Here is a 71,494-nt window from a genome sequence, read left to right as displayed (position 1 = left end):
TGTAAATTAGCCAACAGCCTCTGGAGCAGTTAGAGCTACAACATGTAATGGAGCAACAATTTACCACCGAAAAGAAACAGTCTTCACAGTGCACACTTTTTGCTTTCCTTCCTAGGTACATTTTACAGATAATACTTCAGTACTTTTACCAAAATAAAGGATTTTATGATTTTTTTTTTTCCAACACTGCCAACAAGAGCAAAATGGACAAGAAGCTGCTGATCAAAGCTTTTAACAGCTTTTATTTGAGAGACTATGGGAATAAATGTCTCATATATGATGGAAAATAAATGTTCGGATCCACTATCGAAGTTCACAGTAAATCCTATAATTATTTTTTTTTTCTGATTGTTTTTTAATTAATAGCACTTAATTAAGTAACAGTGAATTTTTATGGCATGCTACAGCAAAGCAGCAACAACATCCATGATTTGCCTGTTCATTATGTTGTAGTTGTGTACATACATTCACTCAGGGCTTCTTGCACCACCTATAATCGACCAGAAAGGAGCGACTCATCTTGCAGTTGCTCGCACTTTGAATGCAGTGATGGTAACGTTTTAGCATGAGTGACCTGACACAAAAAAAAAAAACAACCTGGAAAGCTTAATCCTGCCATTGAAAATGCCATGCGCCGCAGAGCCACATGTCCTCCATATCTTATCAGATGGTGTGGAGTTCAGTACAAGCTGATGGAACTAGATACAGAGAAGGGCCTCTGATTTAGCCGTCACATGTTTTAGTGTCTTTATCTACAAGATCTGAGTGTAGCGAGAGCAGGACCGTGGACATCGCAGCCCCCAGCCCCTCATCGGACAAAATCCTCCCCTCCCCGATCGATACACCACCAAGCAAAAACAAGGGTGTAGGGTGTAGCCGTCTCAAATTCATCATCACTTCTCCTCTCGTCTTTTTTACATCCCCCCATCTTGTTTTCCATTTGCATCTGCGGCAGGATCATCAACACCCAGCCAGTAATGCCCAGACCGGTGTGTGTATGTCTACGTGTGTGCATCTGCTGATGTGTGTTGGTGTGCGATGATCTGTGTGTGTGCATGTGCTAGTGTTCAAAAGTGAATGCATGCACTGAACCTCGTCTGTGTGCCTTTGCATTTGTGAAATATGTGTGTATGTGTGTGAGTTTCTTTGTGTGTGCATTCATGTCTATGTGTGCATGCATGTGGGTCTTATATGTGCATGCATTTGTGTAAGTGTGTGTGTGTGTGTGTGTGTAACTCACAGGGGTAAACCTAGAATCGATGGGTTGGAGTAGGCCAGAGTAGAAGGAGGGGTGTGTGTGCGTGTAGGTGTGTGTGTGTGTGTGTGTGTGTGTGTGTGTGCATGTAACCTGAGCGGGCCGTCTCAGTCTCATTAGTAGCCGGGCTGTGGACACCAGAGGCCCTGCTAGAGGCTCATGCAGATGAGCAGAAACCCGAGGAGCTGTGGTGGAGCCTGGAGAAGAGCCAGCAGCATTTAGCTCACAAACTAATGAACGACAACGTCTCTCTCTCTCTTTCTCTCTCTGTCCTCCTGATGTCTCTCACTTGTTGTCTCTTTATTCTCTCCTCTGAACTTGTCCCTCTCTCTATAGTGCCTCAGTGTTTCCTTATCGTCCTCTCTTGATCTACAGTCAACCCTCCTGCTCTCACTGTAATAACTGCAATTCTGCACCAGCATGTACAAAATTTTGCCGGTTTATCAAACTTGACACTCTGGCATGTTAGGATTTCTTTGCATATAAAATGATCCCACACTGCAGGTATTTTTTTGGCATCTTTTTCAACCTTTAACCATCAGACCGCTTGCATGACAGAAGCCCCACCCACCCACCTAAAAGAATACTGGCATTTTATTTGAATAGCAACCCTGACAAACAATCAATAATAAGCACATTTACATGCACACTGATTTTCCACTGCTTTTCCAAATATGACAATATCCCGATTTTGATACAGGTCATGTACACAGTCTGGATATTCCTAAGGCCTATCTCTGAATGTAGCTTTTCAATATTTTCTGGGTTTTAGGAGCATTCTTTGGTTGTGTGCGTAGTATATTGGGATTTTGCGCCTTAGTTGCTTTATTTTTACTGCAGTTTGTGACACACGGCTGCCTGTTTACAGTCGGCTGTGTGCGCTGCAAACAAACCAACTAGCCAATAGTTTGCAAAGCAGAGACGGAGATTCTTTCCTTAACCCTATAAAGCCTGAACTATGAAAGAATTGGCAGAAAATTCCAATTTTTTGAAATTGAACCCTTTATTTAGTCCTATAACAAAATGTAAAATAAATAAATAAATATATGTTATTACACAACCCTTCTGTTGTATGATATATTATATGTATTTGAAGTGCCAATGGTATGGTCCAGGGTGAACAGGGGAAGTGTCCAAAGGTATACAACAGTGTTTTGGTCAAGTATTTGAAAACGGAACGTGTGACTTGATAACGTGTATCATATATGATACAAATGGCTTTATAGGGTTAAAGAAAAGCCCACACCTAGACATTATGAAAGACTTGGATGTCAACAGGATTTTGGATATGCGCAAATATTGACCAACCCTTTCAATAATGTGATTTCACGAATGAAAGAGGGAGGCTGTGCTCATAATACAGTTGAACAAGTCAGATTGTGCACGGCTGCATGTTAACATTAATATTAGTGGAATATCCATTTTCATTAGCCATATGAACAGCTTAGTAGTGAATATTGTCTTTTTCCGCTCTTTTATTATCTCAGTTTCTCTCATCTCTTAGGATGGTGGTGCGGTAACAACTACATTCAGCTGCTTTGTAAAAACAAAAGGAAACATTTGTGTAAAACACACAAAAAAAAAGAAAAAGAAAGAAACAAAGCGCCACATCTATTTCCTCACACATAAAACTCCGAGGTGACTGACTGCAGCTGATATAAAATAACAATTGCTTGTGCTGCCTTGTGAAAAAATGTCTCTATTTCCTGGCAAGCAGTGTCAGTACTCGAGCGATACAATGGACAATGCAGTGAGCAGTGCTGCAGCGTGTACCGACATTTTTATGCTGCAATATGATGGGCTGTGATTTGATTTTTAGTGAGCTGGTTAGAAACCTGTGAGGTAGATTTCTCACAGCTCCTACCCTCTAGCAAAAAGGTACATATAGTGCAGAGTTAGTCAGCATTAAAGCATTTAAAGTACAGAATACATCAGTGGCTTTATGGTCTCATCAGTTCAGATTTGACGTGCTTTTTAAGGTTTCAAGGTTATGAGTACTTCTGTTGAACCTTTGCTGATGCTTTTATGTGTACCTACAGGATCAGATGTTCCTTAAGATGAATGGATTTGAGTGAGGTATGAGAGGCCAAGAGTTCTAGTTTTGTAAAGCAGTGATGTGCGGCACAAAGAGCAGTGACAGGAATGGGTGCACAGTTGGGTTTTTGGTCACTTGGAATTGATTGGATTAGAATTGGATTTTTTTTTTTTTCTTTTCTGGAGGATGACCATTGCTCAGTGTAGGAGAGAGCTCGCTGCAAACTTCAGGGACAGTTTGGCTGTGCCTGAGGCCTCCACCAGCCAATCCTTGATGTCGATTCAGGATGCAGCCGCCTCCAAAATCACCCCTGACGCCAGAATGGGTTCACACTGCTTGATAGTTGCTATCCCACCCCTTCCTGATCTCTTTTTCTCCCACATCAGCCTAGTCAAGTTCATAGCAAGTACAAACAAAATACCAAACACATGCAGGCAAGAAATAAATAACTTGTGTTCACGTGACTACAATACCAATTTGCTGGTGCACCGCTACAAAAATATATTCCGTAGTCTATTCCTCTCTCTTTTTCCTGCGTATTTTTCTCTTTAATCAGACAATGCCAGGACAGCATTCAAAAATCAAGGAAAAAAAAAATGGAAAAAGGACTGGGATGCCGCCCCACTTTGTGATTTGGACCAGTAACATAGGTTTATTTTTACACAGCAGTCCTCTCTGATGCAGCTGCAAATATATGTTTTTAATAACAGAGCATGTGACTGTGTAGTAGAAGTAGTAGTGTTGATTTTACTACAGTATCTCTCTCTCTCTCTCTCTCTCTCTGTTTGTGTTTATAGGGACTTTCTGCCCCCATCCCTCTGCCTCCCTGCTTGCATCCCAGCAACCACATCTCTAGCTCGCATGCTCCATGTTTATTAAGAGAGGGTTAACAAGAGCAGCTCTCCATTATCCTAATTGAAAAATGAGAGTAAAGCACCACTTTATGTACAATAAAAGGCTGTGACCCCACTATTAATCTAATGCATGATACGTTCACCCTGAAATGGGAGAGACAAAAGCTCCCATATTTAGATTTGTTGCATATCAGGATCACCAAGCAGACTGCAAATAAAAGAAAGAAGCCTCTATGACACTATTACTGCCCTAGTTTTGTGAGCAAAATGAAGATTACTGGTATCGATCTATCTAATGTATCTATGGTGAAAAAAGCATATTATTTGAATAGCAAAAATGTTGGAATGATGGAAGAGAAGTAGGACTTTAATGTGGATTTAGGATTTGATAAATTGTGGCGTTAAGCAAACATTTCCCCGGGGACTATTTTCTGGTGGGGAGACATTTTATGCAGTAAGACTTTATGCAGTAATGGAAATTTCATATCGTGGGGCAATTAATGGAATCCAGTGGCAGGATAAGAGCAAGGAAAAATTATACAAAAAAATAATAATAGGTATAAAGTAATGCTCGCTTTGGGAAAATATTATGTCATGTCACGTAAAGTTAGTTACCTTACATTTGCTTTAACATTTAAAGCAAACTTTGTCCAAATAAAGTAGTTTCAGCGGTGTTCCAAGTACAGCTGATTGGACTGAAATGAATTTATTACATTACATTTTCACAAAAAGTGCATTGACAATGTCAGATGTGTGTTGTTTTTACTTATAATGCAGTTATTTCTATGGACCACCATTTCTCAATATCAGAATGTGGAGAGAGTCTACCTGTTTTACCATACTCATGGCATATTCATGGATATCACAGCAATATTTTACTTTAAAACACACGTCACACACCTGGTTCCAACCCACTGGCACCGTCCAGTGTTTAGAGGCAGAGGAACTGTGATAGTTTTGGTTTATTGACCGGTGCCTCCCAGTCTCTAGTGGAGCACTTTTAGCCTGAGAGTGCTGCCCTGGTATGATCTTCAGCACAGCCTGTCACCAAGTTAGACACCAGGAGACATCAGCAGCACTATTGAACAAGTCCGCACACAAACACAGAGGGCGCACACACACACACACACACACACACACACACACAAGCACAGCCACACTAGCAGAGTGAAATCAAGATGATCCATCTGGGTGCAATCATTTTTATGACCTCCCGCTCACTGCACACACACACACACACACACACACACACACACTTCCCAGAACTGTCTTTGTTTATCATGTTAACATTACAAGCAGTTTGTGACTCACACACACACTCCAACAAGGCAAAATCAACATGAGCGATGTTTTCTGCAGCTCCGGGAAAAGTGCATATTCCACTGAAACTGCTGAGGGAACATTTTAATCATGCACCACTTTGCAGTGCCATAACATCATACTGTCGAAGTTATTAGTGGTAGGAAAAACCCAACTGAAGCATATCTAGTACGTTTGATTAAATTGCTGAAGTAAAAGAACACTAATCACGGGCGATGGACTGTGTTTCTGACTTATTTGTGAGGTTTTCTCACATTGTCACGCCACGCCACCGTCTCTGAACTTCAGCTCTGAGGTTGGTGTGTTAGTCCCTTCGTCCTTGGACTGCTCGGCCTTTACGAGTTAGGTCTCATTCAGTTTTGTCCAATAAGCCCCTAATCTGTGATATCACACTGATGTGCAGCTACTTGATTGGGGTTCATTAAAAGTCTGGGCCAATAGAGCTAATAGAGCCCAGTTTCTCTCATGGGCTTTTTGAAAGATCAGTTTTTCAAGAATGTTACGGCTTGATTTAAAAAAAAAAAAAAAAAAAAAAAAAAAAATCAAAAACAGTTAAAAAGGGCAGCAACAAAAAAAAAATGCCTGACTCAAAATCATTCTAGCAACGACAAACAAAAACCTTCTCTGTCTAGACTGCGGGACACATTCAGCACTTTTCCTATCTCCATGCTACCCACCGCTGCAGCACCCTCTTATTTAAAATCTTATCAGTCATACAACATCTACTCATGTACCTGTTCCTGTGCTTTATGTGAGGAAGGGGTTATGTGCTGTTTCTTTTATCTAGTCATATTATATTGGTCCTATTGAATAAATTCAGTCTGGGACTCCGGTTCATGGCAAGCCAGTACCAAGGCAACAGTTGGACACACACACACACACACACTGTAGTGCATGGCAAACAGAAAAAACACACTCTTTTGTTGTGGCACTATAAAAAAAAAAAAAAAAAAAAAAAAAAAACTGGATTTGGACAAAAGAGTGGCTGATCTGGTTGGCGGCTTTGCCATCAATTTGTTAACAATAACACTGCTTCATTAGAATTAGCTGACATCAAAACTGTAGACAGATTTGTTGGTATTAAATTTGCTGGCATTAATGTCCCCTGCTTGAGGTAGCAGGGCAGAAACTGTGCTCTTTCTGCTGCCGTTATGGTTACCTGACAGGATCCGAGAAGTGCCAGCTAATTACAGCCTATTTAGTGCATTAATTACCCTGTAATTTATCAGACTTCTTAATAATAAAGACTCTTACTCTATTATTTTTTCACATTTTGGCAACACGATGTTTTCAGCCCTGCAGACTTCATCAGCTTTACAATATCAGCAATCTGAACCACAGTGAGAGCTTGTGGCCTGAAATAGTTTGTATCTTTGTTACAAATTGTCCAATAGCTTGTTTTGTCACAGAGCTTCTGTCAATTAAGTTTTTCAATTATTGCCCCAAAGGTGGCCGCCAGTTGGCCCAGTAGCAGCAGTAGAAGTCCCTGTGCAATGCTGGTTCCCTGTTTGTGTTTATTGTTGGATTGTGTGTTAGGAACACACTGAAAAAAAAAAAAAAAATCCCGACAAAATTAGTGTGGCAATAAAGAGTTGAATCATGAATCTTGACGTGGGGAATTATTTGGTAAAGATATAAAAGCTGTTTGGAATACTGCTGAGTTCCTGAGGAATTTCATTGCTTGGAAGTCGCCGCTCTACCATGGAATTAAAATCTCACACAAACATCTTGAGTCCACATGGCTGTTCTTGAATTCACTGTCACTGTTAATCACTGTCACTGTTTATTAGAAACTTCAGTCTTTTTTTTTTTTTTTTTTTTTCTTCTGCTTGGGAAAGGTAGTAAGGCTTTTCAGTCTGTGGTGAGTGGGTCTTTCCTTACAGGAAGCGATGAATTCCCAGCAGCAGGACTGGATGGGAAGTTCATATCAGCAGCGATAACTACCGTGGAAAAGTGAACAAATAAAAGAGCGACCAAATGAAACAGAAAGCCCAACTCCATCAACAGAATTTCCATGGAAGGAGACATCATAGTCCCACCCACACAGTTTGATTGACGGGTGATCTCTGGTAAGAGCGGTGCTAAAAAAAAAATCACAGCAATGAGCACTCAGTGCTAAAACTACAAAAATACAATTACGACTTTAAACTGAGTTATTACACTATATTACCAAAAGTATTCGCTCACCTGCCTTTACTCATACTATGAACTGAAGTGCCATCCCATTCCTAACCCATAGAGTTCAATATGATGTCGGTCCACCTTTTGCAGCTATTACAGCTTCAACTCTTCTGGGAAGACTGTCCACAAGGTTGAGGAGCGTGTTTATAGGAATTTTTGACCATTCTTCCAAAAGCGCATTGGTGAGGTCACACACTGATGTTGGTCGAGAAGGCCTGGCTCTCAGTCTCCGCTCTAATTCATCCCAAAGGTGTTCTATCGGGTTCAGGTCAGGACTCTGTGCAGGCCAGTCAAGTTCATCCACACCAAACTCACTCATCCATGTCTTTATGGACCTTGCTTTGTGCACTGGTGCACAGTCATGTTGGAAGAGGAAGGGGCCCGCTCCAAACTGTTCCCACAAGGTTGGGAGCATGGAATTGTCCAAAATGTTTTGGTATCCTGAAGCATTCAAAGTTCCTTTCACTGGAACTAAGGGGCCAAGCCCAGCTCCTGAAAAACAACCCCACACCATAATTCCTCCTCCACCAAATTTCACAGTCGGCACAATGCAGTCTGAAATGTACCGTTCTCCTGGCAACCTCCAAACCCAGACTCGTCCATCAGATTGCCAGATGGAAAAGCGTGATTCATCACTCCAGAGAACGCGTCTCCACTGCTCTAGAGGCCAGTGGCGGCGTGCTTTACACCATTGCATCCGACGCTTTGCATTGCACTTGGTGATGTGTGGCTTGGCTGCAGCTGCTCGGCCATGGAAACCCATTCCATGAAGCTCTCTGTGTACTGTACTTGGGCTAATCTGAAGGTCACATGAAGTTTGTAGCTCTGTAGCAATTGACTGTGCAGAAAGTCGGCGACCTCTTTGCACTATGCGCTTCAGCATCCGCTGACCCCTCTCCGTCACTTTACGTGGCCTACCACTTCGTGGCTGAGTTGCTGTTGTTCCCAAACGCTTCCATTTTGTTATAATAGAGCTGACAGTTGACTGTGGAATATTTAGGAGCGAGGAAATTTCACGACTGGATTTGTTGCACAGGTGGCATCCTATGACAGTTCCACGCTGGAATTCACTGAGCTCCTGAGAGCGGCCCATTCTTTCACAAATGTCTTGTTTCACAGTCTGCATGCCTGAGTGCTTGATTTTATACACCTGTGGCCAGGCCAAGTGATTAGGACACCTGATTCTGATCATTTGAATGGGTGAGCGAATACTTTTGGTAATATAGTGTATTTACACATGATGAGGCATACTTCTATATTTTCTGGAAACAGAGTTATGGTAGTGTGTCGTCCCTCTCACACACCTGTCTCATGAAACGGGTGTGTTAAGTGTTCTTGTTTTTTGGTATTTGGCATTAATTAGGCACATTCAAGGGCATCCAGATGTAGTGAACAAAGGTTTTTTATGCTATGTATCCATTTTAGAAAAAAAATGATCTGACATGTATCATTTAATCCCCCCAGTTTATGTAGATTTAAAGACATATTTCATGTTAATGTTCCATGATGTGATTTATGTTTTGTTTACTTCAGTGCATGTAGACTACATTCTGCTACACTGAGTTCATTACTCTACAGATTTGGGAGGTGAGAGGAGATTTGAACATAGATTTTTTTTTTTTCTACCGTGTGATTCTTTTCTTTTCTTTTTTCTCAATAGTAAGGGCTCCTTTGTTCAAACGGTGGATACCTCATTCTGGAGTAAAGCTCTGCATTTGCACTGGCACTGAGGCAACAAAGTCTCAGCAGATTCCATATATTTTATTCTGTCATTTGTGCGTAGACCTGTCATCCAAACACAAAGCTGCTGAGAGACTGCTGCGTGCCGACTTGGCAGGACCGGCTGATGGTTTGTGATCAGAATGGCAGATCAGCGATTAGAGGCAGCAGGAGGAGTCAGTACAGCCCTTTCCAAGTCATGCAGCACCCAGCAGAGCGAAGCCGCCAGGGACCAGCAACTGGTGTGTGTGTGTGTGTGTGTGTGTGTGAGAGAGAGAGAGAGAGAGCAAGACAGAGAAAGAGAGTATTTATGTCCTGTATGCATGAGCATGCCTGCATATCTGCATGTGCGCATGCATGTGTGTACAAACATGTGGCATGTACCTGTGCGTGTGTGTTTGTGTGTATACATGTGTGCAGTGTGTGTGTGTGTGTGTGTGCGCGCGTGTGTGTGCGTGTGTGTGCATGCATGCACACGTGAATATAAATGTGCTAATGAGTGGCTTCATCACCACCTGTCAAGAGTGTGTGTGTTCCCGTGTGTGTGTGTGTGTGTGTGTGTGTTGGTGTGTGTGCGCGTCTGTTCCTTTAAAAGAAGGCACCCATCATGAGTCTTGTCAAGTGAGTGTGCTTGAATGTGTGTGTGTGCAGTGTGTGTGTGTGTGTGTATGTAGGGAAGGAGGTGGATGAAGAAGAGCTAAAGGAATACACTGAGAAGGGGAAACATAAGGGAAACAATGAAGAAGAGGATGATGACGCATCGCTTTAGATAAAAGCCTCTGCCAAATGTGAATTGAATGACTATAATAATGATGATGATGATGATGATGATGATGATGATGATGATGACAGTGAAGAAGGAGGTGATAAAGAAACTCTTAATCTCTCAATTTGATGCATCCAGCGGAGGAGAATCAAATTTTTGGCCTGCAATTTGATTAAACATTTTCATTCAAGAGGTCTCAAGCACTGCTTTATCTTTCAATGTCAAGCTCACAAAACTCAATTAATACACAAAAAGCCCGTGGGTATGCATTTGAAAATAGCTTGGAAACTTGACAGTCAGCAGTAGCTTGAACAGGACAGCCATCTATGATGGTGAGGAGGAGGGAGACAGCCAATAAGCAGCATAAATGACTGCTGGATAATGATTTAATTGGTGAGTGCACTGACTAAGACAGATAGCCCTTGGGCCACATCCTAATCCAAATGTTTCCCATTGTTCAGCCCTCGTTGGGGCAGCGCGCCGCCTCACCCCGTCTCGCTGCAGGACTGAGAAGGGGCCTGGAAAGAGGCTATAAAGCTGCCAATTGGGCAGAATGGATGGAACAGGTCATTAGGCCGGGGGAGGTGGCCCACCGGATGCCTGACAGTAATTACAGTAGATTGATGCTGCATGGGTTCTGTCAGCTGTGTCACATCGGCCTTGGTAAAACATGGGCAGGGGGTCGGGTATACACACACACTCACTCACAAATCTGGCATCGTAGTGTGTGGCCCAGTGGATGCCAGACTCCGTCCTGAGATGAAATGCTTCCGATAAAGGCTCGGTCTCAAAACAAATGTCTAGCTGGGACGGGTATCACGAGACTCAAGGCACAAGGGCTGTGAAGTGGTTTGGACCAGCGCCAACCCGGAGAGTTCCTTGCCTCAACCTGCAGTAGGTGGTGCTCAGTCTTGGCACCTCGCGGCCGTTTTCATCATTGTGTTGTGAGGCCCTTTGAGATTGTCGCTGTGATTAAGTGTTATACAAATAAACTTGACTGGGTTCCATGGTGACTTCATCCTGCACCAGTAGGTGTAAACAAATATTTCAGCCTATCAAACCTTCACACCCTCACCCATTCCATCAAATATAACGGTGCTTTCCTCTCTAGCTGATATGCTATATATGGATTACAAAAATTACTAAAAATCATTTGCTAAATAAGCCAATGTAATTATGGCTTAGCTTCGCAAGTGTACCCAAGTCCTTTCACTGAATTTTGACCTTGTACACCACCAAAGTTATTACTTCTGAGCCTCCAAAAATGGGGTGACAACGTATAAAATGGCTGTAATTCCTTAACAGTTAATGCCATATGTTTGTTAAACCCCTTCAACCCCCAATCACGTGTTGATTACTCCAGTTCAAATCCACTGTGGTGATGTACAAGGGCAAAGTTATTAATATTGAGTCACTGTCCAAACACTTATGGGCCCAAATGTATTTGTTTGTGGAGCTCAAACTGTCAAAAAGGTCCATGGGGAAAACTGAGCTGCCACACTTCTTTCCAAAGACAGTTACATGGGCACCTGGCATAATCACATCCCTTGGGAGCAAAATTTGTCATTGGGAACTATTTCCTGAGGAAGAACACTGGCAAAACCAATGAGTAGGAAGTGTGAATTGCACCAGACCAGAAACTGAATCGACTGACTGCACTTGGGGTGAGTGGGGAATTTTTTTTTTTTTTTTTCCCTGTATTTTGGGTAAACTATTCCTTTAACAAAATAATCTGAGCATGAAATGGATGAATCTTTCAGCTAAAGTCATCCATGGATTTTTTTTTCCCAACTGAAACTTCTGCCATAAAGATCTAATTTAATTTTAATCACTTCATTTACACGTCTTTCATGGAGTTACTGGTGCCACCCAAGAACTTTTTTGTAAATAAGACCTATGGATCGGAAGTGAGCTCATGCGTCATGGACCCTTACTCATGGATAGGTAGGGTCCATGAAAGACACCTTTTCTCCCCATTTCCTACTCAACTACACACCTACTCATTATGGCAGCCTGATATCTCCAATAAGTGGGCACTCAAGGAAATCACACATGAAGAACGAAGATGAGATCTAGTTACTCACACAGGAAAAGGGGCGCAAGAAGAACAAAGACTGCGCTGAAATTATTAGCCAGGGCAAGAGCTCACCACTGTAAACATATCCTCTGGCGCATTGATCAAGGAGACAAAATCACTCTGCTGATGCTGATCATCTTTGTGTGAAAAGCTGAAATTCTGACCTACATTCGGCAAAAACTGGAAGGTGGTTCTTACAGCCTCCTGATGGTAAGTGAATTTGTCTTTTGCAGCACATGCACCAAAACCAAATTGTGTGAGATGTTACAAATTTTAGTTTTACTAAAGTAACGCCAAAATGACAGGGAGGAGAAACTGACTTTCACCGAAAAGAAACACCGTAAAGTGCCATGCATTAACCTGTCTAGCATCTTGTCATGATGTTTACCCACTGCACATTAACCTCTGGTGGTATCAGTGTAAACTGTGGCTGTGACCTGCGTGACCCGGCTGGTCTCTGTGGGTCAGAACAGGACCGGCCGGGTCCCAGAGCCCCAGACACGCAGATCAATTTCAGGCTCAGGCCTCCATTGATCAGGGGACAGAGATAGCATCATTGCTCAGTGTGGAGCAGCTACAACATGTTTTTGTGTAACAACTGGAGATAGGATGACAGGGGAATACACACCCACCAGCCCATGTCTTTTACACTTGATAAAGATGCCAGAAAATTACCTTAAAACACATGCAGAAAGTTGAATACCCATCCCTCATTACATTACGAGGTATTTTGCTGTCAAAAATTCATTTCAATTAAAAAAAAAAAAAAAAGATAAAGAAAAAAACGTTGACAGGATAACGGTAGCTTTGGTTGCTAATGATGAAAATTTTGGAAAATGCTCTGCAGAGCGGATTTTTTTTTTCTTATTGTTGTTTTACTTTTCAGTGCAGACAATAATGATGGTACAATTTAATGCCACATCTCTGGTTCTTCGCATATGCTTGTTGTGGACTTGCAGGGATGCACTGGGTAATGTCTTTTTGAAAATTTCTAGTCCATTCATTAGACACTCGGACACTTTTAATGGATTGGTTTGGTATCTTTCAATCAAACCTGTGTGATGCTGTGTGGTACATGAGCTTGTACAGTGTACATCCACAACATCCTCCACACCAAAGTCACATAACGATGCATTCACTTGAACTCCCGTCCAAAAAGCAACAGCATGGTGTTCAAAGTGTCAGATCGGGGATAAATGAACACTCTGAACACATTTTTTTTTTTTTTTTTGAGTTGGTGAATAGAGCATTGTTAAAGTTTTCAAGAAGGAGATTCCAAGGTTTGGGTTCAAGTGAATGCAACATTGGCCAACTTAGCTGTAAAACAGTGTGGCTGTACACGAGACTTTGGATTATCAAAAATACTGTACAGCAGACTTTTATTTTTGGTATGTTGGTAGCAAAGGGGATCATCGAAGAATGGGAAGCCACCAGTGCTCCTTGTTTCTCCAGATGGTTTAGGGAGGCTTCAAAGCAACATGCATAATTGTCATAAAAAAAAGAAAGAACATGGGGTCCAATTATTAGACACCTGAACTCTCCTGTTTGTTAGCTGAACTCATTGTTGCGTGTTATCCAGTTTTGCAATTTCACCGTATGCTTTTTTATTAATGATTGGCTGATATAAGCTTAAGTGTTGATGTTGTCATCTCTTTCTAGTTTTTTCTGTGGCTGTTAACTTCTTTGTTCTATTTTTGAATGTACGTGTATGTGTGTGTTTGTAAGTCTGTAGGTGTTACTTTTTCTGTGGTGGAAATCAAAGCAATGTAATAAAATTAAATGAATAAATAATATATAAATAAATAAATAAATTACGGACAAATTCAATTTTGTTACAATTTCTTTTCAACACACATGATTTATATGAACTTTATTCATTCTCAGCACAACGCATATCAGTAGCAACCCATATGTGGAACATCGTGTATGTGCTGAATTGTAAGACAAATGTACGCTGTTAAAAAGCAGACAAAAATCTACTGAAAATGACAAATATATTAGGGACCTTGACAAATTTGCTAATGCTGCTGTAGTCTTTTATTTGCTTGTAGTGTAAGCTTCAATAAAGAGCGTTCGGGGGGGTTGTGAAGAGCAGAGAGTAGGAGTGAGAATATAAAGAGAGAACCATGGGAGAGCAGAGAGCATGAGGAGATTATAATGAAGAACATTAAGAAAAAAAAGCAAGGTGCTCGAGGAGAGAACGGTGAGGAGGAAGGGGAACAGAGGAATGGAGGACGGCAGGGTGTGTGTGACACAGAGAGAGAGAGAGAGGGGGAGGAAAGAAAAGGAAAGGGGAAATAATGAGAGAGAGAGAGAAACGCCAGAGTCCAGGAGGAGGAGAAACAGCAGGAGGAGGAGAGAGCGACAGAGGGAGGCAGAGCGGAGGAGAGATGATGATTTGTGGCTCTCTCCAGTGTGCTAGCGTTACAGGAATGGCCCTCCAGGGCAGCATGAAAAGCCTCTTGATTGTTAGGAGTGGTAACTGGAGCCCCCAGCTCCTTGCCCTGATAGATTTATTTACATTTCAGCGCCTGGACCCCACTCAGAAAAAAAAGAAAGAAAAAAAGAAAAAGAAAAAAAAAGAGGCAGGGCAGCCAGGGCATCAATATTTTGTAGTAGTGATCATGCTTCTTTACCCAACCCCTGGCTCTTTGTTTCACGATGATGACTTAATGCTATTGTTGATGCTCTGATGTCATGCTGCATATTGCACTGGTCAGTCACAGGGATGGACGCAGCGGTGTAGCTTTATTGACAATTATATTCATAGATTAAATATACCTCTGGATATCTAAAAATGTACCACCGCCTCTGGAGATATTTTCTCAAGGCTGAAGGCCTATTTCAGGAGGAGTCTGACTGTCTTTCAGTCTGTAATTAACTTCAACAGATACTCAATCAATGGCTATTTCATGAGTATGATTGCATTTAGACTATTGACTGGACAAAGTACACCACTTCTCAATTGTGGTACCACTATGATTACGATGAAGTCAGTCCAAATGGCCAGGCTCTCAACTTTATTGTTAGACACTCAAAGAGACTCAGCACCGTGCCAAATATTATAATGAACACACCCTCTAAGATTATAGATGGCTTCAGGGTTTTAATTTGCCTTCTTAAAGCTCTGCTATGCAATTATCATAAATCAGCCGGTGAAAGACACTCATTTAAAGCTTTTTGAAAGGATTGTTCTCTATATAGCATCCAATTAGGAGATAAATTGCACCCTGTTTACTTGTTTCTATCTATTTATCCTGTGAAGATTGACCATGCTCTTTGCGAGTGACATCCTGAGCAGCCGGGGGTGAGGTGCCTTGCTTAAGAGCATCTCTGCCGTTGCTGTTGAGTGAGGAGAGAGCATTTCCTGCTCATTTTCCACAGTGTTTTTTTTCTCCTGCTAGTCTGAGGAAAGCTGCCAGTCATGAGCACACTTGTCATAGCTCTGAGCTGCTTTCCTGGATGGGGTTTAGCAGCGGGCAGTGACCGAGCGTTGGCACGGAGGAGGGAGGAGGGCGATCCAGTTGGTGTCAGTGCTGTGAGAGGAGTCTGCATGCTGGTAGTCGTGTATCTGCAATGTTGGAAAGGCTTTCTGCACATTGCTGCCACTTTTATCCCTGGAATTAGACTCAATTAGACTGAAAGTGATACTTTGGTATGACCACCGGTGCAGATGTTTTGCTTGACCTTTGTTTTATTAGTGTCAAATAAAATCCAGATTTCAACTAGAGAACATTTCTCCAGTGTCTTTTTCTGAACAGAATAATGTAACAGCACTAAAATGTGTAGCAAGGATACTTTTTTTTTTTAAATTTTTTAAATTAACCAAACCAGAAAGGTGACACCAGCAGGACTGCATCAGTTTGACATGTTAACAGGTGATTGCCTGTTGTTCATGCAGTGTGTATCCCCTGTCATCAGTCGCTGCTCATACAGCATGTTGACTGTTAGCAAGCCAGCTAACATAGAAGATCTGTGGTAAACAAACCTGCTTCCTCGAGTGAAAGGCCTTCAGGCTGAGAGCAGCTGCAGCTTCTCATCAGACAGATCCTTGATACGTATGATGAAACCATTTGGAGTGCTGTGAAAATGAGAGGCTAGCATTAATTTATTTCTGTAACGTTATCTCACCATGATCCTGAGGCTTCCGGTTTGCTTTTTTGAGAGTACGGAGTGTTATTTCCTATCGTACCGGCGCCGATCGTGCTGCATGTTGACTTTCAGCTGTAATCTCTGCTCATCCGCACAACTCACATATAAGAAGTGTATTTATTAAATGACGAGGCATGACAATGGGTTTGACTTTGGCGGACTAGATCTGTTTTTATGTACACTGCTACACTCATTTAGCTTCGTAAATCGCTGCTCCATATACACACCGCAGAACATAAAAGCAGATCTAAGGAGGCGGAGCTGGTGAGGAGGAGGGTGAAAGCGATGCTGTGATGCATGAGCAGCAGCGGCAGGGCAGCTGGACAAGCAACCTGTCAAGGTAAGTGACATGTTATTTAAAGGGCTTGCAGTTTGGGGAGTGAAATGATGATTGGTTAACTGTGAAAAGCACACCAGTCAGGAACCAATCAGCTGATGGCACCTGGAGACTTTCCTGACTGAACTACTTCTGCTCATTACTTTGCTCATCATAAGATACAGTTTTATCATACCACATGGTCATTTTGTTGGACTTTGACAAGAAACATACAAACAAAGTGGTTTTAAAGTCTAAATTGTTTTATGCCACCCAACAAAAAGTTTTTCTTGGGTCAAGTGGTTCATCAACACAGATCACATCAGCAGACAGGCAAAAGACACAAGAATAAAAAAAAAAAATGTCGCAATGCAGCTACAATGACTGAAGCTTTACGGAAATGACAAGTCCACTTTTATTGCTGATAAGGCCCAAATTAAAAAGATCAGCTTTAATATGAGACTGTATGCACAAGCCTCACCATCAGCTTGTCTCTTGCTTTTGTCGTTTTTTCTCCAAAAGGGGAACAAATAGGAAGGCAGCCCTGGTCAGCCAGCAGCTATCCACAACCAGACAGCTCTCAGTCTTAAGTGGAAGAGCAGCAGCCTCTCTCCCATTTAGGATAGTGGGCTATTTAGCCTGACAGCCATTAAATATGAATTAAAAACCACACAGGCCTCTTTGCCTTCCAAAATGTCATTACATATCTTTATGGCAGCCGATTGTTGAATAAGCAGTTTGCAGGGCTCCCCTGGGGGCAGGGCTGGGGATGGGAGTGGAGTGGATGGAGGGAGGAAGGGAGGGAGGAAACAGAGGGGTGGTCAGATGAGTGCTGGAGTGGGGAGTCGCAGGGATGGGATAGGAGACAGATGGGTGCAGGAGCGTGGAATTGGGGGAGGATGAGTGCAGAGAGGAGTAAGTGAGTGCAGGAGTAAGAGAATGAGGAGAGAGGACAGACAGACACGTGTCAAAGTGAGGCGTGGAGGGTGTAGAGAGGGGTGGGGTGAGGCGGAGGGAGCCAGGAAAATAACCAACAGGCAGGTCTGCTAGTGAGGATGAGGCCTAATAGCAGCTGAAATGGAATCTACATTACAGGCCCTAACTGAGTGGAGTACTTCAGGGGCCGGGCCCCGAGAGGAGCAAATAATAGCGCTGGCTTGAAGTGGGTACTTCAGTTTCTCTTCAACAGATGAGGGAGACGTGGGGGGGAAATGAGATTGAAGGGGAAGGGGAGCACTTCCATAGAGATACTGCGCTTCTGAGTATTTTCAGGGTTGTTAAAAATGTCTCAAAAGGTCAGCATGTGCCTGACTAGTCATTTTATTGTACAGTGTTTACCACGTGGCCAGAACTACTAGGCTGTTATTATCAAAGGTGCACTTCCAAATTGTGGTGGCCATTGTTAAACTGTATTCAGCAGAAATAAAGAAATTAACATCGGCCTCACCGTGTTTTTGAATGCATGAGTCCCCTTTGTTGCGTTGACACAACTGACTCCACTGAAACGTGTTTGTAGCGCGCCTGACAATGGACGTCTAATGAGGTTATTTTCACCGTTACCCTCAAGTTTATTATACAGCAGAATGCTTCATATTTATCAAGAGGACTAACACATAAGTGGAAAAAAAAATATACCCTGATGTATTTTTTTTTTATGTTACATTATTATTTTCAGCCAATCAAAGACCTTTCACTCCTGTCAGCCTCTTGCGAAGTGCACCTGTCTGATCTGGCTGCAACAAAAGAACCGTCTTGTACACTTCAGTGGCCATTGTGATCCCAAAGTGGACTACTGCTGTTTTTTTAAGGCTACTCTCTAATTTGTCTTCATTTTGCAGCTGAACTCACTATTCTGTTTTCTGTACCTGTGTCAATGTTGCTGAACAAGAGCAGGCGTGCTCAAACAAATGCTCCATTTTGTACGTTTAGGTATACGTTTTCATACTGAAATATGTTTTCGCTAGTCGTCTTACCTCTTGTCACTATCACAACATTTTAAAAACACTGATAGAGACATGAAACGGTGACCTTGTGCATGGTGTTTTCATATAAGGTATTTCTCATCAGGGATTAGCCAATTGATTGGAGGGTTTGACAACAAGGTGGATCGACGGATGGCTGGCTGGAGGGACAGAGACGGGCAGCGAGCAGATGGATGTATGGAAAGACGGGAAGATGGACGGACCGAGAATGAAATGAACAGACAGATGGAGCGGCAGACAGGCTGCCAGACATGAGCAGCCATCGATTGTTGTTCTATTGACCGCATGATTGTTCAGCGCATTGCTCAATCTGCAACATTATCCACCACTATCAGAATGTCCCTCACCGACTGCAAGAACAAAAAAAAAAAAGGCCCGCAGCTTATTCAGCACAAGCATTCGTCTTTTCATATAGTCAGCACAAGCCTTTCCCATGTTGTCTGTTTCTTGTGTGTGCTGCCCAGAGAAAAAAACCTGATTCTCGCCTATTCAGTTCAATCCCACCCCATGTTCCAAACAGCAACCGCAATATTTCAGTCGAGCATCTACACATAGAGGTGCACAGCTTCACTTGCTCTCTCCTTTGCACACACTGGTCTATTTTGTGTGTGTGTGTGTGTATGTGTGTGCTTTCGTTCCTGTCAGTCCACTTAAGGGCCTTTGGTTTCCAAGGAGGCCATTGTATTTCCTCCATTGCCTAGCAACCATCACCAAGGCCAGCACTCCATTGTTGCGGAGGCTGAGCACCTGAATTGCCTGCTGCCTGTTTCTACTTTTCAAAATTGTACTGTAATTTCACAAAGTGGTGTTTCAGCATTAGAGAGACAGGCGTGCTCCAAATTGGAGGGCTATGAAAATTGGGGAAGCTTCATTTGGCAGTGTGGTTTCACGTCGGGAGATGTCCGTATTTGCAAAGCCACACAAACAGCGGAGAGCCAAGGATGCTCGCAGCGCTGCTCATTCAACTTGCAGAGCGAAAACAAACAGGGAACAATTCATAGTGTGTCGGACCTGTGTCGTGTGCATGTTTGAGTGTGCGTGTGTGAGAAACAGAAAGAGAGATGGAGGTGGAGAGAGTGATGGAGGTAGAAACAGAAACAAAAGAGCTAGAGAGAGATAAAGAGATGCCTTTGAGGGTTGGAGTGAGCACGCGGCAGATGTGTATTTGCAGCTTTGCACTTTGCTGAAATGTACTTAACAGATAGAGAGACTGATAGAGAGAGAGAGAGAGAGGTATAGAAAGCCACAAAGACAGAGATGGACAAAGATGGCGAGAGAGAGAGAGAGAGAGAGAGAGAGGGAAGGAGAGAGAGGGAGGGAGAGAGAGAGACCTAGAGATAGGGAGGAAAAAGAGAGAAAATGAGAAAAAATATGAACAGAGCAACATGTAGTGGGCGGGACTTCGCTGTTGAAAAGGTTGTGGGCTAGATTTTTCTCAGTGACGTCACTTTTACACGATTTCCTTGAATAGCACCTGTGTGCATGGGGGCTGTCTGTCTGTCAGTTCTGAGTAAAAACATAACCCATGCCAGCAAAAACATATCTATCAGTGTTCTCCACTGGCCAATGGAGACAGACCATGTCCTTTTTTTTCCTTAGAGACCAACATAGACTATCACTTGTCTTATCGCTAGGTATTTTGGATTGACCCCCACCTTGCACCCCACCCCTCCATTTTCTCAAACCCAAAACATTTTAGGGTTTAGCATCTTTTCTGTGAGCTTACCCCCATTTTTCTGTCTCTCTCTTTTTTTTTTTTTTTTTTTTTGGTCAAAATTTCGAGTGGGTTCAAGGTTTTTGATATAGACGCCGCTTTCTCTTTGTGCAACGAAAATTGCTCTTTTTTTGTGTGCGTTCAATTGCAGCCCTTGTGGATGACCCCAGGTGCCTAATTCAGAAATGGTAAGTACCAACAATTTTACCAGCGGATAAAGCTGATTGCCTTTATTATGTGGGTATGTATTTTTGTGTTGTTCGGACTCACTTGTATCAAGAATATTGATACCACCGTGCTCGTACTTGCCAGTTTCTTTTATGCTGATAACCCTGAGATTTTTTTTACCCATTAATTGGGAGCATCAAGTCATTGTGATTGTCACCCGCTTTCTCTTATTGATTTTCAATTGTGCAACTGGTCCATTCTAAAAAAAAAAACAAACAAAAAAACAAAAACAAAAAAACAAACAAAAAAAAAAACCTAACAATATTGATAATAATAATAGTGTAGAAAAATTGTTTCATATTAAGGCTCTTTAATCGCTCACAGCATGTATTAACATATACATAACAAGCATTAAATCCACTAACACTGACAAACACACACATGCACACATGCACCCATATTCTACACACATCAGATACACACACTTGCAAAGTAACACACACACACACTTATACACCACAGAGCACACACAAATATGCATCTCTGGCAGATGTATGCACACAGCAACACAAACAGAGCACATACACACACACACACACACACACACATACTGTGCAGTACACACGGGCGTGCACGCACACACACACAGGTCAGGTTTCATCGTGTCTGTGCAGTCCACACACACAGGGTTGTCTGTCTTCAAGTCCACAGAGATGGCAGCAATGTTGGCCGATGTGGCATCAAGTTTCAGTAAATACTCTCATCGTCGTCTGCATCATAGTCAGGATTTACATTCAGCGGGGGTCAGTTTCACAAAATGAAACGTTATACTGAGAGGAAGTGCCTAGTAGAACGCAGGACTAATTAAGAATTGTTTTCAGGCAATGAAAGAGAAGACTGGAGTGCATGAGATCCATTTAATGTGTTCATCTTCTTACTGTTACAATATGATTTCCTTTATTTTGACCAGAATAGCATTGATTGGAAAAAAAAAAAAAAAAATCATGTTTTATCCGCTGCAGCTGAAGAACATGCTGAAGGACAGTGTATATTATATGATAGGCAGAGTCTCACACAGGGCAGCATGTATTCAGACAACTGTAGATCAACAGCCAACAGAAATATATTAATGTTAATAGCCACAAATAAGCCATGATTCTGATATATGGGCTCACATGTTGGTAGAACACCAAAAATTAAAATGCTTTTTTTTTCTCATATAAATCAAGCAACCAATATGTCAGTCTAATTTATTCACTGTAATACATGTCCATCAACATGTTAAAGGCAAAGCACTAACCAAGTGGCAAAGCGCCAGAGAGAAATGACTTATTGTGTTTCCTTTGATGAGGGGAAAATTTACCTGGAACCTCTAGGACCCTTTTCCTTTCATGGAATTAAGAAAGCTTATGTCTAAGAAATGGTAATTTAATGCAGCAGTTTTCATCCTGCTGGCTGGGACTCTCCATGGGAGGTCACAAGATGATTTGGGGATGTCGTGAGATTTATGGATTTGGTTAAAAAATAAATAAATAAATAAAACTATTTACAACTGAGTAAGTTGATAATTTGTTTTTAATCAAAGTGGAATAATTTCTGCTGCTTCTGAGCTTCTATCAGTGTCTAATTTAAAAAAAAAAAAAGAAAGAAAAGAAAGAAAGAATAAAAGGCTGGTGAAAGGAAATAAAAATCATCACCTGGGGAAAATTCTGTGCATTTATGTCTTATAAGGGGGCTATGAGGGAGCGTTTCGTTTTTTTTATTTCATTTTGGGCATCACAACCTTTGAAAAGTACTGGATTATTATATTAATAGCTTCTTATGTGCTTGTTATATGTTTTATATATTCCTTGTAAATTCTGATAAACTTTTATTCATATGAATTGCAGCAGTTCAGAGTATTATTTTGGGAAAGGTTTTTTGAATGCATTGTATGGTGGCAATCAAAATAAACTGATTTTAAAGATCAAAAATATTTTTTTTCAAACCTTAAAGAATACGTAGTAACATATTTTACGAGTTATAAAATTGTATTAATCAAGAGTAAAGGATATTAATGTGCCCTGTGTCCTTGTTTTACAATGCATTCAATTCCTTTCAGGAACGACACGGACTGATGGCTGAATCAAGCTGACAGCGAGCTGACGTCAGCGCGTGATGACACACCACGGTGAACAACAGGCAGCTTGTCACCGGGTGCTCCTTGGATCCACTTCCACTGGGTGTTGCCTTGGATCACACGCTGTGCCCAGATAAATGCACGCTTAACCCTGACGCTGAGCTCGGCCTGCATCGAGCCTCCTCCTCTGCGCCTTGGCCTCGCTCTCTCCCTGGAACATCCGGCTCTGAAAGAGTGTGTTCGCCTCTGGTTTCCCCAAAAATGTTGGCTCAATGATACAGAAGCATACAGTGCAGATACGTTGTGAAACTGCACGCTCTGTATGGGAGTGTGTGTGTTTCAGTGATGTACGGCTGTATTGATTATGTTCACAATTGCCTCATATACCTCTGCTGCTTGGAGGTAATACAGAATTCACAGAGATGATTTTTTTTAATATCTGCAGTAGCAAAAGTAGACAAAATGGCCAAATCAAGCAAAGCTGATGCACATATATAAACAGATGCACTAGAATATGAATCCAATTTTCTCATATGAAAAATGGTGGGTGGAAGATAGCCTAATTGAGTAGCGGAACAGAGATAATTGCAGTAAACAAAATAATAATCCACACAGCAGAACTTGTTCATCACAGGCTTGTGTGTTCTCTGTTTCTTTGAGTGTTGGAGCACTTTACAGATGGTGTCTTGACAAGCTGCCAACCAATTCATTTAATCTCCAAGTACAAGGAGAAGGCCACTCAGAACTGGCAGTGCTGCCGTGAAAAACAAACTCTGGCCTTCAGCGTGGAGGTTTGTGGCTGATGGTAGATGTTTGGAGCAAAGTTTGGCTTGAAGGAGAGCCAGAGAGGTCTCGTGACAAGCTCCTTCAGCCTCCCCTCCAGAGGAGAAAGTGTGTCCTACATTAGCTCAAGGAGGCCACCTTGAGTATGACTTGTAGTCTGCAGAACAGGAAGGAGTGGGCAGTGACAGATTGGTTAAATCACTGAGCATTTTATTAAGAAGATCAATGAATATTCGATTACTGCTTGAGTAATTTTTTGATTCAGTTGCTTGTTTGTAATAATACGCTTCACATGATGCCTCCGCAGTTGGCATTCATGCAGAAAAATGCTTCAGAAGTGCTAAAGTGCAGAAGTCATAAAAAAATCACTGTTACAGTGGAAGATTTTGAGTAATAGAGACATGAAGCTTTTTTTTTTTTTTTTTTTTAGAGATACATGCTGTGCACTTATTGTGAGAAGTCTAAGTGAGGGCTTCTCTGTCTGGATGAGAGAGTCCACAGCAGCATGGAAGACTAGTGATTTTGTTGTTTTGTTGTTAAACTGACAACAAGTCATTGTCTCCCTCACTGCTTTGAGACAAAAGCTCAAACTCAAGTCAATAGAAATTTCAACCAAACTTTTACACCAAGCTGATTTCCCTTTGAGCAGTTGCAAAGAAGCGTTTGTTTGCAAAACAGAAATCTCCAATTGTATTCATCTGTTTAAAAAAATCATTTTTTCAAGGTAATATCAATCCAAAAAATCATACTAGTTGACAATTTTGGTCTTTGTGAATTTTTTTTTTTTTTTTTTTTTTTTATTTTGGATGTTACATTAACCATTACGTTCACTATTTTTTTTTCCCTCCAAGAATGGCGTTTATGTGTTTTTGCAAATGAAATCACTGTTAAAAGAAATCCAGGGAGCTTCCCTCCAGGCTGTTTCAGTATCAGTGCACTTTGAGAGAGACGTGCAGAAAAGGCTTTTCAAATCAGGGTTCTGGCCAGATTTATCTTCAATTAAATGAGCCGGGCAATTCTGAGTCCAAATCCTGTATCTCGTGTTTTCTGTGCAGCTTTTCTAAGCATCCTGAATTGGAAGGGCATTGGAAACGTGTGTGCTCTTGTTAACAGAGACTGAACCATTAGAGTCTGTGCTGGAAAAAGATATTCCCTTTTGTTCAGCGTAAGAGCAATTTTTCGAAACACAAGTATTATCCCAAGTTTTAAACATTTAAAAATGCCTTCTTTCTTTCAGACAACACTGGCTGAAAAAAGGCTTACCCTAAACATTATTTTTCCGTACTCTTCACAGTAGATTTTCAATTACAAATTGTTGATTAGTTATTGATATAAGGGCTATTTTTAACTATGTGCTTTGAAACCAATGCAGATTATTTGCAAGCAGCTAAGCCCACTGTTTGGTTTCAGAGTGATTTACCTGTTTCGACTGACTATTAACGAAAATGATCAGTGGCAAGTCGTGTTTTCTATCTTCTCCTGCTGTCTGGATGAGAGAACATGCAGAAACAGGTAGAATATAACTGGTAAGAACAATGGTATTTTTTTGTGAGCTAACTGGGACTATTGACTTTGAACCATGTATGTTGAATCAAATCATTGATTCAGTCAGTCATTCAGTCATCCTACATAATTTTGATGATGTGAAATCTTGCTTATGTTTCAATTAGAAAGACAAAAACTCTGTTTTTCTGACTCCTGACAGTTGCAGGTGACCTTCTCTGATGCAGGACTGCCCTAAAATGTCTGCTGTGTATTCCACACTGGAAACCATGGCATGCTTGTTGTCACCATTTCTGTTATTGTTTTTATTTTAAAAATCATGGATGAAATTGTAGATGAAGGTTTCTGTTCTATTCTGCTCTACAGATATTGATTGGCTTGGTTAAAGCTGTAAATCACGCATCCTAAATCCTTAATTAACTCTATCATGAATTGGTTCCTCCTTGCACTTTTGGAGGTTATTTTATTTCCGTTCACCTCATCCTAAGGTTTTACTTTGTTGTTATAAATGCAAACAAAAATAAATAAAGCAGGACCCTTTTGACTTTTGCAAAGGTCAGATTTCAAGTTATCATGCTAATGCTGTATTGGGTTAATTATTGGGTAAAGTCAATACATATTCCATGAGTTAATCTCATCAGTCTGATTTTATCCAGATTGTTAGCTTAGCTCCAACCTGTTTTGACAGCCTACTTCAGAATATTGAACCGTGGGTGATGGAAAACCCCCCTGACCCAAAGGTTAGAGACCATGCTGATACTGACTCGCACTTTAATGATCACTTCTCATCAGATTCTGCTTCACAATTTATTTCAGTTCAGCCTTATTACTTGCCCTTTGGCTTTTCATAAATCAGTCGCTGTGCTTGCAATGCAAAGCTGAGATGAACCAAATACAGAGCAACTGCACACAAAATGACTTTTTTTTTTCAACCCCTTTAATGATAGCACCAAGCTTCACATCTCAGATGACTTCAAGACATGGGAGTTAGACAGACTAACACCAGAAGAAGAGAGAAAGTAATGTTTTCCCTTCAACTTCTGGGGCTAAACCCAAAGTGAGCCCGAGCCAGCGGGATGAACCAACGACGAGCTTTACTGCAGGGCCTTGGCCTGGTCCAACAGCTGCTGGAAGAGCCTCTCCATCTGGGTGGTCAGAGTCTGGACCTGGGAGTGGAAGTTGTCGGTCAGAGGCTTGACCTGGGTCTGGATGTTGTCGGTCAGAGGCTTGAACTGATCCTCAATGTTGGTGAGGAAGGGCTTCAGCTGCTCCTGGAGCTTCTCGGCCTCAGCCTGGACCTTCTCAACCAGTGGCTGGACCTGGGCTCTGCTGCCCTCCATGTAAGTCCTGTGATTGAGGGAGGCAGAGCAAGAGCATAAGACGATGAAAATCTTTCTCGTTAATGTTGCTAAATCTGACTTGCATTTCAATAAATAAAAACGAATGAAAAAAGCCTTGACAATCTATAAACAAGTGACTCTTAAGCAACATCCTTCTTTGTTAAGCAACTTTATCTTTGAGCCCTAGTTGCCACCATGGCAGGTCAGTGTGTTTAATGATTAGGGTTAGGCCAGGGTTTCTTTAGGTTATAGGTCAGTTTAGCTAGAGTTTTTATCTTTCCCTACATTATACATTTACTTTATCAAAGTTCATATTGGTGGTAAGGATTTAGCATTGCATGCATGAGCTTTGTATGCATTTTGCCCTCACTAACATTTGAAATGTTCTGAAGACAGTTTTTCTTGCTGTAATGGCAGTTCACTCAGTACTAGCCTTCTAGCAGATTTTCTATATTTTAAATTCCATACATTTATATATGTATAGCAGTTCGTCAATTCCGTAGAGGTAGAATCTGCAGAATCTGTGATTTATTCCCTCAAAAAATAATTAATTGAGTTGTCATTCTGTCTCAGTCACTACATGCTTGCAAACATTTCAGCCCACCTACATTTTATTCAGTTTAAACCTGAGGCATTTGGTTGACATTACTATCTGATAAGTCCCGGCGACTTGCAATGACTGAAATAACCGAGTAACCTTAAATTTCTACTTCAATAACTTAACAAGAAAGCAAAGTCAGAAGTCAAAGACCCAACATCGAGATAAAAGATATGATGAACATTCCTCCGTCCATAGAATAATCATGCAGTGTAGTGAGTGTGGCTGTGCTGTACAATTTTCTAATTTTTTTAAGACTGGGACTTACTGGGCCTGGTTGGTCAGCTCAAGAGCCTTCACCTTCTCCACCATGTCGTTGGTTGCGCTGGTGATGGTGACGGACATGTCCTTGATGATCTTGGTGATCATGTCCACCTCAGAGGGGACTTCACGCTTCACCAGGGACACAGCCTCAGTGCCTGCCAACACATTTTGAAGGTTTTGTTTGGATCCACTAAAGTAAGATTGAAACATGACTGAAAAACACTGAAGGAAATTAAACATACTGCCTCAGCTAGGTCTTATCACAAAGACCGAGCAGAACGCACACACACACACACACTGTTTGGTAAGCACCATTTTGCTCTTGTTGACTTTCATGTTTCTACTTCAGATGAAGGATTACACGGTCCTCGGCTGGCTGAAAACATTCTGACCTGTTGCAATGTATAAATAATTCACATACATGATCAGTGCAGTTAGTGTCTTACCATGGGCAACAGCCAGCACAACAACAAGAGCGGCAACAAGGGAGAATTTCATGGCTGCAGATGATGAGAAAGGCCGACCTAGAGGCAAGTTAAAAAAAAAAAAGTCAGAAAAATTTAACAGTTGCAGAGAAAGTATAGCATAAAAAATATAGCAAACTGTATTGAAGAAGGTACTTTCTGCTCCCTGAAACAAGCAAAGCAAAGCCAGTGACATGCACAGTGATGCTGTACATGATGCAAGCATAGAGCAATAGAATAACACTCAGGTTCTTACACTGGTGTCCTGCCAATTCTCCAAGTTAAACTTAGTATAGTTTTACCACATCACATATGAGCAACTCATTCCCATGCACAGCTATTTAAAAAAGAGGGAAAGAAAGACAGAAAAAAAGAACAACGCCAAAGCAAAGCAGCCAGAGACTCACCTTAACTCCTGGGGTTCTTGGACCTGATGGTGCCTTCTGTCAGGGAACCAAGGGCTTTTATAGCTCCCGAGGATGAGTACATCATGGCTAATCACGTTTTAATTGGTTCCCACAGAAGGAAGTGACCTGGCAAGAGGAGTGTAAGCATTGTGTTGGCTGAACCTTGGCACATCAAAGACACAAAGTCCACTGTGTTTGTGTGTGTGTGTGTGTGTGTGAATGTGTCTGAGTGAGTGAGATAGAGATTGAGATAAAGAGAGACATGGGGTGATCAAACATATTGCTGGCTGTTGTGAGCAATTTTTTCTTCAGTTTTTGATTTAATGAATTCATCCACACAAACACTTTCAGTAAGTGATTGAAATGTTCATATCAAGTATTTCATTTTCTATCATATTTTTGGGTGCAACAGTAGGATTGTTTGCCCCCTCCCCTCCCCCCTTATTGCTAATCTGCTTAAAAGGGGGTCAGTTGATGAAAGAGTTACTCAGTTGTTCTGACAAAGCCTTGGCTCAAATTACCCACTGATATCAGTAATTGCGTCATACTGTAGTACAACGTATAGCAAGCTATATCTAAGAGACGAGCTCCTGATAAGCTCATCACTGAAGATAATAGAAACTGAGGGCTGTATGTGTGTTATAGTGCACCGTAGAGTGACCTTTGATTGCATCTTTTTTTTTTTTTAAGTGTCCACTGATGTTTATCAATACCTAGGATATAGCATTATTATCCCTTGTGACATAATCCAAGGTTAGCCTTCATAAAGAGGCACAGGTCAGAGTTTATTAGAATGACATATTACTAAACAAATGACTACCACGAAAAACATCAGGCTCTGCTGTCATAAATCTAGTATTCACCAGCTATCTACTCAGTGGAATGCGTCATCTGCTATCTTGTTTACAGCACATTTGAGTAGCTGCATCATAAATGGGTGATTAAATCATGAGCAGTGTGTTCAAAATAATTCTGGCTTCATTAATTACAGTTGGATAAATAGAAGCGGTCGTCCATTCAGAGCTCTGATTCAGGAAGAGAGATACTCTCACACTATTGCACAATCAGTGTTGTGCTGAAGAGGTGATATCAAGTAAGCAAGAGTGCCTTACAGTGTTCAGTGGATTCAGGTAGAAGCTGCCATTTAGGGCACGTCTTACAGCTGGACACTGAAGATAAAGGTTCACATCTCAATGCTTACACGTTAGTTTAACACTCATATGGTTAAAGTTCAGGTAAACTTTGGGTTATCTTTCCTCACCATACTTTACACTGACTATTCCAAAGGCCATGACAAGGATTGTAGTTTTCATTCTAAAGAAGGGGAGTAGACCATTTTCCATAAATCTTTCATAAACTATCACTTTTCAGGAGATATGGATTCATTTGAAGAATTCTGAGGAAGAAAATAATTGCATCCAACAGTTAATTGTAGTTAATAGATAATTAAGTTATCTTTGGCTATTGGGTTATCTTTGAGGAATGTTGTTACCTTGACAGATTTCACTTGTGTTAAACTTAAGTGAACCCTCAGTGTGACATACACCACATGGACAAAAGTATTGGGAAACACCTCTAAATCACTGATTTCAGGGATTTCATTCAGTCCCATTGCCACAGGTGTATAAAATCCAGCAGGTAGCCATGCAGTCTGCCTTTGCAAACATTAGTGAAAGAATGGCTCATTCTAAAGAGCTCACTGAATTCCAGTGTGGTGCTGTAATAGTAATGTAATAGGATGCCACCGCTGCAACAAGTCAGCTGATGAAGTTGTTTCTTCCTCCTTCCTCCTCCTAAAGTGGAAGCATTTAGGAACCACAGCAACTCAGCCACCAGGGGGCAGCACCACATAAAGTTAGAGAGTGGGATCGTCGAGTGCTGAGGCACATAGTGCATAAAAGTAGCTGTCGCTCTGCTGACTCAGTGATTGCAGAGCTCCAAACCTCCTCTGGCATTAACATTAACAACAAGCCTTACATCACCAAGCACAACGCCAAGCGTCGGATGGAAACGTTCTGTGGAGCGACCAATCACGCTTCTCTATCTGGTGGTCTGATGGACAAGTCTGGGTTTGGTGAACGCCAGGAGAACGTTCCCTGCCTGACTGCATTGTGCCGATTGTAAAGTTTGCTGGAGGAGGGATAACACTATAGGCTGGTTTTTCTGGGCTCGCCCTCGGCCCCTCAGTTCCAGTGAAAGGAAATCTTAATGTTTCAGCTCACCAAGACATTTGGGACAATTCTCTGCTTCCAACTTTGTGGGAACAGTTTGGGGAAGGCCCTTTCCTGTTCCAGCATGACATCTCCCACAGACACACTCCAAAATCTTGTAGAAAGCCTTCCCAGAAGAGTGGAAGCTGTCACAGCTGCAAAGGGGGACCAACTCCATATTATTTCCTATGAATTTAGAATGTGATTTCATAAAAGCTCCTGTAGGTGTGATGTGGAAGTGGCCCAATACTTATAAATACAATAATAGTGTATTTCATGTGTTCACTGATTCTGAGCACAGTGGTGCAATAACTTTTCAGGAAAACTTGCCCATCGCCCAAGTTTATTAAGTCATAGTCTCTTTCACTCCTTCATCCATCCATTTTCTTGCCACTTAGTTAGGGTTGCAGTGGCAACAACGCAAGTAAAACAGCCCAAGAATCCTTTTACCCTGTGACTTTCTACAATTCCTGGGGGCTCCTAGGTGCTCCCAGGATAGGACACATAATCTTTCCTTACCATCTTCTTTGAGGGCCTCCCAGATCACTGAGCTCTTCACCCTGTCATGTTACCCTAGCCACCCATGAGAGAATTCTTATTTCATCCACTTGAACTTCTGTGAAATCAGCTTTGTTATGATATGGTGGCCGTGAATATCACAAACAGCAGAAGTGATAAGGTGCCTTCTTGTCGGAGTCTAACACCCAGCTTGACTGAACATCAAGAATGCAAACACAGCTCTCAAATACAGATAGTATGAAAAAAGCAGGTTTAGCTTCAACCATCATGCCACCCTAAACTCCCACAGCACCTCCCACAGGAAACCTTAAGAATAAAGTCATAGGCTGAAGTCTGTTAAACACATATGAGGTGTAAGGCAGGGATTTGCCCCCATCCTAAATAAGGTTGCTCTTTCTTTCTTTCTTTCTTTCTTTCTTTCTTTCTTTCTTTCTTTCTTTCTTTCTTTCGCACCAAACCTGTGTGAGGTATGTGTATGGATGCGTGTATGAGTATTGATTAATGTCTGTTGGTGACTCTGTGATGTTGTCATGAAATGCCTTTGTGATTATGCTGCAGACCAATTTCTCCACGGGGACAAATAAAAGAATCTATCTATCTATCTATCTATCTATCTATCTATCTATCTATCTATCTATGTCATGTGGAGGACAGCTTATTTCCTGTTTTTGTGAAAAGATTATTAACTGTGCCATGACTGACAAATGATGGTAACGGATGTTAAAGGCTGCACTGACTGATAATGGATGTGTACACTAATTACTGTTTAGCTTCTGCTTTAGAGAGAGGGCAGCTTTTTCCTGTGTGATGCTGAACCTGGATGTGCTGTCTCTGTGTTTTATAACCACTGGCTATACTGTGGTAGTTTGGGCTGTGCACAGGATGAGGAAAGGGCTTTATGCCAGATATTTGAATTACATGCTATGGCCGTGCCTAAGGTCTTATGAAACTACAAAGCCCCAAGTCTACAGGACCTTGCCCATTTGAACCAAGTACAGTTAACCCACTTATGTTCAAATACAGCATTTGTTACGGACAATTTATGGCTTGGCTAAAGGTTCAAAATTCTCTCTGCAAAAAGCAATAGCAGGGCCTAAAGTAGTGGTTACCATTCTGCAAGCATGTATTGTGGGCTACTACCTTAAAAAAACAAACAAACAAACAACACTATATTACATCAATGCCAAATAAACATCCACAGCTATGGTAGAAAGAAAAGTATCATAGTCTTATTCAAATGGTGAAAAAGTAGATTGTCATTTTAAAATTGTGGTGAAAATTTGAAAAATGCTAAGATTAGAATTATGACTCCGAGACTTAGATTATGACTTTTCGATTATTACATATTTTCTTGTGTCTCCTTGCATCCATCAAGCTATAACATCTGAACAAAGAAAAAACTTTGTTAGATAGATAGATAGATAGATAGATAGATAGATAGATAGATAGATAGATTATTCCCAGGTCATCATGTGCAACCATTTCTTAACTCATTCCGTAACACACTGCCTAAACTTGTATGAGGATTCTGAACAGCCTGCCTTGACCAGAGCCTGCACTAGATGGCGCACTACATTTTAGCTTATGGTAAACCCATAAGGTATTACGGCTTATTTAGAAATGTGATTACGGATCAGCTCGTCTGATGGCTGTATCTCTTCGGGTTAGGGAATGGGAACCATGCATGTATTAAATATATTGTTAAAGTTCGCTTTTTTATTTTTACATTACTGCGTTGACCTGACATAGTACAAAATATGGACAGCTATAGTGGTACTTGATATTACTTACTTTTACGCAACCTGGCAACATTCCCCAACCCCTCAGCGCTCATTGCGTACGCATGTTGCGTAGCTCAGCCGCACACACACAGACATCATGGCGGACGTGTTGGACCTTCATGAAGCGGGAGGCGAGGACTTTCCTATGGATGAGGATGGCGATGGTAATATTCGTGTTCATAGCTCTTTCTGGTAGATGTAAATTAATCCGGGATTTGAGATTTGGTGAAAACCAGGAGTCCACAGCAGTGTTACCGAGGCCAAAAACCCACAAATCCACCGCACTGCGTGGTAACAGGCCTGAGAAAATGCTAGCTGATGCTAAGCTAACACGACTGTTTTTCCATTCAAACAGTCTGGCTACTTCGGAAGTAAAGTTCATGGTTACTGTACATTTCCATTTTAGCACATACAAGCCATGTTTTGTCTTGCTTGCTAAAATAGCACCTAACAAACGTATCTGTTAGCTAGCTAGTTATATTACATGCATGATGGACGTTAACATTAGCTAATTGAGGACAACGTAAACTTGAATCAGTCTGGTGTCTGCTGTTTTGTAACGTTAGCTAGGACCCGCTGGGTACATGTTCATTTTGTACACAAAGTCTTCATACTAAATATGATTTGAAAGATTTAAGAGCCTGAAAGTTACATTTATTCAGTGGAGCCACTGTGTTTTGCTCCTCTTGTATGTTATTGTTGGCTAGTTTGGCTTTCCAGAGCAGGGAACTTATCGTCTGCTGGTCTCAGCCACGTTATTGCATTAAAAAAATACCACCTTCATTGTTTTATAGACGGACCAGATCTTTGAATAAACCAGAATTGCGATATTTTTTTCTTATCTACCACACTGTGTGGAAGAACAGTGAAATACACCTTATGAGCAATCGCCAAACTTTGCCGGCATGTGTCTGATGTATGTGAGAAAGTTTTATCATTTCTTTCCTATCTCATTTCTCTAGAAAGCATCCACAAGTTGAAAGAGAAGGCGAAGAAGAGGAAAGGAAGGGGCTTTGGCTCAGGTGAGTAACTTCAGCAGTGATGCCGGGTCATAATGTAATTACAGAAGATGTGACATACGCTGTGTCTTTGTTTTAAGTGATTTCATTTCCCCTTTTCGCTGTTTCCAGAGGAAGGAGCCCGGTCCAGAATCAAAGAGGACTACGACACTGTGGAACAAGATGGGGATGAGCCAGGCCCTCAGAGATGTAAGTGTTGTCGATGTAATTTATTTTACTCAGAACAGTTCAGATTTATGCATGAAATCTGTCTTGACCGGTATAATGGCTTCACTGCCTGTAAATTCTCAGTGTGTTGGCTGCTCTAAATGGGTGAACTCTACAGGTTTTTGGATTACAACAATAGATTAATGTGATATGATATGTGTGTGACAAAAAAAAAACAAAAAAAAAGAAGCTGAATGCGGCTGTGAGAGCTACATTTTTATTTTTCCATGCATATTTTTGCAATGTGCAGCTCCTTTCTTGCAAGTGCAATGCAGCCTTGAACTGAGAGCCTAAAGAATAGAGCTGCACTCCATCAGACTGGAACAGCACCCTTAGGCGGACAGTAGGAAGACACGGTATCTGTGGTCAGGTTAGGTTGAGTCTATTTTGTTTAATCCCTGGGTGCAGCAGTGATTTGGCAGGGAGTGAGGCATAATTATATCTACAATTACTGAAAAAAAAAAAAAAACAAGCTCTCACAGGTTTTTTTTGTCATGCTTACCAATGCACATGTACTTTCTAAAATGTTTTCTTTATAGTTGTGTGAATTGAACACTGCAGCAAGGTTAACTGTCTGAAAGTCTTGGTTGTACATGATGTGACACCCCTAACCCCCTTTTCCGTGTCATTGTTTCACAGCTGTAGAGGGCTGGATCCTTTTTGTGACCGGGGTTCACGAGGAGGCCACAGAGGAGGACATCCATGACAAGTTTGCAGAGTTTGGAGAAATCAAGAACTTGCATCTGAACCTTGACCGCAGGACAGGCTACCTTAAGGTTTGACAAATGCACTGTTAATCTTAGCGTGTTGATTTTAGTGTTAATCTTCAGTGTTTCGTGAAGGGATGTTCACATACAGTCGATGCACACTGTAGTCCTTATATAGTCCTTATATCCACGATCAGATTCCTAATACAGTTTTTATTTTTACCATAAATTGTATCAGGCACTCAAAATATCCCTGTATTTTTAATTTAATTTAATTTAAATCTAGTGCATAGCCATTTTGGATTTTAACCCGTGTATGTGCAGTGCTTAAGAGTGCAGGTCAGGAAGACGCTGATACAATATAAAGATGCTGGAGTCACAATATAACTTTCAGGGGATAAGAACTTGGAAAAGTTCCTCATAAATGACATGTTCCTTACCTTTTTGGTGTGGATTTTTAAAACTAAATTACCACTGTGAGACAATGATGTATTTGTGTTTTATCCTGCCTGTTACTGCACGATCTAACTGATTGTTGGCAAACTAATGGCATTCTTCATATTTTCAGTGGTGACAGTTATATTTACCGTTCTTGTGAAGATACTGAGATACCAAATATCAAACAATCAGTGTTTGTTGAGGCTTCAGTGATCTAACAATGTTTTGAGTGTCCAGAATGTAGCATGTTTTTTTGACACAGTTTGGTTGTTTTCAGTTTTTATACATAACATTTATTAACCATAGCAAATCACCAGAATATTATTGTCCAGGTACATTCTGCCACTCTCCTCTGAGCCACAAGGTGGCAGCATTGTTTTGATAATGAGCTATTAACGAAGCATTTTCTGTGTGAAACCAGCTCTCCCCACAGTCACGCAGGCAGGCATGGACAAATTCCTGCTAAATGATTTTCATCACAGGCCCTTTTTGAAGATGAATGTGATTCATTAACCATTAAACACATCTTAATGTCTCATAAACTGAAAGAAAATGTGTTATGTGGGTTCAGTTTATCTTGAAGATGTTCAGATTGCCTCCAGCCAGTAATGCCGCTCAGCAGTTAATATGACCATGTCACCAGTCAAAATGCAGGATGTTATCAGAATATTCAGTGATCAATCGCCCTGTTTTTCCGTCTTTTTGAAAGTTACTGTGCCAGAAGTAACCCGATATCCCTTTAATTGTCCCCAGGGTTATGCGCTGGTGGAGTATGAGACTTACAAAGAGGCCCAGGCAGCCATGGAGGGGCTGAATGGTCAGGACCTCATGGGCCAGCCCATTAGTGTCGACTGGGGATTCGTCAGAGGGCCCCCCAAGAATAAGAGGAGGTGAGGCTGGTTTGTGTGTATCTGTCTTATACTTGGCCGTTGTGGCAGCAGCAGCAATAACTGGCATGCAAATCAGCGACTGAGCAGATGCACTAATAACTCTTCTGTGTAAATATGCCTGGAGAGTTTTGTTTAAATCTTCACACGGTGCCTTCCTGTGGATGATTTTAATGGTCACAGTCTATGATTTAAATCAGTCTGCTGTTTAAGTCATTGAATTTTTTCAAACAAACCACTGCACATATTTTAACTCTGAGCTGTATTTTCTTGATTCATTTTATGTTTTCTCCTCCACAGGGGCGGCGGAAGGAGACGCAGCAGAAGTCCGGACAGGAGACGCCGTTGATGTTGCCGTTTGTCATCGTTCTGTCGACCAGAGGAGTTGCCTGTCCCTTTTTACAGGCAGCTTCTAAAGTCTCATCTTCCCACAATTACTTACAGCTAATTACAATGTTTCTTTCCTTGTGTTTGATTAACAGGTGTAGGGTGTCAGGTTGTGAAATGTCAGGAATTTAGACAGAGAATTTTTTTTTTTTTTTTTTTTTTTCGCATTGCAGATGGTGCTTTTGAATACAACAAAAGGACATCCATTCAGCTCTGTCAGGGAAACTTTGATTTTCCTTTGAGCACCCATTGTTTTTAAGTAGTGCTTATGTCTGGTTTTCTTATGATTCCCTCTATTTTGGTTCAAGTTTTCCCATGTTATGTGCGTTTTATGATACTGCAGTGTCTTGTTTTGTATCACTTGAGGAAAATTAAACTTTTTAAAATGGACTGTGTGCCCTGTGTGTTTTATTTAGCACTGAAAATGACGTGAACGTTTACGTCATCCTAGATGACCTCACCCCGAGGATGGTCCCGCCCCAATTATTTTGTCAGCTCAAAAGCACCTGTCACTCTGGACTCAGTGCTGCACCCATAGGCCACTTGGACAATTCTCCTAGCCCTTTATTTTTCTACAGCCAATTGGCGAACGAATGTTTTGTACTCTGAGACGCTGATTTGGTGTTTACTCTATTGGGGAACGTCACTCAAAATCCACGACGACGCCCATTGGTTCACGCAAGTGTCAATAGCGTAGATTCCTCTCCGTGATTGGCTGATTCTTGAATGGGGCGGACTCACAAACCTTTCGTTGACATTGTTGTTGTTGTAAGTGGCTAAAGAAATTACTTTGTCGTTGGTGGTCCGGTTTGGGATTTTACGTATAGTGCCACCTGTGAAGAGACCAAAAAGTTAGGAACTGTTGGTGTCGGAAACGTAGAAACTATTCACAAGTTTTTACATAGCGGAAAACTGCATGGTACGATGAAAACATTATCTGCGAGGCCGCTCAAGGTAAGCAGACAAGGGACACTCGACTAAGGTTAGCTAATGTTAGCAACTGAAGTTAGCTGGGTTTAGCCAAGCTAGAAGTAGCCACTTGCTAGCCAGATGTCAGGTTTCAGTCTGTTTACAGCAAAAAGAATAGTTCCCTGGAAGCAGCATGCAAGCACATGCAGAACAATTTTATATTATCACAACTATTTTGTCTGGTATGTGTGTGAATGAAGTTATTGGGCTGTGCACAGCCGGTACATTAGCCTGCTGCGTTTGGACGTTGGAAATGCGTTTATGCACGTTGACGTTAAGAATTTAATTTTGTTCTCCAAGAATAGCCGTAACAGTAATAACGTAAAGTGACCAGGGGATATAATTCATGGACAAGTCACCATTAGCAGCACCGGGCAGCATCTATGTGCCAGAGGCGAGCAGCTTGGCGAGGGGAGTTGGTTGCTAATCATAACGTTAGCTCTATCCAGCTATTGGTATAATGATGCTATTTAATAAATGTGCGTTGAAAAGTTCTGTTAAATTGGTGATTCATTGTGTTTTTGCCGCAGAGTCAAATCAATTCTCAGTTTTGTCCCCGTAGAGTTGGCCGTCACGATCCAAATGTCTCTGCCAGATTTTTAGCTAAAGTGCATGAGTGATGTAAATCGGGAACCGGCTTAGAGCAGTTTGCCAACCCTGTTGCTTAAGTAACCCCTTTTTATTTAGCAACGTATTTCCAAAATGTTATAATTTCACGGGTTTAACTTCGTCAACGCGAACCGGTTAACTTGGTTCAAATAGCAAAGTCAACACGACGCCTTTCTTCACAACCTTGACTCCCGAGTTGGCTGCTTGTTTTTTGGTGCTGTCAGTGTTGCACTCGTTTTGAAACTAGGGCTGGGGCTGCTTGCCGTCATGTCCAACATCACTACAATGAGAGGGTTGCATTACACTTTGGCTTGAATTATTCAGGTCTTGTATTTATGGGCTCTTTTGTGTGCTGCAAGCCCAGGGACAGTCAGTCAACATGAAAGTAGGACAGTGGTACAAGTTCTTTTCTGCTTTTGGCCTATAGAGACTGTTTGTGTTGGTTCTCTAAAAGGCAAGACCCCTGACCTGAAAAAGACCCACAATGACCGACGCCTGTGTCTTTGTGGGTCTTTCTCGCTCAGTCTTGAGGTTAGCTCAACTGTATATTTCATTTCCACATAAGATCAATGCGGCCATGTGTCCTGGCTATCCTATCTGAAACACAAGCAGAAGCAGCAAATAGGAACTTTGAAGAAGGGACGTATTGTCTGGCAAGAAAAAGAAATGCATCCAGCCCTCCCACCTGTACTCATTCCTTCCAGTGACCACGCGGGTGATGTTTGAAATGCGAAACACACAGGCGACTGCCTAATAGTGGCAAGGAAGTCTGTTCATCGGTGGGTAGCAGGTTGGGGAATTAGCCGCCTGTCTAATGCAAGTAAACACTGTCTGTTGCTGGTAAATTTGTCTATTCTACAAGCTGCTTTGGCACGTAACCAGCCATCTTTTTTCATGCTTATTTCTTTGGCTGATGAATTTGTGAAAGTGTCCTGTCAGCTCTGTGATCCACCAAGCACTGTGGCAGAAAGATGAAGAAGATTTACTGCACTGGTGATCAGTCTCTGTGAGGGTGTATGAGTTTGCACTGTCAGGCTTCATTATGCAAGTCCTCAGCACCTCAAGGAACATATTGATGCATACAGCAGCACACAGAGCACCTGAGGGTGTCTTTAGGAGTGTGTAACATCCTTTGTGATGCAGTTCAGATTCTGAACTCAGTCAAAACAGAGTACTAGCAAGCTGTGTAAGGACAAAATTATTCTACATTTATTAGGCTATCACTGTACCTTTATTCAACAGGGCATTCCCACTGTGGCGCAATAAAGCCACATTGACAGACAACCATAATGCATTGATCTGTGTTCCCAAAAATGCAGTAAGAGTCTCATGATACATATTAATTAGACAATAGATTGCTAAATGCTCAAATGAACAGGGCTATTATTAGAGATATCCATTCAATAACAGGCTCCATGAGTGCCTGTTCACTGAGCTATTGCAGTTTGATTTTCTTTGGGCTGTTTGAATTTTGATGACCCGAAACATGCAGCTTCCAGTTTGCAGCTTGTCATGCAGTGATCTCCACCAGTATTCAGATGGGCTGCAGCAAATTGTTGACAGGAGTCTTATTTGAATATAATTCAAACTGATGAGATGGCAAGATTGATAAATGTTAACAGCATTGTCAGAAAGGAAAGGTGATCTGATGACTCTTGCTCTGTCTATGTCAAATGCTTTGACATAGACCTATCAGTTTTAAGATGGATATGTGTAGGATCTTGTGAAAAAAAAAAAATACACACACACACACACACACACACACACACACACACACACACATATATATATATATTACATTATTCCTCTGGCGCATTATTCCTCTGACACTTCCTCTGACGGTCCTAGCATTATCGTTTTGAAGGCTAGGCAGCACAAAACTAATGAGTTTATAATTTGTAGTTTCACAAAGACGGCAGTTAATCAGCCTGACTTTGTTTCTCTGGAAAATATGAGTCTGATGTATTACTTTTTCAAAGGCTTTGTTTTCCTATTTTTAATATCTTTAATATATATCTCTGGGCAAGCCCACATTACCAAGCCTCATTGTCCCGGCTGGCTGTGGCCCTTACGGCTGCCTCTGTGAATATAGTGTTTCACAGGGGAACCATGCTGCTTCAGCAACACTGAGGAGATGAAAATTTAAAATCGGCTTTTGCCGGGCTCCCCCAAACAGCTGCTCCATTAGTGTGTATGTATGTCCGTCAGGGATCCAGTGTCAGTTTCAGAGCCAGGCCCATTTGCCCGTCGAGCTATTCCCATAGGATCTCTCAACCCAGAGCTACAAACATGGTCAGATTAATAAGTAAATAGCTCAGTGCCTCTCCAGGTTAGTAGGACAAACACATGACTTTTGTACTAAACATACATGTTCCACTCACTTTTGTAGGATCCAGGCTTAGCCTAGCATAGGCACTGAAGCATAACTTTAACACAGGCCTGGCAGCTCAGCCCTGCTAGTGTTAAGATATTTTGGGCTCACATTCTGGTCAAGATGATAAAAAGGAAGAGATCACAATTTCCACTGCCACACAGCCCTGCATCCTTGTTCTTCATATGTCAGCAGCACAGTTCAAACCAGACGGGAACAGATGTGATATGAAAGAGAAAACTACCTTCGTCCCCATACTGCCACAGTGAGACGGGGATCAATAGGTGGCTTGTCTCTGAGAGGCCTGTGCGCCCAGACAGCAACTCATAAAACTCTTTGGAGCCCCACCCTCCCCGGCCTGGCTGGACGCCTGCCAGCCTTGTGACACAGCAGCCAGCCAGTGCCCAGGGCTGTTTGTGTGAGGGTGGAGAGACCTAGAATCCAGGCATCACCCATCCCACCCTGCTTGCTCTACCTGGGTGCCAGCTGCTCGACTGTGAACACGAAGCTGCAGATACTAGTTCTGGTCTGAATCCCTGCCAAATTGTGGTTGGACCTTCCACATAGTTGTTATAGAGCATAATTGACTATTAAGTAGAATGGGACTTAAATGGCTGTAAAGTTATAATAGCAAGGATCTAGCCCTGTCATACTGGTAAAGCAGCCATAATCTCTTACATCATAAGAGACTGCTCCCTGAATAGATTCTGCAGTATAGATCACATGCTGTGTCGAATGCTTTTTATTTCTCACACTTTCTCCAGTACACACAGGGAGAGAAATTAGCACTAGCCACTAGCCAAAACCTGCACAGTTTGGCTTGTGGCTCCTGAATTTGTCAGCTCTCTGTCAGCCATGCTGGCACAGAACAGTGAATCATTGGCAGGTCCTGTTTGTTGGGTAAATCTAGTTAGCTGGTATAATAGCTGAAGTGACAGGCGGGGCAGGAAACTAACAGCAGTGACTGATGGATTTGAAAACCAGCATAACCTCTTGAGGAGAGTGAGATCTGCAGCTGATGAATATACCATCTTCAGCCAGACTTTACTCACATTTGGTTGGTGGGTGGTGTTTGTTTTGTGCTGTGGTGGCAGGTGAATTTTGGATTTAGTTGCCATTGTGGCCTGTAGACAAAAAAAAAGTTTCCTGTCCTCATTACTGGACATCAGTCCCTCCCACTCTGTCATGTGGATCCAGGACAGCAGCAGTAATCCCGCTCGCTGCCCTGATGAGGAGCCTCTCACCCAGGATGACATCACACACAGATTGACGTAAAGTCATTCTGCTGTGCAGAGTGCCTGGCCCGTAGCACGTGGGGATTCACATGAGCATTAGTGCTCCCCGCCTGTTGAGGCTGGTACTCGCTTAGCCACTGGCTTTAGATCTAGCTATGTTTGGCTGGCTTTACATTTGCTTAGCATCTGAGTGTTTGAATCTGTCTTGTCTTGTCATAGGGCACTCGCCAAGTTTAGATCAGTTTCTTTTCTACAGAGTAAGCCTATTTGAAGCTGCGTTGTCTCTTTCAGCAGCACTTATGTTTTGTAGTAGAGGAATAAATATAGTTATTTAAAGCTGTACAACCAAAGGTTCAGGTTAGCTTGTAGGAAATGTCTTGCATTCCTTAAGGGTTAATGTGCAAATTAAGCCAACAGTTGGCTCCCATTCCTTCTAAATGTGAATTATGTAATGATAAGTGCATTGTTTGTACACTTAAACGCACATGAGTGTACAGCATTTCCAAGGCCCACTGTCAACCTTGAATCGTCATATTTCCCAAACACTGTCTGAGGGTCCCTGAATGCAGCACACCCTGAGCTTTCCCAATGTCAAAATGTTTCTTCTTGTTTGTCTCTCAAAAACAACTCTAGCAATTAATTGCAGCTAAATCAGACAGCAATGACAGCTACTTTGAAGAATAGCTATCATTAAAATTGCTTATTTTCAGGTCACAGCAAAATTTCGTCCTGTGACTGGGTGAGGGGGAAATGCACAGCGAGTGCCTGTGCCATTTCCCCCCTCTCTTGGTGTTTATGTTTTAGGCTGGTTTTCTAGATCTCTGGCAGGCATTATAAAAGTCCGTATTTGGGAAAAAAGTAGTAACTTAGTTATTATGTAGTATCTAGGGATGCACGATAATCTCAGCATGACATCAGTATTGGCCGATATTGGCTTTAGAAATGTTAGTATCAGCCTGAAATGATGATTTCTGCTGATATGTGAAATAGGTCAAATCTGGATGTAGCCATTGGAAGGATTTTCTCAGGAAGAGCATCATTCAAGCCATTCATTTCAGTTTGGATGAATCCTACGTTTTTGTTTGAAAGAAAATGTTAGGCTGTATAAAAATAAATATTGCATGTTTCTATATAACCCAAGTTAAAGTAGTTTTCTTATTATGCCCAATGGAATGTGTACATTTTGTGCATTTTATGTCTGCATCTGCCAGTGGGCCTACACAAATAGAGCAGGCATAATAAACTGCTAATTCCACTGCAGGAGAGACTTGATGTTCTCTGCAGTTGGATGGAAAAATGTGTGCATATATCGGTATCAGCATCAGCCAAAAGAGCTGAAAAACACTGGCAAATTGGACATCGGCAAAAACTTGTGCATCCCTTATAATAACAGTGCTTTCACGTTTTTTATTTACCATTTATTCTCCTGCTTCAAGTCTCTGATAAGCTTTAAATGTGATAATAGAAGAGACACCTCACACCTCAGAGAAGTTTATCAAGTGTTTTTCTCCCCATTTAATGTTGTCCACTCTGGTACAGAGGGGAGTGGAAAAAAGTCAGGAGCAGAGAGGAAAGTAGGAGATTGATGATACAATATAATATAGCTCAATATAGCCCACAAGCTTGACAGCAATTTGATCAATAGGCTGATGTTTAGTGGTCTCAGATAATGTGCTTTTCATTTTATTTGTTTATGTATCTGGCTTGCACATTATTGACAAACAAATCATTATGATTTTTTTCTGACTATTTTGGTTAGAATATGAATACTGGATGTTTTTCCCCTCAGTGCTTAAGAAGTGTTTGTGATGGTTCGGAAGGTTCAGGTTCAGATGCAGACACATGCAGAATTGGTTCACCTTGAAATATAATTCTCAGCATGGAACTTAATTTTCTAGACCACGAATTGTACATAGCAAGAATGCCTCACTGAATAGTGGGTATGCAGGTTTTCAGCTTCCTTCCCCTTTCCACAGTTTTTGCTCTGTCCATTTAGGCAGAATAGGACCACTGTGACTTTGATCATTTTAATGTTAATTGTACAGTCTTATCTGTCTTGTGATTCACTGGTGAAATTCTCCACCCTTTGCTAATGAATAGGTGGTCAGTGTTCGGATGGATGCACAGGCTTGCATTTCTGCACAAAGGCTAAAAATCAATAAAAGAGGCCGCTGGGGCAAAATAAGGACTTCACGCCCACAGAGTCTGGAGTTTGGGTTGGCATTTTTTCCGGAGTACTGAAACCAGGGCATATTGTTCACCAAGTGAAACAATTCATCCATTTATCCGCAGTGCTCTAGGGGCAGAACACCAATATTTGTCTGAACGCTCCATGTAGCCAAACTCCGTCTGTGCTTTTTTCTTCTGTGTACAACTTTAAGGCATTGATGTATTGATAGCAGATGAGCTTTTAGTTTTGTTACTTACTCTTGCAGAGATCAAATACCCGTATTATATTCTCTGCTCTTGGACAAGCTGTGTCAGATGCCATCCTGCAATAGCACACAATATAAAATGGTTTCTGTATGGATTGAGGGATCAGCACCAGTGACCCCCTGCTGCTTTCTGTACTGCAGCTTGCTCCAAGTGGCTGTTAATTAGCACTCCTTGTCTTGACTGGTGACTACTGGGCCTGACTACAGCGACATGCCCAGGGCGCAGACCAGCGACCTCTGAGCCTGGCTCTAATAGACTGACTGCCTTACAAACTCACTAAACAGGCAAGAAGGGAAGGAACTTAGGTTGTTCCATACTCAGAACCACATCAGTTTGAATCACTGGAAGGTCCCAAGCCGTGCTTTGTTAGAAATGGGAAGTCATCCTGTTCATGAGAAAACACATAGCCTATACATTTTTCAACAGAAACCGTCAAAACAACATTTTTGTCCTGAGTATTTGCATTTGAGGAGGCAAGACTCCCATGATTTGCTAATTTTTTTCTATCACTGAAATAAATTCTGAAGATGTTTTTGTCCATTATAGTTTAGTTGTCAGATTGTAAAATGTATGTGTCGCTAGGGATGTCACAAGTAGAAAATGAAGCAGCCCAATAAAACAATGTTTGCAAATGAGATTAACTGTATGAAATGTCCTGCTGTAACAGTAAATACAATACTATGATTATGTACTCTCATTTTGATTTGCAGTTGTGTAAATATGATTTCATCTTTATGAGTTTCAAGTAATTTATATTGGCTAAAGCTACGTTGGAATAGATAAGTAAAATAGCAGGAAAAGAGAAATGAGTTGCAAAGGGAGGCATCAAGTCAATACCATAAACACTGGCAGTGGTATCATTTCCAGACTTTTGCTTTTGACTTTGTGCCGAAGTATCAGTTCTTGTGATATTCCTACCTGTGATTGGGTTAAATTGTCCTTCACTGAAAAAGTCAATGCTGAACATGCTTTTTGTCCATCAGAATTTGAGTAGTCAGAATGTGAGTAGCGTTGACCACACTGTCACGCTGAGCAGGATTTGTAGAAACAGTAGGCTGAGTGAAATTGTGAGACCTCTGCCACATGCTCTGCTACACCATGACATCAGCTCTCAGACACTTTGATAAACACTTGTGCTCAGGAGGTAACATTGCCCATTTGAACTGGCTGAACTCCGCTGTTGCTGCTATGCTCCAGTGAGTGTCAGCAAGATGCAATTTGGCCTGCATTAGGTAGAATTTAACTACGAGGCACCTTACTTTACCAGGTATGCCATCTCAACAGCCTGAAGCTTGGCCTGGTCTGTGAAAACAGTGCAGCCTGAAGAGTATTGTTCCAACGCTGCTTACAAAAATGAGACTGGCTAGTCACTTGGGTGTTGAGCTACAAGAACACTGATGATGTCACCCATTTATTTATTTCAATTGAGACGTGACAAATGTAGGCGTTCAGTTGTCCGTTTTCTCCCTCAGTGTTTTTTCTGTTTTTTTGGAACTCTGCACAGTGCAGTTTCTATCTTTAAACTGTGATTGTGACGGGATTATTTTTAGTCTATTTGAAAAAAAAAAAGAGGTTGCACTAATTCTTAGCACCTCACAGATTAGGTGGTGAATCTCTAGATGTGCTTATGAACTGTTGTAGATTAGGTCAGGGTATAAGCATTTGTCCAGAGTGAATTGCATAGCAGATTGGTGTTGAGAGAGAGTGCCTGTATGAACAATTCGACCTGTTGTGTTTACAATACAGAGAACATTTTACTAATAATAGACACAGACTACTTTGTGAATGCCTACATTTTTTCTATCCCACATTTTACACGGATTCTGTTGGCTAGGCCTATTTTTAGATGCGATGAACTCCATTTAGTTGTAATAGCTTAACCAGATGTTTCAAAGCTACTGCCATGCAAAACGGGTACAGTAACATGGCTTTTCGCCCAACACTCCAATCAATAAAGCCTGATGTCAGATTCTTGATCTGTAAGTGGATCTGTTTTTGTTCTTCCTGTTTGTGCCCAGAGGTCTTTTGGATAAGAGGATTGGTTGCTGACTTCAGATGGATCAAGTTCGGATGTTTCAGAGCCAGCATGCAGAACAGGGAGGCGGCTAGAGGGAAGTCAAAGTGGGCAAATTTTTGAGTGGTGACTGGACTTTGGGCCAGCCTAGCTTCAGCAACGCGGCCTCTGAGAGGGTGGGCACGCTTTGGAATCTCTGACATCAGCTGTGTGTCTCTGTGAGTGTGTCTTTGTGTGCATTGAGCCTGGTGTTTTCATACGCATTTCACACCCAGCCGCCCACAGCTGGTGGTCAGGCCTTCATCAGGTTTGGAATGTCCCAACTCCACATTTTGCGCTGGAAAAAATGTCCACCTTAATGAAACTTGTATTCAGGTTTAACAAGTTATTTAAGTTATCTCGCACCCACTGGCAGACGACCCCCCCTACCCCCATATTTTTTTACCCCCTGCTTCCCGCAGGAAATAGGTGACATAATCTCATCCCACTGGCAGGAGTTTGAATCTTTTTTTTTTTAATTAATTAATTTATTTTCTTCTTTAAAATAAAATAACTTGTTAAGATTGTCACTTTTTTCAGTGTGGACCTAGGCAAGTGGTGAAAGATAAGCAGTGTCCTTATTTGGGAGAAAAGGGTAGCCAGTTGTTCTTGTTACAGCCATATTTGGGTTATTCGCTCCATCAGATAAAAACTTAATGGTCTTCAGTTCACATGAAGAGGCAGTTTTCAAGCTAACAGACTTGAGGTGGTCCACTACTTCTTATAATTCACTTGGTCAACAACAGCTCTGTGAATGTTCTGCTGCTGTGGTTCAGTGGGTTTTCATTGATTTTTCTCCAATGACCAGCTTGCTTAGTATTTCCTTCCTTTTAGGGAAATGGTCAAATTCCAATTTTCTGTATTGATTTCTGAGATATAACCAAGTGAAAACATTAGTCCCCCCATCTTTACTGATTAAGCACATTTCCTTAGCTGAATGAGGGAAGCACTAATGGTAGCATTACCAATGCAGTAATGGCCAGGGAGCTGCAGACTGACAGACTAAGTTTTGTGAATTGTTGTGCTTTGCCTTTCTTGTTTATATCTATGGTCTTTGTCCTTTGTGATGGACATGTGAAAATCACTTTACAAATAAAATGGAAAAGAGGCCAAGCATTGACTTACTTTACTATCCAAACCTCACCCTGCAACTGTCTTGTCCAAACCTTGTCCAAAACCATTTCAACGCAGTGCTTATTGTATGTCATCATGTAAGGCCTGGTAATGCGAGTCCTTATGATGCGCCTGAGATATGATGGATTCATCTGCATTCAGATTGGACGCCGATGATGCTACAGAAAATGTCAGAATTGGTTGTGATCGCTACTGCTTCTTTTCACAAGCACGGCTGTTTTTCTGTGGCATATCGAATGTACCCTCACTTATCTGCGTTGTGTTATTGACTAAACAACTGTAAGGTTGTCACTAAGAAAAGCACTGTCCATCGTAGCATGAAAATTGTGCTATATTTGAACAAGGCCTTTTGTTGCTGTGCTTTCCATTGTGTTTCTTGTCACCCTTATCACTATCCCCTACAGCCTTGGACAAGCATTGTAGCATGCCTCTTTTTTGTCTGTTTGTGTTTTTCATGTTATGAGGGACTGAGGCAATTCATCTTCCAGCAGAGCCATGTTCTTCTGACATATCAACATATCAGCAGTTCCATTATAGTGCTGCATTCAGCAGAGTCGCAGTCTTCAGAAAGGAAGAAGTGGTTTTTGTGTGTGTGTGTATATGTATATGTGTGTGTGTGTGTGTGTGTGTGTGTGTGTGTGTGTGTGTGTATATACACATACACATATATGTGTGTGTGTGTATGTGTATATTATTATTATTATTATTATTATTATTATTATTATTATTATCATTACTATTTTTTTTTTCAGTTTTCCCTTTTCTTCTTCTTCTGAGCAGTGCTGCCCAGCCTCCTTCACAGATGTAGCTTGGAGGTTATGTAATGAGTCAGTGTGAGCTGACTGGGCTCTGTCAGTAACCAGATTACTGCACTTCACAGATAAAGACAGCTGAAGAACAGCAATCTCACCACACCTTTGTTTTTCTTCCTCTTCTGGTTTCCTTCAGCGGCAAGGTGTTTACTGTGATTGATTGTTCACCACAGTCCCAGCCCTATTTCTGGCACATATTGTAAGAGAACATGCCTGAGTCACAGAGAGAGGGAATTACCAAGAAAAGCACTTGCCGTGTTCACTCCTACAAGCTTGTTTTTTTTAAATTTTTATGTGAAAGTCTGTGGTTGTAAGGACAATTAGCTATGCTTATCACAGAAATTCTGAGCGCTTAATTTGATTGACTTTGACAGTCCTGATAACATTACAAGAGTACTTCAGTCTGCTGGTAAGTGCATCAATAATGGGAAGGCTAATGTATTTCCTGTCTCTCCAAATTTCCCTGATAGGCTGTCAAGACTTGTTGCTGTGTCCAAAGGTTGGGAGGTTCCACTTCCTAACTCACCATCACAAAGATGGACGCACAGTGCCTGACACTAGTCCTGCCAGCCTCCCTTACTCTGTTTGCTTGCATTATGCTCCTTATCTCATTACTCATTTGGTTTTGCAATGCTGAGAGGGTGTTTTACATGTGCTGAGATCACAAGAAAGGTTTATGTGATTGAACTAAAATAGAACTGACACATTTATAGACCTGGTCATCCATCATGGCCTGACCATTAAAGGAAAAAAGAACAACTCAAACGTCCTCATTTGGTAAAGTCTAACCACAGGCTGTGTGGATAACAAAATAATTCCAAAGCTTGATTCATTGTTCAACGCAGTCCACAATCGTTTCACTTGAAGTAGAAGTGTGCTCCTTTCGGTTTTCGGGCCCCATCTGCTCTGCCTCTTAACTGTTAAGCGAAGCTCATGTTTCACATGATTAATGTAAGTGGGCCAAACATGAAGTGGTGAATCTTCTACTATGGAAAGGTTACAGTCCATGGCCCTGTTTCCCTCCTCCCTGGAGACCCAGGTCCATCTATCTTAATTTTGCACGGTTGTGGAGAGGCAGGTTCTCTTTAATTGGAAAACGTTTTGCTCACCTCAGAGGACCCAGCCTTTTCCTTGACCCTGTGTGTCATTTTGTTGTGTTGTGCTTGTTTGTGTGGAATGTTATGAGGTGTGTGTATGTGTGTGGGATGGGGAGTGGTGTCATGTTGTGTGTGTGTGGTGTAGTATAATATTTGATCTGTGGTGTCATATAAATTTCCTGCTTTTTAAACTATGATGTACAGCGCATAATCCACTTTTTGGGATAAGGTTATGATAGATAGATCTAGTTCTTGGTGTTCTCATAATTTGGGCCATGTCATATTGAGCAACCCTGCATGAATATGCAATGAGGCATGACAAAGCATTTTGAGTGCTTACACTGCTTGAAAAGTAGGCTACAGGCCTAATCTTTAAGTCCTGCCCTTTGTGTGCTACACAGTTTATTGTCAGGTCCCCCTCACACTTTATGCTCCTTATCTTATTACTCGTGTGATTTTGCATTTTGTCATAACACGAAAGATTAAGTGGTTGAATTGCAATACAACTTAGTCACTGACCCAGTTGATCCAGGCTATATACCTGTATTTTAATAAAATGGTCAAAATATATCTTTACATAGTTCATTCATTCACTTCCTAGCTAATACAGTGGTATTACATTGCTGTGTGAGCAATGATGACTTTGGTTGGCCTCAGGCTCTCCATAGGTACATATCAGCCCATTGAACTGATTGAGTGTTGCATTGTAATTGCATTTTTAAATATTTATTGCAGTTGTTCTTGCAGTGATTTTTAATAATTGAACCTTTTGACTGAGGTTGCCCCCTGGAAGTCAGTGAGTTGAATTGTCAGACCATAGACCGCTACAGTTGACTCCGAGGGTGGAAGCAAGGGGTCCTTTATTTATTTATTTTTTTTCTTTTTTAAAGCTACTTGGAATTGCAATTTGATAATAATAAGACATGTTCTCTTAAAAATGCTATTTGAATATATTGCAGTAGATGTGCAATTAATTGGATTGATTAACTGGAGAACTGTGGAAGGTAAACTTAGCAAACGTAGCCAGTGGTAGAAGACTCTGGCTGTTTCCTGATGTGCTTGTATGTAATTTGAGGGAGGGCATTGCTGTAAAATAGCATGCATATGCAGTAAACCTCTCTTTGATACTCTTGAAGTCTTGCAAAAAAAAAAAAAAAAAAGAAAAGAAAAAAAAAGGTGCCCAGTCTTTGCAGTGAATCGGTCCTTTTGGCCCACCTAGGGTAGCTGCAGTGGGTTGTGGTGACCTCTCCATGTCTCCCTCAGTGATCCAGGCCATTCTCCCGGCCCTCAGCTCAGCGCAGCACCCACGTGTTGTCAGCAGCTCCCGTTACGTAACTCCCCCTGCCAGACAAAAGCTCAGCCAGCCCGACACAAATCACTGGCTTCTCTTTGCTGGCAACAGGACTGTTAATGTTAGCCAGTAACCCGGGGCACTGCCCAGGTCTCTCTGTCATGAAACCCAAACATGAAACAGTCCTTTCAGGTTTGCTTGGTGCTGTTAGCCTACATTGGTGTAATAGAGAGGTGAAGCACAAGGCTAACTTGTTAGCCAGATCTGGTATGTTAGCATTAGCAGTTTAAGTGCCCAGTACCATCAGTGTTATATTCTTGGTAGTACAGTAGTTGACTTGATTCAAAACTGTGATGCACAGTTTCATTAATACTTTACTCAAGCAGGAAGAATTAATAAAGACACAAAATAGTCATAAATTAGAATGTGAATCTCTGATATTTATACCAGACATGACATTGATTTCAAAATCCAGTTTGTGTAAATTAGAGTAATACAAGGCACTGACAGAAGGTGTGTCCTTGATCTGCTCATATGCTCTCAGATATGAGCAAAATTAAAAAAAAAAAAAAATGCTCTAGTCTCTGACACTGTGGAGTTTTTGTGCCAGTGTGTTATCCCTCATTAATGAATGGATATGTTAAAAAACAATTTATGAAGTGATGATGATAATATGGTTGGAACATTTAAAGCTCCTTATGAGACACACACGTGTCGAAGGACGTAGGCTTGCCCTCACAAATATTTCTGTTTTAGAAATATTTATGGACGATGCATCAGAGGGTGAGTGGGCTTAAAGGAATGGCTGATGTTAGTGGTTTGGAGTGGCAACAGCCAGCCTTTTGTTGGTGTGTTTGGGTACATTTTGTCCACAGAGCTTCTTGCCACAGTTCTTGCTGTCAGTGCCCTTTGTTTTCAGTTGATGTGCTATTATTTACAGCCAGCCCCCCTCATCATCACAGTAGGTGTAATAACAGTATTGTCTAATCAAGTTGTAAAATAACCTTTATGAGATGCAGTGAACTAAAAACACAAGAGGCTTTACATTGTGGCCAAAGTCCCAAGGGAGTTGCTGGATTCTGCTGCTCCCATAAATCAATCAGTGGGCCTAGGGCTGGGTATTGATGTGGGGCACCTATTTTCTGGGACTGATTTGATGCTAAGGCATCAAAAACCATCAGTGCTGGGTATTTTGCTAGTTTGTATTTATTATTATTTTAACAACGGAATCCTCTCATAAGCACAGTCTGATTCTAATGTAAAACAAGTGTTTACAAGTGTTTATCTGAAAATAGGTAAGACCTACTTTTATAAATAGTGCTTAAATATTGAACTGGTGTGTGTGTGTGTGTGTGTGTGTGTGTGTGTGTGTGTGTGTTCCTTTTTAAGTACTTAGCCTACAGAATTCAAGATTTATGTCAGATGCTGGACTTAAAAGTGCAACCCCAGTGTTTTGAATGGGTTCACTGGCCCTAGCCTCACATCTCTAAATTTGTGTTTATGTTTGTGTTTGTGTGATTGGTTAACCTGAACATTAGAGAACTGCCAAGCAGCAAGAACAGTAGGAGACCCAGCAGAGGAGGTTTTCCTGAATGCCTGATGTTCCAGAGAGTGCTCTAGAAATATTCAGCTGGCTGAGAAAGCCTTTTGTATTGAAGTCCTTTTCTCTCCTGCCTGCCTGTGTGATTTTTTTTATAATGATGGAGAAAGGAGGGAGGGAGAGAGACATGAAGCGAGAGAAGGATGGAGAGGTGTAAGAAGAGTAAACTCGTGACTCATCAGGCGCAGTGGCAAAGGGTTCACTGAGTCAGAGCTGAGGCAGGAACATCGGGTGGTGGATGAGCCAAGGGACGGGTGGGAATAGATGACTGGAGGTTTCAGAAAAATGCAGCCCAGACCAGATTAGGCAGTGTTTGAACCTCAAGGTGAGACAGTGATGGGACAGTTCATTATAAACAGTTCAGCTGTTTTGGTTTGTGCAATTAATAACCACACAATACTAGCAGTATTGAATAGGGGTAGGAACCACCAGTGATCTCACGATTTTGGGTCCGAACTCAATTTAAATGTGATTTTTCAATTAATTATAATTTAGTTATTAAATGCCATATATATTATATATTCTGTTTTTTTTTTTTAAGTTATCAGTCAGCAGGTCCACTTGTCTCGAGTTGCGCTGCGCTACAGCAGCTAAAAACCTTCTCAACATTTTACCAAACAAACGTACAGAACTATAGTAAGGCAGTTGCTCCACAATTTGCAGTAGGCCTAAACTTTACTGATTTAAGGGAGTTCGCCAGTTAACTGAACGAATGAGTAAGGAATGGATTTTGGGAATTTTTGAATTGAATCAAGCCATACGATATAACAGTCGCAACTCTTTCGTGAATCGATCCCCCCACCCATAATATCAAGTCAGTTCATTTCATTTCATTTAAATAGTATGTTGGTGTAAGATAACATGAAGAATTTACTCTTTAAATCATCAAGACTAATACCTGTCATCACAATATCAAGTTAATTTAAAGTTATTGGGATGACCACTGTAGCCAGTATAGTACTGCCCTAAGATGACAGTTTTTATTAGTTTTTTGGGCAAGGCTCAGTCATAATGGAAATTGCCTCATGCACACTTGGCCTATTCAAAGGAATCCAGATTGATTTGTTATTCATCAGATGTTGACGCCTTCTGAAAAACATTACACTAACTCACAAAGGGCGGCGGTCAGCCCAAAGGTTACAGAATAATGCTTGTGACTGGAAGGTCATCAGTGCACATCTACTGCATGTGACTGTACGAATCTGCTGGAAAAAGTGTAAGCATGCGCAGAACAGCTTCCTTGGTCAAATAAAGAGGTTTAGCTTCAAAGGTCTCTCTTTTTAGCAAGGACTGTTTTGATGCATGCCTTTTGTCTGCATGGACATTGATTTCCATTTATGTCCTTTGTATCTGTGGCCCATCAATGCTGCCTTTTTACTTACTATCTTGATAATGTGTTCTTCATTGATTTTAGTTCCTAACTGATGGAGGTTCTTTAGATCTGTTACTGATATTCGAGGAGTGAAACAAGTGATTTAAAAGAGGCCTTTTTGATAGCTACTGTTCCCTCACTTCACATGGCTCAACCAGATTTGAGTTAAAATTAACTTTGAAACGTGTATTGCAAAAGAGCTTGGCATATAGTGTCAGCATCGTCATATCTGTTCATTCCTTATTGATTTAGAGTGAAGACTGTTTTTTTTTCCTATTACACATGGCAGTAATGTTTCTCTCTGAAAGTCTGTCATTGTTTGCATCTGCACAAGCCCCTCATTAGCTGGCTCTCTAGCTGGAAAATTCCTCTGTGTCCAGTGTTAGGCCCATTTGAGAATACAGTGAGTCACATTTGAAGTCAGAGTTGAAGTGTATTTTTAGCACTTGCAGTTTTTTTTTTTTTTTTTTTTAGTTTTTTAGCACCCTTTCAGTTATTATCAAGTTCAGGCTTGAAAAAAAATCCTGATTGAAACAATGGATCCTGACAGCTTTTTTTTTTCATTTTGTCATGGCTAGTTTGAATGTGTACATGCTGCATGTACTCTTTGTACTCATGTAGTTGGGTTGCACATCAACCCTAACAACAGCTAACCTTCACAATGTCATTTGATTTTTATTGGGATTAAATGCAAATTTGAGCAAGCAGCTTTGTGAAACCTGTTCACTGTGTGTTCCACAGCTGTTGTCATGTGTGAGACATGTGACTGCAAGTGTAAAAAGTTCAAAAGCAACCTGACCAAAACAGGCTTGTGCATGAAAAGGGGGTGAACGGGGTTATTATGTTTGTGTGCCTCATTTGTTGTCAGTATTCAGGCTCTAAAACACCTTTCATCTCTTGACTTGAGTAAATGTAAGGCTTTCTAGAAAATGATTTAAACTTTTGGTGATTTTATGCCTCCTGCAAGTTTAATCTTATTTTATCTTTGTTCTCTTTCCAGGTGTGGCTGGTAGTGTAGTGAGAGCTACAGAACTGCTTCTCCTCCCCCTTCCCTTGCTGTCCTGGTCCTCTTGGGAAGGGTGGAGTCCCGTTTTGTTTTGTTTTGTTTTTTCTCTGCCCTGATGCACCCTGCCACCTTGTGAATTCATGATCACATGACCGTGGATATGGACGCAGTCCTGTCCGACTTTGTCCGTTCCACTGGAGCTGAACCAGGATTGGCCAGAGACCTGCTAGAGGGTGAGCTGCAAAGTGCCTTGAGATCTCATTCTGCTATGGGTGTTGGGCAAACAACCAGCAAGGGTATACTTTAAAAAAAAAAAAAAAAAATAGATGGACAACCTTGATTTTCATCATGGTTGTTCATGTGAAATGGCAAAGCAGTCTTTATGATGTTTTAAGGTCTCAAAGGACAAGAACCACACTCAATTTTTTAATGACCATGTAAATTTTCTAGATCAAGTTCAAATTCAAACAACAACACAGTTTTTGGTAGTTTCTTTGACAAGTTCACCACAGCGAAAATCTGTTTGGTTTTCCTGAGCAGCAGCAGCCACTTTGACCATCGTATGAAAGCTGTGGGTTAGTTCAGCTGTCATGCGCTAACAGAAGAAAGGTGTAGTTAGAGTCAACTGTGCTCTTGTTGCCTAGCAGCAACACAAGTTGCAGATAAGAATATGGGTTAAAAATGTAATGTACTGCAGTGAACAGCAGTGAGCTAGTAAGCCAAGACGTGCTCCAAATTCTGATATTTACCCAAGCAGAGGAATGTGCCATTGGCCTTTACATAAGATAAGAGAGCCTATGGTTGTATTGACTTGTGGTAAATTTTTAAACTCATTAAGGATGCTTGGGACTGATTTGACTGAGATAAAAACTAGGTCTTCCTGTCAGGCTGGACCTGTTGACACAGACAGATGTTCTTCTTCTTCTGTCTGCAGGCAAGAACTGGGATTTCACTGCTGCCCTCAGCGACTTTGAGCAGCTACGTCAGGTGCATGCTGGGAACCTGACATACTCGTTCCCTGAGGAGAGGACGTATCTGCCTGCTGAGAAGGAGATGGCCAGGGTAGGACGGCCCCTACTTCACCGCCAAGATGAAGTGGTGCAAGGTGAGGCCACTTGCAAATGATGTTTTTAGTATTTAGTGTGCCCTTAATAATGTAATTTGACTGACAGATATACAAACACTTTTTATTTATAGTGTGATTCAGTTCGGATCTTGGTCATTGTTTTTTGTTATTGTTTTTTTGTTTTGTTTTGTTTTGTTTTTTAAATTTGCTTCAATAATTCCCATATGAACAGAGAATCACTTTCATTATTTGTAGCATGTGTTTTCATATTCTGCCAGCTGTTTTCTTGACTCAACTTACCTGTCTAATTATAATGCGCTATTTGGGCATTCTGGTAAATTGGCAGGCTACGGAGAACAGTCTCATTGGACAGAACCGTGTTTTAGGCAGCCTTAGCCAATTCAAAGAAGTCCAAATAGCACATTTATTCTTTATCAGGTTTTACTCATCAAGCATAAAATTATACCACCCCATGAGAGGATGGTGATTGCCTTAAAGGTTATAGAAGAAAGTTACAATCACAACTACAACTATTACATGTAACTGTATGTGAAGCAAGGCATTGTTAGGAAAAAAGTATGCTAAGCAGACCGTCCCTGCTAAATAAAGGCTGTGACCATTGTAATATGCCCCCCTTGCCCCAATCTATCTGCCTGTTTGCAGCCTGATAAAATAAAGATATTCTGTAACTTTTTCCTCCTCCACTATCATTTTTCAGCAGCGACAGAGAAACGTCTGTCAAGGGGCATCTCCCATGCCAGTTCAACCATCGTGTCCCTCGCTCGGTCGCATGTTTCAAGCACTGGTGGGAGCAGCAATGAGCCCCTCCTCGACACGCCACTCTGCACTTTCCAACTACCAGACCTCACAGTGTACCGGGATGACTTTCGTGGCTTCATCGAGAGGGATCTCATTGAGCAGTCAATGATGGTGGCCTTGGAGCATGCTGGTGAGAAGAACTGAACATCAGCCTCATATCTTCTACAGTTTGGAATTTTAAGTGCAGTAGTTTCTGCTCATTTATTTTATAATGAAGAGTTTTGCTGCAAAACAAGCTAAAAAAAAAACATTAAGTAAAAAATGTTTCATTTCAAAACAAACATTTGATATACTTTTAAACATTGGATAGACTTTTAAACGACCAAATGCTTAAATATCTGCTGATATGAAAGTAGTGAGGGGCGATATGGACTAAAAATTTTATCACGATAATTTCTGGCATTTATTGCGATAACGATAAAAGTGACGATAAAAAATATAAAACAATTCAACTCCATCTTTTTGACTACAAATCTATCACCGCATTCAGTCTTGAGAACCCCACAAATATTGCTCAAAAATAATACTTACTGTAGTCAAATACGCTACTAAACTATACCAATTAAGTTTAAGTAGTACACCTGTACTGCATCCTTTGTAATCACCGCTTTTTTGCAAACTTTGCATATGACAGATGTTTGCGCCACGTCAGACTTACTGTAGCCAAACCAGTTCCAGATAATCGAGCTGGAGCCTCGTTTAGCAACGAGCTCTTCGCTATCAGCCCCGCCTTCCGCCATGCTTGTTATTGTGCTACACGTGTGAGCTGCCGGCTGCCAGCGGCGAGTGCGTTGCGCACGTAATTACGTCATCAACAGGAGTTTATCGTTATTATCGCGAGATGACATATTCTTACCGTGGGGAATTTTTTTGACGATATATCGCAAACGATAACATATCGCCCATCCCTATATGAAAGTATAACATGTTATGGAATAGCATTTCAGTTATACAAATAGGATAGCACATATCTCAGGTGGCCTTTTCTTCCAAACTGCATTTGTTGATGATACTGTACACTCATCTCACACATCTTTTCACTGTTTTTCAATACGGAAGCACACCAGGTGTTTTGGATTTGTGCTGTGCCTTATTTGTATTTCATTTGAGTTTGGTCTTTCCTGTTTGCCTGTAGGGAGACTGAACTGGTGGACCAGGGTGGGTCCCAACTGTCAGAGTCTGTTACCTCTGGCAACGAGCGGAGATGGAAATTGCCTGTTACACGCAGCCTCGCTTGGTGAGTATCAGACCTTTCAGAGAAGACCCCGAGACACTGAGAGTTCACACTCCATTAGCATTCATTAAGAGAGCTTCATTGTTAGCTTAAGGACTAATTGCATTTTATAGTGTTGCAGTGCAAATTCAGTTAGCCCTTGTGGCCCACTGAGGAGCCCTTGCCCAGAAAATTAATAAGGCCCTAACTGATATGCATGCATGGTTCCAGTCCTTGTAATACATCCTCTTAATGCCAGAATGGGAAGTAATATTCATGCATGTGTCCATTAAAAGACACCCCAAGGATGAGGGGAAAAAATCATAATCAAGGCACAGATATTCATAGCCTTGCTCCTGTTTTTTTTTTTTCTTTTTTTTTTTTTTCTTTCAATGCCGAAGGCTTTTTAAAAGATGACCACACAACAGTTTTGAGGATGACAGTTTAATATGGCTGATTAATTAGAATTATCAGGCGTGCATGTAGCCTCTGTTTGGAGGCCAGTTTTGCTTTTAGTCAGTAGCATCTTGTTGATGGCAGGGCTATGGCAAACTTAAGGGCTATCCAATTGGGAAGTCATCCGGAAAGCACCCTTTAAAGCATGTCTGAGTGTCCACCATCAGCTTTAAGACACTTAAAAGACATTATCTCCATTATCTCCTCTTTTGGGTGGAGGGAGGATAGTGAGCACAGGGTAGTTGTCCAGTACTCATCCTCAGAATTGCTGATTCAACTTTAAAATGTAGTATTTAAAGGAGAGCCAAAGACAGCTTCATTGTGTTTCACAAGATTTTCTAATACTACTACTACCACCACTAATAATAATAAGAACAATTATAAACATTATTCATAAAGCAGTTTTCTTAACACATGACAACACACTTGACAGGAATACAGTAAATTAAAAACAACTAAAGTTGAATAAAAGAAACAACACAAATGAACATAGCTTAAAATAAAACAGCACAATGATATATGAAATCAGTAGATATATCAAAAATGGCCACAAGACTGTAACAAGTATGTTTTTAAACCAATATTGAAAAAAATTACACATACACTGATGGACACAGGCAGGGTATTCAGAGATTAGGTGCTCAAACCATGAAAGTTGGATTACCTTTATTAGCAATGGTGAGACAATGGAATAAGCAGAAGGCTCCCACAGGACCTCAGACTGCGCAGACATCTGACCATTGAAGATCAATAATGTATTGAAGTGCAAGACAATGTTATAAAATCTTAAAATCAATCCTAAAAAGTAACAGGCACCCAGTGACAAGAGGACAAAACAGGGGTAACATGGCATTTTGCAGAAGGTGCAGGCAGGAAAGGGACTTACTGCAGTAACTAGTCTAATCTAGCCCTCTCCAAATCACCTAAAAAAGACCTAATTTTCATAATGTTTTTCAGTTGTAGGAAAATATACTCAACAGCCGCCTTAACTTCACAAATTGAAATTGGAGTAAAAGAAAACAGCCAAATTTCTGGCAACTGGTTTCACATTTTCTGGCACACTGCCTAGCTCATTTTTGAATAAGCAAGTAGAGTTTTGAAGGCCAAAAAAAGACAGTCTCAGTTTTGTATTACATTTAGCTGGAGGAAAATTTGGGCACATCCAAGATTTAAATATCAGTAATACAGGATTTTAGGCTACTAGACTCTAAAACAGTAAAGAGCCCTATGGATTTGAAGTGCAAACAGCATTTCTGACCACCACAGACGAGGTTCTGTTTAGCAGGCAGGAATGTAACAGTTACAGAGCAATACCAAATAAATACTAAATAATAATCAACAGCACTAAATGCAGTACTTAAATGTAAAAGAGCCAGTATTGCACAGTTAGCAGCATCAATTTCAAGGAGCCAGTCATTTGTGACCCTCTTAAGAGGAGTCTCCATACTACGGCAGGCTCCATAAGCTGAGTGAAAAAATGTTACCAGTGAGGATATAACTTTTTAAAAATAGTCCAAACAAAGAAGATAGTTGAGAAATGGGCTTTGGAGAGGGGTTAAGTGTCTTTGATGTGGGCTGGACAAAGCATATCAGAAATCACAGGAAATCAATGGTAGTAAAGGATATACTCACATTTGATAAAATGAATGGTTAAACTAAATTAAATACCTCCTTAGTAAGTTTTGTTGGGAGAATTTCTAAGACAGGTTAGCGGCTGCATCTGGGGTATGATCTTCTCCAGAGGAAAGGGTCCGGAAGTGATGAGAGAGCTCATATTCTCAACCTTGTTTACAAAACAGTTCAGAAATTCTTCACATTTTTGTGGTGCGTTTGGGAAGGGGAGGTGTTAGAAACAGAGCCTGTTAACTTAAAAAGAGTCCTGCAGTTACAGCTATTCTTGAAATGATATTGGAGAAACAGCCTGATTTTGCTGCCTGTATCATTTTTGCTTGATGTGCTGATCTTGCTGCCTGTAATGCAAGTTTTTAAGACATCTCAGTAGATGTGTTGTCAGCATTCTGTTTACTTTCAGCCTTTCTGCAATCTTTTTTTTTTGTTGTGAATATGTTTATTTAGCCACCATGTGGGCTTTACGTGTAGCTAAACAGATAATCATTTATTAAATCCAAGACATAACCCAACGCAATCCCTAAAACCTTCTGTAACCCAGAATTGTGTGTTATAGAAAGTAGCGGGTGTTAGCACTACAAAAATGCGAAGGAGCCTCCCTTGGAAGATTTGCCTCATATATTATTTTGCATTTCTTCTTTGACTGCAGTTGTGCACAGAGGACCAATGAATGTCCTGATGTCCCAATTTTGTGTCCAAATGCAGGTATGTGGGGCTTTCATGACCGGGACCTGATGCTGCGCAAGTCCTTGTACGCACTGATGGATCACGGCCTGGAGAGGGAGGCACTGAGGCGCAGGTGGAGGTGGCAGCAGACCCAGCAGAACAAAGAGGTCTGTTTTGGTTCATTTCTTGGGCTTGTGACCAGAAGGTTGCTGGTTTGGAATTCTTGGACCAGTTGCAAAAAGTAGGCAAGAAAAGTGAATTAGTAACACTTACCCATCCTTCAGCAGTTACCACTCACGTACCCTTAAGCAAGCCACTTCATCTCAGTTCTTCCACATGAGTAGAGGACAGTGGTTACTCTGGGCAGCTCTCTGGTGTTAAAGTATATGGGCAAACGTGAAGGAGGACACTGCTGAAGATGAGTGTGCCAATCAGCTGTGAGCTTTCCTAAATGAACAGAAGTTAATGAAATGACATTGAATACAATTCCCTGACTACCCTGAATGACACATAACATTATAACAATTCTAGTTAAATTACATTGCTCACTTGCCTGTAGTTAGCCATCTGATGAGCTGCCATAACGTCAGTGCATGCTTTTGTGACATTTAGCACTCCTTCTCTAAATGGCAAGTGTGTGTGTGTGTGTCTCCATCCTCCCTCTTTAGTCTGGCCTGGTGTACACGGAGGAGGAGTGGCAGAAAGAGTGGAATGAGTTGCTGAAACTAGCCTCCAGTGAGCCCAGAATACACTACAGCACCAACGGCACCAACGGGTAAGGTCTGGCCCAGACAATGCAGGGACTGTTAGCCTACCATAACTAGACACACTCATGTTTTTATTCATGAACAAACAAGTGAGCTCATAATGACAACTGACTGGGTGCCTCATGTTCTGGTCAGTCTGCTACTCACTGTAACATATCAAAAGGTGTTATTCTGTTGGCCAAGCCAAAGCCCAGTGGGACAAATATATTAAGGTGTTACATGCAACACCTCATACCTCTAACCATAAAAAGTGGCTCTGCTTTAACATGTTTTTATTTTATTTATTTATTTTTATTTATGTTTATTTTATTTTTATTTATTTTTTACTACATCTTTGAAAACATAATAAAAAAAATTTGTTTTTCTTTAAGGTTATGTGGTAGGTTCCCCTTACATTTAAAATTAGGTTAGGTTTGTAATCTGTACTCTAAGTAAAAATTAGGATGAGCTACAGTTTTGCAGGTTGTTCACAAAGTAAACAGCAATGTTTCTGTCCAGCTTAAAGTTGTGTTGTTGTTGTACGCAGGGCGGAGTCCTCAGATGAGCCGGTGTACGAAAGTTTAGAGGAGTTCCACGTATTTGTCCTGGCCCATGTACTCAGGAGGCCCATAGTGGTGGTGGCTGACACCATGCTGAGGGACTCTGGAGGAGAAGGTAAACCTGCCAGAAGATCTGCATGTCTCCATATGACCTTGCTAGTACTTTGCATCCTATGGTTTGTCCTCCTCATGTCCCAGATGGTTTGGAAGTAAATTATTTGGCTTGGTAGTGATTGATATCATACCTGACACTATCTGAGTTTTTTTCATAAGGTAAACACCACCGTTGTGTTATGCCAAGAAGGTTAAAGTAAATGACACAAATTATGTCCAAATACTCTCTGACCCACTACTGTCACATAAAGCAAACATGTGCATATACACATAAATTCCTTCTGTATAAAGTGGTCCCACAGCCCTCATGTTAGGGAACTGATGCATCTGATTAGTCTGAAAATTGTAGCAGCTTTTAATCTCACGTCCACAAGTAAAACATATCCCCACAGTTGATTTACTGATACAGGGGGTGACAGCTTTCTTGTTATATTTTTGCAACACTCATAACAAGCTGAAAATTGGTGGTAGATGTAAATTTGCCTGCAGCAATTCAAAGGTTGGTTTGATTTATTGTATTAGAGGTGAAAGCTCATTTTGATTTTGGCTCAAATGCTCCCAGTGTCCTTTATCATTCTGGCAACAGTGCTGAGGTCGTGCTTTTCAGATGTTTAATGTCCTCGTTACCACTCCCTCCTCCCCTCTGTAGCCTTTGCTCCCATCCCGTTTGGAGGCATCTACCTACCGCTGGAGGTGCCAGCTGCCAAGTGCCATCGCTCGCCGCTGGTCCTGGCATATGACCAGGCGCACTTTTCAGCGCTTGTCTCCATGGAACAGAAAGACAACTCCAAAGAGCAAGGTACTGCTCTGCATCATTCATCGTCATAATCTGAATTTCAGCTTTTTCTTACTTGGGCTTGTCACTGTGCTACTGACATTTTAAAACCCCTTTCCACAGTATGTGAAAGTGTGGGTGTAGTACTGGTGGATAGATTTCTTCAGAGGAAGTGTTTGCCTGAATATAAGTCTTTCTGCAAGTTCATCAAAAATGTAGGGCTTTTTGCTCACAGTATAAACTTGGGTTACATGTAATATACACAAATTCACTGCAAAAGTGGGTAGCAACATAAATATTTTTGTAGCATGTATAGTCCTACTGATGCACATTATATACATTTTTTCTTTGATCTACAGATTTACTTTCTATGTAATTCATTAAGCATGCATGACTTTTTTGTCATTGATGTAATGTTTCTATCGTCTCTTTATTGTGGTATCCAGTTGCGTGTAACTAACGTGTTGAATATTAGGGTTAGACTGATAAAGGTTTACATTGAAATCATAGACTGAATCTTTTTTAGATTTTTTTTTTTATTCATTTGACTGTTCAGTTCTTAATTTAAAGGTCTTCTGTATCCCAGAGTTTGCCCCCAGAGACATCCACCATTGAATAGGTGCAGTGCCTCTTCTACCTTTTAAGAGCTACTACCCCGATGAAAAGAATATCATTAGTCTTGGTTTCAATTGAGAGTTTTGGTGTCTCATATTGGCAAGAATAAAATTCTGGGGGAACAACTGAATACTTGTAAGTTGTTGTCAAGAGAATAGTCAAATTTAAAGATACTGAGTACTTGCACAAAAGCATGGCTGTCAGCAACCTCAGACTGAAAATATCGGTGTCAGCATTGGCTTTCAAAAAAATAATATTGGTTGAGTTCTTTTAATTGCCATCGCTAAGTATATTTTAATTCAGTAGTCAAAATCTTATCAAAATAGAGACTGAACTAATTGATTCAGTTAAATTACTTCCATTTCTGCAGGCAGTAATGCACAGTTCTGGATTAAAACAATATATCTTCTCTAAAGAAGATGTATCACCTTTGCTTCCCTCTATGCCAGCAGTGGTGATCCCTCTCACTGACTCAGAACACAAGATGCTGCCTGTGCACTTTGCTGTGGATCCTGGAAAAGACTGGGAGTGGGGCAAGGATGACACTGACAACGTGATGTTGGCAAGGTACAGTCCACTTTCACAAAGAACTCCTTCTGCTTTTATATTTGATGGTGGTTGTCAGGTGAAATGTATTTACGGTATGAATAAAAATTTACAATAGTCTTGAAAAACAGATTCATCACAAAGTGCTTTTTGGGGCAGCAAATACTGCACGTATGAACAAAAACAAGAGTAGCACATGTTCACTTGAGTGTGTAGATATACACAGACAGCTGTCCCTTAGAACCTAGTATCAGTTGGTAAGGATTGACCTCTGACTCCAGATTAGTGACACCTACTGCCAGTGACAATGAGATTAGCTCTAAATACCTTCTGAATGGGCCAGAGGAAGGGACACCAAAATAGCAGCTCAGTAAAAATAACCTTCCAGATTAAGTGAACAAGTTACATTGATGACACTGTTTGACGTCTTATTCAAATGAAACGGCAGACAGAGATAATATTACACAAGGAATTACAGAAGTCTTGAATCATACATATTATTAGTGGTATATTATAGTGAAAATGATGTAATTTAAACATTCGGTTTTGCATAGAACATATAATAGTCACCAAGTAAATTTAGGCTGCACAGGTTATTTACGTTGTTTGAAAAATGCGATTGAGTTCAGTCTTCATACTTTCTCACAATTGTGAAAATTCAGTTTACAAGACTAGCACAAAACAATCATACACATCAACTTCAAAGCACATTCAGTGCGTTAACTAGTAAAATCATTCAGAGTCAAGTTATCATTTCGGTCAGGCCCTGAACACATCACTTACCTGTACATGACGGCTACCTCGTTGAACTGCTGCAGTTCGCACACGTGTGGTGTTGATACAGCATTTCCCCAAATGTGGTTATGGAGGTCTGGCAGCAGCTTTTGGCTCTCCACTGAACTATGGCTTTTTTCTCTCTCCCTCTTGCTCACAGTGTGGCTCTGTCTTTGGAGGCCAAGCTCCAGATGTTGCACAGCTACATGACCGTCACCTGGCTGCCTCTGCCCTGTGAGGTAAAGATGAGACTCCACACAAAGATGGATGTTTGCTACACTGTGGAAGGAAGGGGCATAAAGCTATCTCAGAGCATAGCCAAAATGGGGCAGAAAAATATATGTACACAACTATATAGATAGATAGATAGATAGATAGATAGATAGATAGATAGATATCTACCCTATTGTTCCAAATTGCTTTTGTACAGACTTGCAAGATGAATTGTTGATACACAGAGTTGCAGATTAACTAATTTTTTAACCAGCCATCGATTTCAAAGTTCAGAGTCATTTACTATTTTACCAGCCAAATTGTTCTTGGAATAGAGAACCCTCAAATCATCAACCCACAATGGTCTGTTAGATGCCAAGGCGGCCGGTAGACTATTAAATAATCTTAATACCACAGCTGCTAAATGGTATTAGCATTTGGCTAGTGGTTGGTGTTAATTTTCCACCCTAGTGATAAGCATGTGCAAGAGCCGATTTTATTGTATGCAGCAACCTGATTTTGTTGTAATGCAGGTCCTAATTCCTTCTTATACTCTATATGTTTATTTCATCAGACCAGCGGTCCCCACACTGCTATAAAAACTACAGATTGTCTGGAAATGAACACTGGGCAGTCATTGATAACACAGATAATGAGGATAATGGCAGGTGCACATGTAATCTGCAGTGACTGGTGGCAATAGAGGAACCTCTGTATAAAAATTGTATTTTAAGAAGGCCATTCCTTTAAAGATTGAGCAGCTACCTCAGGGTAGCATCAAGATAGTCACCCTCTCTGTGGGCCTTGGCAAAAACAAGGCATTCTATAAGTGTTTGTTGGTTGAGAACAGAACAGTGTGTCATCATCTAGGTCATGGTATTTCCAAATATAGTGTCATCTATTTTACAGCTTCTCAGATGTGTTTGTAGATATGATAAGGAATCTGAGCACACAACCATTTATATTTTTCTCCATCAGTCTGTTGTTTCTCTGTTGCTTGAATCACTATGCCACACCTTTTTCTCTGCTGCTCATTTTAGCTGTGTGCTTGTCTGTGCAGGTAGAATATAACAAGAAGATGATATTTCCTGAAGATGTTTGTTTTTTTCTTTTGCAACTTCTATTTTTCTGTTAGCATGTATTTCTGCTTTGTTTCCAGCAAGCCCCTCTGGCCCAGCCTGAGTCTCCTACAGCATCCGCAGGAGAGGATGCCCGCACGCCTCCCGACTCAGGAGAGTCAGACAAGGAGTCAGTCAGCAGCAGCTCGAATGGCAATGGGGATACGGCTACGGCAACAACAGTGAATGGAGGAGTGTCCTCGGCCAAGAACAGCTCCTCTTCATCATCCAGTTCCTCCAGTAATGGCTCAGCAGGGGCGGGGACAGGGACAGCCGGCAAGGACAAGAGCAAGAAAGACAAAGACAAAGAGAAAGACAAGAAGAGGGCAGACTCAGTCGCTAATAAACTGGGAAGTTTTGGCAAGAGCCTGGGCAGCAAGCTTAAGAAGAACGTGGGTGGGCTGATGACAGGGAAGAATGCTGGAGCTGGAGGAGCCAAGCAGGAGGGCGGGGAGAAGAAGAAGGGCTCGTTGAGGGGGAGGAAGGGCAGTAAGGATAGCTCACCCTCCGCCCATGCCTCCGAAGATTCAGGGAAAGGCTCCCCCTCCTCAGGCAGCGAGCGCCTCAACGGGACGGGCAGCAGTACCAGCAGCAGCGGTGGCAGCAGCACTGAGGGGGACCCCTACAAGTACAGCGCTGACGTCAAAGTCAGCTTGGGCATCCTGCGCGCTGCCATGCAAGGTGAGAGGAAATTCATCTTCGCCAGTCTTCTCACTACCAGCAACCGGCAGCCCTTCCAGGAGGAGATGATCCAGAGATATCTTGCTGACGCAGAGGAGCGCTTCCGGGCTGAGCAGGAGCAGCAGCGCCGCGATGCAGAGAGGAAGAGCGTCACCAATGGTATGCAGCCACCCAAGAAGGAAGCGGGAGGTGGCACAGAGCTGGGCTACAGGCCTTTTGAGGCCAAAGAGGAGCTGTCAGAGAGCTCGCCGCCCTCCTTCAACCACCTCAAGTCCTCTTGCTTGAGCCCCTCTGTGTACTCTGGTGTTGTACCCATCCCCCGGACCTCCTTCATAGACCAGCCCCCCGCTCCGGCACCTCTCACCCAGCACCTTCACATGCATGGCTACATGGAGACACGGCGCCAGCTAGCTGGCGGCTCCCCCGCGTCCTCCTACCCTGGCCTCCCGTCATATGCTACCCTCCCCCGCCACTGCCCCACAACGCAGGGTTCCTCCCATTCCCAATACAACCACCCGCAAGCCCCACCTCCCATCAGCCCCTCACGCCTCACCCCCTCGTATCCCCCTGAGCACGACCCACCAGACTACCCCATGTCTGAACCAGCTGGCGGCGGCTACAGCAATGGTTTCCGGGATGTGCGATCCAGTCTAGACTCTCGGAGTGGGCCGCCTCCAGTCAGACACTACTCACTGGGCAGCGCTGGTGGTTTGGCCAGCCTGCAGTCCAGCCGCTGCCGGACGCCCAACTGCACCTATTATGGACACCCTGAGACAGGCAACTACTGCTCCTACTGCTACCGGGAAGAGTTGAAGAGGAGGGAGACAGAACCGGCCATCCACAGGTTCTGAATGGACCTTGTCATGGTTCGAATTTACTGAGTGGCCTTTTCCAGTTAAAAATAAAGGCTGGGGTGGACAGCCTTTGAACGGACCAGAGAAAGGCACTGTCTGCTCCTTTCCTTTTCAGCTGTGTCATCCTCTGTTGGGAAAGACAACGGCACAGTGTGGCTGAGAGTCATCACCGCCTCAGAGAAAACCAGGTGGTTGCCGGCGGCTGGGGTCACACATCAGAACGTAGAATTAACTAACTGCACTTCTGTTACATTTTGCTGTGGCTCTTATGCAGGCGTTGTGTATGTGTGCAAGTGTGTGTGTCTGTGTGTGCGTCTGTGTGTGCGTCTGTGTGTGCGTCTGTGCGTGTGCGTGTGCGTGTGCGTGTCCGTGTGTGTGTGTGTGTGTGTGTGTGTGTGTGTGTGTGTGTGTGTGAGCGAGCCACTGGCTCTCCTCCTCTTTGCCCATGTTCAACGCCTTGCTACTGTCTCCTCCTGGTGGAGAGAATGTATATGGCAGGCGCCTTTACGTAGACTCACCATCACACACATACACAAACACACTAACACAACCTCATACTACTACATACACTTTTAAGCAAGCACAAACAGCAATGGCATGAGTGTCTACTTCATTGTGGTACGTGATAATATTTTGATTGGTTAATTGAGGGGTGTGTGGTCGTTTTGAAGACACATTCAATTTTGATTGAAGCCAGCATTATGCAGATTTTACACTACTGTTACTACATGCTCGCGTTGTATGTACCTCGGGAAACAGCAGAATTTATTCTCCATGTCGAGTTGCTTTTTCATCTGTTGTCATTTGCATAAAGCGGATTGAAGCTACTATGCTATGCTAATGAATAAGCATTCTGTGAGCTGCTGTGGTGCTACTGTCCCAGAATGCAACAGATTAATCTCCATGCATCCAACACATCTGCTTTACACTGTTAGTGATATCTTATTTTGACAACACAAATTTCACCTCTTAATTCTACATCTCATCCAATCCATATACATTTACTGGATGCTGTCAAGATGTCAAGCTTTTGAAGACTAAGAACATTTGATCAGATTACTGACCAGGTGTTATAGAACAAAGGCAGCAGCACTAAGATAGATACTGTTCCCAGAGCCTGACCCAGAGTATTTATGTATGTTCGAATGTTACTGTTTCTCAGTTGGGTCTTCCTCTTTCTGTATCCATGGTTAGTGTTGAGGCAGTTCATTTTAGAGGCCAATTTAGGCATACAACGCTATACGCAACAAAAGCTGATGTCGCATCCTTCATATTTCTAAACACATTTTGGAGACACCTGTCATCATGTATGACCTCAGTGGCATGGGACTTTGTCTAAATTTAAATTGTTGAAAACTTACTTCCTATGTTTGTGTCAGGCAGAAGGGTCGGTGTCTTGCAGAGCAAACTAACAGATTGTTGTTAAACAAATGACATGAAGTTGCTAATGTCCCCAGCTATGACAGCTGTCTCCAATTTTTGTTTGCATGCTGCAAAGTGATATATTCACTTTTTGTTGGATGTTGACATTCAGAAATCACATTTACTCTATATCAACATTTTCTGGTAATAGAATACACAGTTAAAGTGAAAGACACTGTCATGAAACGACGAAACCGGTTTACTCTGATGGTTGAAAATGTGAAACATACTTTGTACAGTTTCTTTAGTTGGCCTGTGTCATGATTACAACAATATATTGGTATTATCTCAGTTGCTCACCATCAATTATTATGTTCTAATGAAGGCAGTTTCTCAAGTTCAGGCATTTATAATACCACCAAATCGAGTCACTTAACCTCTTTCTGCACAAATTCAAGCACTTTTCTGACATCCGTATTCCATGTTGTTATTGTTTTTGAAGGGGCCTGACTGTTTTCCTTCATTCATGTCAGAACTGCAGACACTGCCACCTCCATTTGCAGAAAAGCAGGGGCATAGGCTGGTGAATTTTCTCTATGTGATTCAGTTCCCCCAGAGCTGCAGCATTTTGGTGCCAGTGTGACCATCTTACTCAGTTTCCTAGTTGCCTTTTTCAGTCTCTGACCTTGTGACTTTACAGTCGTGTTTGTATGTTCTGCAAGATGATGAGCATCAAATATCTGCTGCTTTCTTCTTTGACTGCAGTTTCTATGACTAATTTCCAAGTAAAATTGAACAAATGAAATTTTTTAAAAAAATTTTCTATTTATTTTGAAGCTACTGAACATATGCTGTTTTACTTTTTATTGGCTCATATCAAATATTTCATATTGGCCGATGTTCTTTAATCGTTTTTTTTTTTTTTTTTTTTTTTTTTTTTTTTTTTTTTTTTTTTTGACTATTTCAAAATTCAGGCTGGATTAATTGTACTAATGTCAAAATTAAGTACATTTGTGTTTTTTTTTTTTTTTTTACCCTCCCACCTTGCTAATAAATCTTATTGACAGCTGAGAAATTTCTTGACAATGGAAGTAGCTGCCCTGCTCTTCTAACTGTATCTACTCTCTGACATCAGTCTCCTCAAAGCACAAGTGAGTATGCAATTCACTGCCTTGCCCAACAGATGGCACTCTTGGTTTAAATTTAAGAGTTGAGAGTTGAGTTTCTCATGCCCTTTACAAGAGCTACAAATACAGATAATCAAAATGTTGAATAAGAATTTGCAAGTGGACTAATTTGTCTCAGTGATTATTTTACATTTTGCAATAATTGGTCAAGGAAGGGGGGAGGGGCTTTTCTGCTGTGCATTAAAAGTAACACCAGGCTTTTAAATGTAATGAACACTAAACTATAAAATGGAACCGACAGTTCCCCCCTTCGCTGCACCACGATGCTGCATCCCAAACATTTGTGTGTTCCGTGTTTGTGTGTGTTGACGCGTGTTCATGCACTAATGTTGAATGAATCTGTTTTCTAGTATTTTAGCTTAAAATACGACACAACACAAGAATTTCCTTATTGTGGGAAGTTGATACATTTCTTTAAAACGTGTACCTGCGTGTACTCATGCTTCTCCTCCCTGTAATATAAAAATTAGCTTACAAACACAGGTCCGTTTTTATTTTTTAATTTTTATTTTTGGAAGGAAATGGATGCCTCACAGAGAACACGTCAAACATTGGACTTTGCAGACTGCGAACACTTTTTTTGTATTTAAGAAAAAAACTGAGAGGTTGTATAAATATGTTCAAGTTATTTTTGTAAGCCCAAAGTTTTACAGTGTTTTTTCAAAAAAGGTTAGAATGTATATTGTTGGACACTAAAACAAGAGTGGATGATAAGCTTGTTAGAGTTTGAATTTGGGGTGGAAACGGTGTTGATTAGTTATATGACATGTTGGCTGTCAAGAGTGACTCCCGACCCGGCCTCTTTAAACTCAAGGCTCTCTTCGTTGCAAACTAATTTCCTCATTGCTGACCTGACAAACGATTTGAGAATATATATTTATAGTAAGATTTTTTCAGAAGTTTACTTGTGGAATGTTTAGTTGAGACCATTTAGGATGTTCTGTCTCACATGGCTAATTGTCTTAGCGGACTGGCTTTTATTTGTTTGTTTGGTTCTTTGTTTGTTTGATTTTTAACTATTGTTTACTTTTTCTACATCCACCAATCCGTGCTATATGCTAGAACATGACAGTAATGATCTTGTTGACCCAGCTCGTTCCCACCAAATCAGTACAATACATAACCAGCTCACAATTTGTTTTGCAACACACCTGACCCAGTATACCTTTTTACAAATTGTACATCGCTGTCATTTCTGTGGGACAGAGTAGTCATCTGCAACATTAACACGGGATACTTTGAGTTGCATGGGACTGGAACTGTTGCATGTAAATGGCAAACCATTTTACCAAATTTGTGCATTACTTTGACTTGATTTCAGTTGTCCTGGTATTATGATCTGTTTTTTTTTTTTTTTTTTTTTTTTTTTTTAATTGTTTTAATGTTTTTTGAGAGGAGAGCCTTAAGGCTGTGTGACAGTGCAATCTGGATAGAAAGAACATCAGATTTTATGTTAGGTTATTATTATTATTATTATAATTATTAATTTTCTTTTTTGCACCGTTTGAATAAATTCTCATTGTATTTCAAGAAGGTTGTCTGCGTTTCTTCACACTTGGCATTTTGTTGTAAACATGAAATCAGTAGTATGGTGAAGATTCAATACATTTATAAGTTACTGATATGCATCTCTTTCATATATATACATGTATGATGCTGTAAAAATACTTGAATGATAGAGATATGGGCCATGCCTTAAGTGAAAGGAGTTGCTGAAAGGAACGAAATGGCTTGGAATAGGCAGTGTTTGAGATTTGCCTTACACTTGGCACTTACCCACACCCTTGAACTTTTTAATGGCGCAGCAGGGGGGCACAGTGAGGCTGTTTCTTTAATTAGCAGACCTTGACAGAAAGTACCCACCCTGATGAACTCAGGATGGTGCCCTGGAGCTGATCTTTGACCTGTGCATGACAAAGCAGAATTTCCTGTGATCAGCAAAG

General features: G+C 41.3%; 3 protein-coding genes across 6 annotated transcripts; 2 read left to right on the top strand and 1 right to left on the bottom strand.

The window, feature by feature from the left end:
- Nucleotides 1–25,939: 25,939 nt before the first annotated feature.
- Nucleotides 25,940–28,035, bottom strand: LOC115373996 (type-4 ice-structuring protein LS-12-like). The gene is made up of 4 exons (XM_030072677.1): nucleotides 28,018–28,035; nucleotides 27,593–27,670; nucleotides 27,151–27,301; nucleotides 25,940–26,291 (listed from the first exon to the last, which is right to left on the bottom strand). The coding sequence occupies exons 2-4, from the start codon at nucleotides 27,642–27,644 to the stop codon at nucleotides 26,039–26,041; spliced, it is 456 nt and encodes a 151-aa protein (XP_029928537.1). The 5' UTR covers nucleotides 27,645–27,670; nucleotides 28,018–28,035; the 3' UTR covers nucleotides 25,940–26,038.
- Nucleotides 28,036–32,538: 4,503 nt separating this feature from the next.
- rbm8a (RNA binding motif protein 8A) lies at nucleotides 32,539–36,562 on the top strand. Its single transcript, XM_030073277.1, has 6 exons — nucleotides 32,539–32,691; nucleotides 33,490–33,549; nucleotides 33,658–33,735; nucleotides 34,393–34,529; nucleotides 35,652–35,788; nucleotides 36,086–36,562. The coding sequence occupies exons 1-6, from the start codon at nucleotides 32,625–32,627 to the stop codon at nucleotides 36,132–36,134; spliced, it is 528 nt and encodes a 175-aa protein (XP_029929137.1). The 5' UTR covers nucleotides 32,539–32,624; the 3' UTR covers nucleotides 36,135–36,562.
- A 382-nt stretch (nucleotides 36,563–36,944) lies between these two features.
- Nucleotides 36,945–70,979, top strand: otud7b (OTU deubiquitinase 7B). 4 transcript variants are annotated; one of them, XM_030072267.1, is made up of 12 exons: nucleotides 36,945–37,126; nucleotides 54,152–54,390; nucleotides 55,092–55,262; nucleotides 55,945–56,172; nucleotides 57,178–57,279; nucleotides 60,046–60,173; nucleotides 60,675–60,781; nucleotides 61,300–61,427; nucleotides 62,076–62,225; nucleotides 63,269–63,383; nucleotides 64,297–64,375; nucleotides 65,509–70,979. In XM_030072267.1, exons 2-12 carry the CDS (start codon nucleotides 54,306–54,308, stop codon nucleotides 66,997–66,999), a joined length of 2,784 nt encoding a protein of 927 aa, XP_029928127.1. In that variant the 5' UTR covers nucleotides 36,945–37,126; nucleotides 54,152–54,305; the 3' UTR covers nucleotides 67,000–70,979. The 4 variants fall into 4 exon arrangements, with proteins under 4 accessions (XP_029928127.1, XP_029928126.1, XP_029928124.1 ...); XM_030072266.1 differs by having other exon boundaries at nucleotides 63,266–63,383; XM_030072264.1 differs by having other exon boundaries at nucleotides 55,942–56,172.
- Nucleotides 70,980–71,494: the final 515 nt, after the last annotated feature.

This window comes from Myripristis murdjan, chromosome 16, assembly GCF_902150065.1.
Source record: "Myripristis murdjan chromosome 16, fMyrMur1.1, whole genome shotgun sequence".
NCBI lineage: Eukaryota > Metazoa > Chordata > Actinopteri > Holocentriformes > Holocentridae > Myripristis > Myripristis murdjan.
The sequence above is the reverse complement of the archived record's forward strand: the minus strand, read 5'-3'. Positions and strand labels throughout refer to the sequence as shown.

What these genes read in the sequence shown, in the direction of transcription:
- LOC115373996 (XM_030072677.1), bottom strand. Translation starts at nt 27,644, where the DNA reads ATGAAATTCTCCCTTGTTGCCGCTCTTGTTGTTGTGCTGGCTGTTGCC. An exon ending in TGTGCTGGCTGTTGCCCATG is followed by an intron (nt 27,302 to 27,592) that starts GTAAGACACTAA and finishes ATGTGTTGGCAG; the next exon opens with GCACTGAGGCTGTGTCCCTG. An exon ending in GAGCTGACCAACCAGGCCCA is followed by an intron (nt 26,292 to 27,150) that starts GTAAGTCCCAGT and finishes CCTCAATCACAG; the next exon opens with GACTTACATGGAGGGCAGCA.
- otud7b (XM_030072263.1), top strand. Translation starts at nt 54,306, where the DNA reads ATGACCGTGGATATGGACGCAGTCCTGTCCGACTTTGTCCGTTCCACT. An exon ending in AGCACCAACGGCACCAACGG is followed by an intron (nt 60,782 to 61,299) that starts GTAAGGTCTGGC and finishes TGTTGTACGCAG; the next exon opens with GGCGGAGTCCTCAGATGAGC. An exon ending in GGCTGCCTCTGCCCTGTGAG is followed by an intron (nt 64,376 to 65,508) that starts GTAAAGATGAGA and finishes CTTTGTTTCCAG; the next exon opens with CAAGCCCCTCTGGCCCAGCC.
- rbm8a (XM_030073277.1), top strand. Translation starts at nt 32,625, where the DNA reads ATGGCGGACGTGTTGGACCTTCATGAAGCGGGAGGCGAGGACTTTCCT. An exon ending in TATGGATGAGGATGGCGATG is followed by an intron (nt 32,692 to 33,489) that starts GTAATATTCGTG and finishes TCATTTCTCTAG; the next exon opens with AAAGCATCCACAAGTTGAAA. An exon ending in GCAGGACAGGCTACCTTAAG is followed by an intron (nt 34,530 to 35,651) that starts GTTTGACAAATG and finishes AATTGTCCCCAG; the next exon opens with GGTTATGCGCTGGTGGAGTA.